At 40.9% G+C, this 60,948-nt stretch overlaps 1 protein-coding gene and 1 long non-coding RNA gene across 9 annotated transcripts; one reads left to right on the top strand and one right to left on the bottom strand.

Annotated features, from left to right (window-relative positions):
- Positions 1 to 333: 333 nt before the first annotated feature.
- ZNF451 (zinc finger protein 451) lies at positions 334 to 46,303 on the bottom strand. Of its 7 annotated transcripts, none has more exons than XM_049818281.1 (15): positions 46,177 to 46,303; positions 44,755 to 44,838; positions 35,015 to 35,098; positions 33,663 to 33,788; positions 32,014 to 32,125; positions 31,251 to 31,401; positions 29,189 to 29,315; positions 27,342 to 27,495; positions 22,771 to 22,918; positions 20,568 to 22,231; positions 19,320 to 19,454; positions 15,188 to 15,318; positions 13,824 to 14,010; positions 3,648 to 3,722; positions 334 to 1,489 (listed from the first exon to the last, which is right to left on the bottom strand). In XM_049818281.1, the coding sequence occupies exons 1-15, from the start codon at positions 46,288 to 46,290 to the stop codon at positions 1,437 to 1,439; spliced, it is 3,345 nt and encodes a 1,114-aa protein (XP_049674238.1). In that variant the 5' UTR covers positions 46,291 to 46,303; the 3' UTR covers positions 334 to 1,436. The 7 variants fall into 7 exon arrangements, 6 of the variants coding, with proteins under 6 accessions (XP_049674238.1, XP_049674240.1, XP_049674244.1 ...); XM_049818283.1 differs by lacking the exon at positions 46,177 to 46,303 and adding an exon at positions 45,615 to 45,939; XM_049818287.1 differs by lacking the exon at positions 46,177 to 46,303 and adding an exon at positions 45,647 to 45,939.
- Positions 46,304 to 53,537: 7,234 nt separating this feature from the next.
- LOC126046205 (uncharacterized) lies at positions 53,538 to 54,835 on the top strand. 2 transcript variants are annotated; one of them, XR_007508257.1, is made up of 7 exons: positions 53,538 to 53,605; positions 53,693 to 53,733; positions 53,829 to 53,892; positions 53,982 to 54,034; positions 54,119 to 54,159; positions 54,245 to 54,295; positions 54,478 to 54,835. It is a non-coding gene; the product is annotated as an uncharacterized LOC126046205 (long non-coding RNA). The 2 variants fall into 2 exon arrangements; XR_007508256.1 differs by having other exon boundaries at positions 54,245 to 54,835.
- Positions 54,836 to 60,948: the final 6,113 nt, after the last annotated feature.

Here is a 60,948-nt window from a genome sequence, read left to right as displayed (position 1 = left end):
GCACTGGAAGTGTCCAAACTAATTTCTGGCATTTGAAGAGTTTTGGCAAGTTGCATGACTGCTAATAAGTGCTGAGACAACTCACTAAATTCTTCATTAATTCTATTTGTTTCAGAGATGGCAATTATGTCAGAATGATTGGAAATAAACCAGTGCCAATTTTCCAGCTTTTCTAACCGTGATGACACACAGCTGTAGTTATTCCCTTAGGAATCGAGAATAAGAAAAATCTAGCCTTCCCCTTGTCTTACTCGTCACAAAAAGTATTTCTTTGCATAATAAATATTTAGATTTACAGCAGTTAGAAGCAAACTCGCAGGCTATTGAGTAATAAAAAAAAAAATCAAGCTGGCATTTTATTACATTGAGATTTCTTACTGATTGACAGCAATCATTAACTGAAGTGTAATAGGCTGGTAAAGCTGGACAGCTTGCATAGGTATTTTTAAACAAAGGAACTGAGAAAGGTGGCATAGATAATTTTAAACACAGAAATATTTGTTCACCTTAATATAAGGACAGTACAAAAATAATTAACAAATTTACATTCATTTATCCAAGGCCACCTCTTCATGAACAGGAGGGAGCAAAGACAATAGTATATTAGGAATCATACAGCTTAAATGGTCTCACATCTATTCTAAACAGGAACTAGAAAGTTTATTTAGCTTCTGTTCCCTTAAAAAGTTGTTCCAGCCTCAGATCAGGGAGAACTGAACCTGTCAAAGTTTAAGCCATCAAATCCAACAGTCTACCACGCTACTATTGAAAAAACATACACATTTATAAAAATAAAGCTAACTAACTAACTGTACAGCCTGTGGTCCTGATTCTGACATTTATAACAAACAGGACATGGACAAAAGTATGGTCTATGAAGCGAGACTGGCCACAGGCAAGAGTTAGGCCGTATGTTCAATTTATAAACCTGGGATCTAAGCTTCTCTTTATAACAAGATTAGCTAGGCAAATCTGAGATAATTGGAGTTTACCATTTTTATCTCTTGTTAAGACCACATGAAAAAGTAAATAACGACAATGACATTCTGTGACAGAAAAATTGAATAAAAGAACCAATTAAAAAAAACCCAAAACCAAAACAACAACAACGAAAAAACCCAAAATACCTAGTAAGAGCAGCCTACTAATTAGGCAACAGCTTATACAGATAGACTGGAGAGACTTAAGTCATCACCCATTAGAAACAGAATACACAAAGGCTTAAAAATTTATTTTTATCATACACAATGTATTGCAGCAGATATCCATAAACTCCAGCTGTTCATCAGCATGACAGAGGATTCTAAATCTAACAATTCAAGATATAGACGTTGTTTTTGAAGTGGTATTTCTGAACCTTTGTGAAGAGATAAACAAGCTTCCATTTTTGTGAGCAGCTCTGATGACATGGTGTTAGTGTACTGAAGTATCTTCATTTACATTTCCTCAAGGCTTCTCTTGATAGCTTCTTCCAATTCTGCATCTTGCTCTGTATAAATACAAAACCCCAATTATAATCTCAAACTATGGTTGGTAACTGGTCATAAACACAATTACATTAATATTACTACATAAAGCAATGAATTACTTCTGTGGGCAATGTCAGCAGACTGCAAAAAAAGATAATGGAAGTTATTTTCCCTCCTTCTGTCTTATGCTATCTTTTCAACACTTCAACATACAGGAACAGCCTTTACAACCTTCCATTGTATTAACTGTAGGGGCAGCCCAATGATCAGTTTAAGACTATAATGCAACTACATATTTACTGGTCAAAATAATACCAAGATTAGAACCCATATGTACGGGCCAAGAAGAATAAATTATTAAAAACAAAAAAGACAGACACACAAAACAAGTACAGCATTTTGGTATTTTTGCTCCAGTTCCATAATCAAAAGATACTCCCGCATCTACATTTTAATTTGGCACCACAGTTGTCACTCTTACTACGAAGGCCAGACTTAAGTAGATAAGAAGTTATATCAACACTAAGAATAGTCTAGATCAGAGGGATAATATTTTTGATGGTGGGGAGGGAAGACTGCATTGCACTCATCCGACTTGTTAATAACCTCAAACACCTTTCATAATACTCAAAGAAGAAACTCCATGTCTGCATTGCATTTAGGTTGTTTTAGGCATAAATTGTTTGCTGTTATTGAATTAAATATAAGTTAGACAAGATTTATATGTATAGTAAATATTAATACTAATAGTATAGTTGGAAAAATTACAGCAGCTTTCAGACACACTTGTCATTCTTGAATTACTCATATTCTGCTTTAGGAGGACACAAGCACATCCTATATAAAAAAGCTATCTGTTCTTATGACAAAGGAAACGGAATAATTGTATTTATTAACATTAACAGAATTTAAAACTTTAACTATTGTTGGGCTGTTTTATGCAAGGCCTATGTTTGGAACAGACATAGTATCAAAGAATGCTTCCTCATGTCAGCAGAGCCGTATTCATTCACCTGGACTTTATTGTAACATCTGGTACTACTGATAAAAGAGGTAACTTTTTGGCATGCAGTTAGCTCCACAACGATACCTGGATTGTCCCCTATTCCTGTCGCTGCTGAAGCGGCTTCTTCTGCCTCCTACACTTGCTTTTTGCTTTCTCCTCTTCCAGCAGTTGCTAGTGCTTTTTCCTTTTTACCCCTTTCTGGGGTTGATTTTGCCTCCTTAATCCCTCTTACCCCATGATAGAACTGCCATCAACCACGCACACAGCCAACAAATGCAGCTGAAGCCAGGCTGCTTCATAAGGTCAGATGCCTTCAGCACCGCAGCATCAGAACTGGGACCACCTGTATGCAACAAATGCCACTGCTATCCCTGATGGCAGTACCCAGTGCTAGGGGGACCTGAGTGCGGCAAACTTTCAGTACTGTAGATGAATATGTTGGACATTTAGTAACAGTATTTAATAACAGTTGGTAAGTTTATAACTGAATAAATTCTGGGAATATAATATTCAGTTATCAGTTTCATCACTGACCTTGTACAAATTATTTATTGATTTTCTTTAGTTCATTTTATTTCCATCAAGGGAAAAGGCAGAGTCAAGCCTTTAAACAACAAATTATTTTCAAAGTACGCTGTAGTCGGTCACCAAAAATTAATGATTACATTGTATGAACACCACCAACTACGCACAACAGCAAAAGGATAAAAGCAATTTCAAATAAGATATGATGTGAGCAGACAGCTGTGCTGCTGATTCGAACTTGTATGCAGATCTACAGCTCTTTTAGGAAACGAGAATGCTTTGCTGAGAAATAATACCCAATTTTGAACTATTTATTCAGAAGTTCAATTATTTAGTCAGCAGTTCTACTCAGAGTCAACACAGTCATATTAAACTGGTACAAAGTGAGCTCAGTCAAGTCTCTTAATTGCACAATACCCTGTGGTGCACCAATAAAATAAACTGAGTCTGCTGGCATACCTTTCAGGTTAGGAAATTATTTTTTATTTATAACTCATCACTGTGTTCTTAACTACTCATGATTGTCCAGCGGATTTTAGAGAGTATTCTTAAGAGGTCACTTGCCGTAAAAATGATTGTAAGTTTAGTTTCTGTATCTTCCATAATTAATAGCACTCTTGAACGCAGAAAAGTAAAAATTAACAGACCTTCCTGTTTCTTTGTTTCTTCTAAGCTCCTCTTCACTGTTAGTCTGAAATTTTCATCCTCTTCGCTATCTGAACCTTAAATGCACAAATGAAACATAAATTACACATTGGTTCTAATAAAAAAGTTACAGTCCCCTCTTGCATTTCCTCTTACTGCAACAACATTGTAGGTTGTATTTTAAGAAATACACTTGTTATGAGCTGAAAATCAAGATACAAATACATTATAGTGGTAGTTTAAGACAGTAACTCAAGACAGTTATCTTTCAGCTACCTTCTCCCCTTTCTCCCCAAAATCTAAAGGCAGACTGCTTCAATTTATATTATTTTAAAGCAGTAACAAGAAATAATAGGTGCAGAAGCTACTGTTAGTGTCTACTGCATTTGCTTTTTTGTAATACTCATTTAAAAAAAAAAGACATCACTCACTTTCTACAAAATCTATCAATGATTTAATTATGGGACAAAGTGCTATTAGTGTGTGTCTGCCTACACATGATCTTAGCTGTATTTTGTTGCCTAAATACTCCATTTGGACAACTGAGTGCGATTCAGCAGATGTTGTTCAAGTGTCACAGAAGAAAAAAGTCGATACACTTAATCTGCTAACTCACTATAGCCAAGCCCAGCCAAAACTCCACCACCTTTCCCTTTCTAAATAATACTCTTTATGAGGCTGGTTTCCAGTTACAGAATGACAGCTCTGTTTTGAAGTGTCTAGTAGGGACTGGTGTACCAAACGTGGGTTGGTTTTTTTTTTTCCCCATTTGTTTTAAACAGAGTCTCAGTAAACTATAGGTTAAAAAAAAATTAAGTCAATGAGTCACATTATGTATTCATTTTCATGCTACAGGCTATTGCTATCTTAGGAGACAGTCTCTGTAATAAGGTCTTACGGTATTCACAATCAACTAGGTCTCCTACGGTCATATCAACAAAAGCACTTCCCTTAAAGTCATCACATTTATTAGTACACCAATGTACTTCCGATTACGTTTACCAGGAAAGAACATTCCTATATGGACATCTAATTTACTGACTGTGTGACATCTGGCATTTACATGAACCAAGTTAGGCATTCAAAGTAACAGGTACACTTGCTAAAATTTGTTTCAGACCTCTGACACATATACTTTGTTTGAACAGCAACGTTGCTGACTTTCCCAATTCCAGGAATACAGACTCCAACAGCTGGTATCAAACAGAGATCAGGAGCCCACAAAGATGCCAGAAATAGCTGGATATACACTGCAGTTAAAATGATCTTTCTCCAGTCACCTGGCAGACTGAGAATCCTGTCTTGGAGCTGCCTGCTATCTCTGGGCAGAAGAGATACTATTTTTCACATCATCTTCCAAAGCAAACAAACACAAAACCCAAAAAAGTGTCATTATACTCACTTACAAAAGGAAGGAAAATGTGCAGGGAAAAGGCTTTGCACAAGTGCCTTCTCCCTTATTAACCATCCTTTTAATCTTCCAACCTGGAAGACATCTCAGACTGCTCTAAAAAGTTTTGTACCTGTTAGAGGTGTAACAGTTGAAGCAATCACTTCCTAACCCATTTCTTGGCATAAGTATAAAGGAAGAGTTGAGTTCTTGTGAGCAGTAACGCATAGTACAAGAGGGTCTCTGGTTTGTTACCACTTCAAATAAAAATGCATTAAGAGCACTTTTCTGTAGGTTTGTGGGGATTTTTTAGGTGACAGAAGATGGAGCCAAATGGGCAAGGCAATATTCTCCTGATTGGCATCTTGCATAGACAGTTAAACAGCAGAAGATAGGAGTAGCCAGAAATCCAGGAGTTTCTTCTATATATGACCTAAAGAAGTCAACTTTCCTGGAACGGGTTATAGAGTCAGTTAGCATTCACCACAGAAGCAGCCATGATGGCAACCTATTGACACACTGTTAGAGGACAGCACTTTCCACCTTACTCCTGGGTTCCCTAACCCAGGCAACAAGCCAACTTGACACTTGCTTTTCAGAATACAGCAGATCAGCAGCTAAGTTGACTTTACTATCAATTAGGACAGTTATGAACACTGAAACAGGATCTGTAGATAGAATTATTTTAGTTCATTAAGAAAGTTTAGGATTCATCTAATGTATTAATGCAGGCCTCATCTTGCCAAAATGTTTTGCTAGTCAGACCACCTTAATTACACCACTGTAATAACATGGGGTACATACTCATATTGGAACAGAGGTATATGCAAACTAGCATGCAAAACATGTAAATGTTTTTAAAACAAGCTGCCTGCACCATGATTTATCACTACACGTGATATGCAATAACTAAATACTACTCGACAATTATCACAGAGAACAGGTTTGCTTAAAGCATAGTTGAAGACAACAACATTTCACTGCCAGAAACTATGAAACTTTAAAATAATTAGTACTGATGATCCTCTGTTAGTTTGAGGGGGGGGGAAGAAAAATCAGCTCACAGTCAAATGTAGTTATGAAGCATGTTCAAAGTCTCATGAGCTACACTCTGCCTTCACTGATCTGGCAAAGCCTCATAAGCAACACTCTGCCTTCACTGGTCATTATTTGCAATACTTCTCTCCCCTCTACCTAACTGTATTAACATACATCCAACTTCCCATGGAGGCAGTTGCTGGCTTCTCTGAAACCTTTGAGTTAGTGAAAGTTAACCTATTAAGAGGCTAACAAAAAGCCAAACCTTATTTAGGAGGTTTTTGCACAAAGGCTTGTCAGTTATCTCAAATTACACTGAGACTTTCCTTATCCAGAAACAAAGACATGGTTATGCTTGTCCTCAGTGTTCCCCCCCTGCCCCTACCCTCCCCAAACCTATACAGAGCAAAGACTAAAGCCACAAAAGCAGTAAAGATGAGAATTTTAAGATGTTCTGATATGGCTCTACAGGAATTGGGAATAAGTCTGTAACAGTCAGAAGAAAAGCTGCCTGCAGGCAAAAATTGTAGGCAGAAATGCTCCAACAAATAAGGGGGCGGGGGGCAGGAATTCAGCTTCATTAGGGGCTAGACAGCAAGAACTATTAGCATGTGTCATGGTTTAACCTCAGCCAGCAGCTAAGCACCATGCAGCCGCTCACTCACTTCCCCCCCTGCCCAGTGGGGTGGGGGAAGAGAATCAGAAGGAAAAAGGTAAAACTCGTGGGCTGAGATAAGAACAGTTTAATAGAACACAAAGTAATGAACTAACAATTATAACAGTAACAATAATATAATTACAACAATCCTTAAAAGGATTGGAATATACAAAACAAGTGATGCACAATGCAATTGCTCACCACTCGCTGACTGATGCCCAGTTAGTTCCTGAGCAGCAACCCGCCCCCCAGGCCAACTGCCCCCAATTTATATACTGGGCCTGACCTCACATGGTATGGAATATCCCTTTGGCCAGTGTGGGTTAGCTGCCCCAGCTGTGTCCCCTCCCAACTTCTTGTGCCCCTCCAGCCTTCTTGCTGGCTGGGGATGAGAAGCTGAAAAATCCCTGACTTAGTCTAAACGCAACTAAGCAACTAAGAGTGTTATCCACTTTCTTCTCATATTGAACCCAAAACATAACACTACACCAGCCACCAGAAAGAAAATTAACTCTATCCCAGCCAAAACCAGGACATTGTGGAACTCATCACTTGTCAACCAAAGAGAAAGAAAGGCCAACTGATTGGACAGATGCATTTTCAACTCAGAAGACACCAGGCTGCTTTTCCACATGGGAGAGGTCATTGTGTTTGATCTAAAGTCTGTACCCTGTGACTGAACTCTGCTCTCAAGGAGATTGTGGATTCCAATTAAGAATATACTCCATGCAAGTATCACAGAATGTCTGAGGTTGGAAGGGACCTCTGGAGGTCATCTTGTCCAGCCCCCCTGTTTAAGCAGGATCACCTAGAGCCAGCTGCCCAGGACTATGTCCAGATGGCTTTTGAATATTACCAAGAAGATACTGTACTGGGGAGCTCGGAACTTGACAGTTATGGCCTTACCAGTGCTGAGTGAGTTATGGCCTTACCAGTGAGAGGGAAAGGACCACCTCCCTCAACCTGCTGGTAACAGTCCTCCTAATGCAGCGCAGGGTACTGTTGGCTTTCTTAGCCATGAGAGCACATTGCTGGCTTGTGGTCAACTTAGTGTCCACCAGGACCCCCAGGTCTTTTTCTGCATAGCTGTTTTCCAGTTGGTTGACCCCTGGTCAGCATATATCAGTGCCTGGGGTTGTTCCTCTCCAGGTGCAGGGCTTTGCACTTCTTGTTGAGCTCCATGAGGTTCCTGTCAGGACATTTCTTCCCTGTCAAGGTTCCTCTGGATGGCAGCACAACCCCTCTGGTGTATCAGCTACCACTCCCAGTTCTGTGTCATCAGCAAACCTGCTGAGGGTACACTGTGCCCCACCACGTAAGTCATTAAGGAACACATTAAAAAGGACCAGACCCAGTATTGACCCCTGGGGTACACAGCTGGTTACTGGCCTCCAACTGGAGTTCATGCCACTGATCAACATGTTCTGGGTCTGGCCATTCAGCCAGTTTTCAATCCACCTCACCGTTTGCTCATCCAGCCCTTCATCACTTCATCAGCACGTACTCCTGTGGTACTGCTGGCATCTTCTGATCATGAAAAGTAAAGGAGAATGTTTAATTTAGAGAAATCAGGCATGCCCTGTGTCTCTTGTTAAAATGCTTAGCATGTTCTGTAGCTCCCAACTCCCCTGGGGTCAGAGGAAAAGCAACTGCCCAGTTTCTCAGCCAAGAGATCTTAAGATATGGCCTCTTCTCTAGTACATTTTATTAAATAAACAACAGCTAAGAAACTCTGACTGTACCTATTCTCTCAAGGAAATCCTACTGCTCACTATTGCCCTCACATATTGCCAAATTCCTGCTGGAAGAACGAAAAAACAGGAAAGCAAATTCTGGATGAATATAGAACACAGAGATGAGAAAGATTAATCCTATAGATGGGAGCAAATATAGTGATTTTTTGACATTTGGCAAGTTTCTCATAGAAACCTGTTCTGGGAAGAGACTGGTAAATTTTCACAGAATGCAAGCGCCACCCACTGTCCTGACATCAAAGTGCCACAGCTTGAATTTGGGTTAGCTGCCCACATGGCTCAGCATAATCCCCGCTCTATAGCTGATCCTCTCCTCTTGCAACCCCCCCTAGTTACCACAATCCCCTTAATTTCCATCAGGTTTACTGGTTCCTCTGTCTCACCAGAGACTTGACTTCCGTTCCCCAGCCTTAACTGTCCTCCCTTGCCATACAACTTCTTAACACACCTCCTGACTACTGCACACATTGTACAGTCCCACACCCTACCTCCACTTCTCTCTCCTACAATGCTCCTTCTCTTAGTCTTTTCTGTAACTCCCAATCTCATCCTCTCTTTCCCATCCCAATGTACGGTGAAATTAGTATCACACTTAACTCACTGTCTCTCTATCCACTGACCCTTTTCCTTCTACAGTTGATATCTGAAGTTTTAGTACTACCTTACCTTAAGGATACCACTGAAGTTACCTCATTTAGGATCCTAGTGACTACTTAGCCAAAAACTTCAAATCAGTACCCCATCCTTATCTTCATTAGCAATGACGTTCAGTATGTGTGATCACACTGCCTTTATAATACTGTTCCTTGGCTTCCAGAATCCTTTCCTTTATTCCTTCTCCAATATGTCCCCAGAGGATCCTCCCCACATACTCCTCACCAATACTTACTGCTCTAATCTCCGTTTCGTCATTAAGGTAACATCATCTGTAAATGCAAATACAGCTGCTTCCTGCTGAGGGTTCACAAATACACAAGACCTCTCTTCCTCCATGCAAATTAAAGCTTCACTCTATATCTCTCTCCCCATAGATACTCATTCATCTGTTCATTCAAGTGTAGCATGACTAAAAATAAAGCTCGCAATCCCTCCCCCTCCTCCAATTGCATTTTTTGGAAACTGTGGCCAATACCATGGTGATCACTCAGGCTTTCATTTAACCTTCATCTTAAGACACCTCTCTAAAATTCCCAACCAGATTAAACTAAACCTTGAGGATTTTTTTGTATGATCCGAGGTCTTCCCAGTTCATCCACTTGGCTACAATTCTTGTTCAGACTCATTATCTTAGGTCTTAATACACTGCTTTCCCCCCTAGGGGATATGCATATATTTAAAAGGTGCACACAAGAGATGTCACTGACATACCAAAGCCAATAATAACTTCCTGTTGTAGCTAAACACACGGTTACAACTCAAGGGTGACTTTCTTATCACTCCCCACTGCAATAGGCTGTGGCCACTGTAATAACAGTGTATATAAAGAAATAGATCCTTACTAGAGTAACCATCATTCATTCATGGTGCGTCACACTGCAGATGATCATGCCCTTCACATTCAGTCTCTTTGGACAGTGGGGGCTGGAGGCTGTGACCTATCCAGTCACGTGCAGTCTGTGTTAACGGAAGGTTAGAAAAAAGCAGAGACTGGGTGGGGTTAGGTGTGGTATTCATATTGGACGGACCTCAACACCCACGAAAACTTGACCATTGAGAAGGCAAGCAATTATTCTCAATTTCTACTGTAAATTAATTCTTAACTCCTCTTAAATTTTTTTGTTGGCTGTATGTAACGCAAAAGCTTTTTGGGATAGTGGGAACTAGGAAACTTGGCAGCATTCATCAAAATGAAATGAAATCCTGCTCTTCCAAATATAAACTGTCATAAAAGCTACATGCAGTAGTATGTAAACACTTCAGGCAATAGTAGCAGATTGAAGATGCAGGCTGACAACTCCACTTGAGCACAGTGGAAATGAACCTAATTCATCAGTAGAAGAGGTGCAGTGGCTATTTGGCAGACAACATAGTACATCACTACACCATTGATTTTGATAGTCTCATGAAACAGCCTGACTCTTTAAAAGAAAGGAGGAGAAATACTCCAGAAAATTTGGTCCTCTTATTATTAAAAAAAAGTCTGTTCTACCTAAAAGCTCAGTCAATAAAGGATCTCATTTGAATATGACTGAGAAATACAGTTAAGCTAAAGCCATCAACTTAACACAAATCACTTTTGTCAACTAAGAAGTTGGGGCACTCCTATCAGTGTCAGGATGGACATGATGACCCCTAACCTACCATCAGCTTTGCCCTCAACATTGTCCAGCACTCATTAAAAGTATAAGCTGTAGCAGTAGTCATGACTAGATATCAAGTGTCAAGACATAGACAAGGGAAAAATGGTAGTTTTCTGCATGCTACAAACTTTTCTTTACAAAGGAATTGCGAAGGGAGACATAGAAAACTCTTCTCTTCTACCCTTCTCACACCACTCTATTAACATGCATGAATTGTACATCATGTGTTGTGCCTTCAGCATGAAAGAAAAAAAACCTTCCGTGTTTATGAACTCAGGTTTAGCAGCAGGAGAGAGCAAATAAGAATAAATGACTTGCCTACTCTTTTCATACCTAAAAGGAAATTAATGCATCCACTACTGCCAATGGTCTCCTAAGGCCATTACAGTTGATAACCTACTGCAACAAATGCAGGAAATTCTATTTTTATTTATTTTAAAATTAATCCATGTACCACAGTTCCCACAGCAGTTCTGCTGACATGGTAAAACGGTTCAGAAGGTGCAACTGTCAGATTGCCACAATCCAAACACAATCCAGCTGCTCGGAAGCTAATAATAGCTCTGTGAAGGTGATTCAGGGAAACAGGTTTTTCATTTTGAAGTTCATCCAATACCAACAACTGTCTTATATTTATCAACACAATTCTCTGTGGTAACTGTTTCTCACTTATTTCTCCCTCCAGAATAATAGCCATAGGCTTGAGAAAGTCACAAAGCAAGCAAATCTTGTTTATATTTCCTTATGTTCAGCTGCATTTCTGTAACAGGACAACAGGTTATACCAGCCTATGATACCTTGCATGACTTTCCATCTCAGCCCTCTGATATTGGTCTTTCCACACTAAGACTTGCAAATGCTTACTGATGCTGCTGAGCCATACAGTGAAGTGCGTATTATGCATTGGCTTTATCTTTTTAAAAAACTTTATAGACTCTTCGTAACAACATCATCCCACACGCAGCAAACATAGGCCTATTAGCAAAAAAGATTTTCTAATGTCCTGTTTTAATACAGGAACAGGAGACAACGGCAGCTCTCACTGTTTGGGTCCCCCCCCCGCTGACACTGACTGGAAAAGGGGACCAAGGATGCCTCAAGACAATTCTGTTCCTTACAAGTTTGCCAGGGAATGCTGACAGCCAAGGGACTTGTGCAATTCCATCACTTTCCTGCTCAAAGTATTTATTTATTTTTTATAACAACTGCATGCATAACTTAAGTGGGATGCACAACAATCAAGACAGCCAGCAAGTTGAGGTTTAGGGCCTCTCAGTAGAATCCATCACCATAATAGTACATTAAATATTAACATAGTAAAGGACATTGAAAGAAGGGTTAGATTAGGAAACTTCTGGAAGCAAATCCAATATATATATAAAAAAAACCAACCACAAACCTGCAGTATAATTTATACACAGAAAATTGTTAGATCAAAGACATCACCTCTGAGCCAGTATACCCCTATGAATAAAGCTATCCTAGCCAAACTACCCAGGCAGGGAGCTAGAGTACCCTTACGTAAAAAACAGTCATTCCCCTCTCCTCACCGTCTCATAACGTTAAGTCGCACAACAAACTGTACAAGAAAGGAAGCCCCTACAGCTGAATTGACTTAAATTGACTGCTTGCAAGTTCCACCTCTCTTCCAACTCTTCCTCCCAAAAACATGCAAAGCTCCCAAAGCAAAAACAGCCTTCTGCATTAATATACAGTTATAGCTATAATTACATTAGAAAAGATCTATCAATCTAGAAATTTCAATACACTCTACAAAGAAAACATTCATAGTAGGAATACAATGATTCAATGTGTAGCTTTATGGACAACTGTGGAGAAAAGCAATCTTCCCCTTTGAGCAAAGTTACCTGCACCAGTGAAAGGTGACAGTTCTATAATTAACTACGCCAAGAAATTTTACTGGTATGGCTACTTCTGGCTGGGAATCACATCTCCATAACCCAGCTAAAAAATCTACACCAGCAAATGCCTAGGGTAGCCAGAAAACTCTATAAGCACCTTTTCTGTATCAGAAGCACATAAATCAATCCCAGCTCACCATAGATCATTTTTTTCAGGAAACCATTTAATTATCCTATCTTTCTTTTTCCCCTCTAATCGATCGATGCCAATTCACCAGTAGTGCTAGCACTCCACTTCAATCCTCCTGGTAGAACAGCAGCACCACGTGATAGCTCTCATACACCTGCATGAAGACTAGCAGTGTATTTTTCTGAAAACAGTTTAGGGCTAGTTCAGAAACAACTTTCTGTAATACGCACTTAATTTACAAGCCCCCCAAACCACAAGAACCCAGGAAAAGCAATAATGTGTTTACAGAGAAATGTCAGGTCTTCCAGGAAAAGTTTACTTCCAAGATATTTTTAGATACTGAGAAGTATTAAAACTCACCTCAGCTCCGGTATCCTTTGCACGAAAATGAGCTGGCTCAGACCTCTTTGATTATCCTATATAAAACCAGCGTGATCGTTTTAGCATGCCATTAATTAGAATATGGCATTCCAGAGAATTTAAAAGCTTTCCTTGATACTTCTCCAAACACATGCGTTAGCCATGTACCAGTGAAGACACTTATCAAGTGATTGGGAGTAAAGAGGAGGACAATCAGAGTTAAAATAGGCAGAGATATTTGGGGAAATAATGATGCTTTAGCAGGGTCACGTTTGTTTCAGACCCAGAACAAATCAAGCAAAGCAGATTTGAGTACATATTGACAAATATGCACATGAGAGTGCTCTAGAAAGGAGTTTTCAGACTGAAACAACAGTTTGTCTCTGCTATAATAAAGAATACAGCAAGGACAGAGTTTGTCATGTTGAATAAAAATGCTTAGTTAAGTCTGGTTTCGAAGCTTGCCCCAAGCAAATTGATTTTTCTGATCTATATTTCATAGAAATACCAGTACAATACAAGAAGCATCAAGCAACAGCTTGTGTTACCAGCACAAGTGTTCAATTCTTTTATTGCAAAAAACTATTGGTTTACTGGAAAGACAGCGTTTAATGTTTACTTTCTACCTTTTGTGGTATCTGAAATGCTGTTTAGCAAGGCACACATCATGTCTCCTTCAATGTGGTGAGGATTTAGGATGCGAGCTGACCGCTGGGTCATCTTAAACTGAGTTTCCAGTTCCAGGAAGCTTTTGTCTCCAGACAGTATGGTGAAAGGAATTTGCTTGGGCAGGTGCTCATCCAGACGACCAGCCTGTACGGGAACAAATGACAAATGTTGAACTGAGATTATGTTTTTATCTCATGGGGTTTGGCTAGCTTTTTGTAAGACAGGTCTTCATAGGAAAGCCTTCTACACTTCTGTATCACCATTTTTACGGTCCAATGCACGTTATACCACTGTGAAAGTTACTAATTCAACAGTGTGACATTGCGTTTATTCTATACATATGACAACAGATATAGGAAATGGCTACCAGAACAGTACAGATGGAATGTGGAACAAATTCCTAAAAAGCAGCATTTCAGAACCATCTCTACATAAAACAAGTCATCTGTGCACAGCATTTTAAGAATCATAAAAAGGTGTAATGTAACATACAAACACTGTTGCAAAACACACATATCATGATACCTTGATTAATTAGATTGACTAATTAGATTCTCAAGTAGCTTTATCTAACTCATAAAGCACCATATTAAAAACATGAGTCCCCATGGCATCCCAGATTCCTGTCCTTCACCTGCACCCCTCCCAATCCAGCCAAAGCCCTAGGTCTACTGAACAGTGGGACTGCTCTTTGTCAGCCCAACAGGGTCTCTGAAACTAGCACCCATCCAACTCCAGCTTAAAGATGGCTCTAGATTTGGGCTACTTGAAGAGAGAGGCAGAAGTTACATTTCTCTGAAACAGAAAGTGCAAGAATTGTGTTTTTTAAGTCATTCCCTAACCAGTCCCCTTCCCCTCTACAACAGACTATGTCCTATTTGCACTAACTTTCTTATTCCTACGGAAAAAAAAGGAAAAAAGGAAAAAGAAAACCTAAAAAAAAAAACCCAACAAAAGAAAACAACCCCAAAAAAAGAGAAAACCTAAAAAAAAAGAAAACCCCAAAAAAAAGAAAACCTAAAAAAAAAAGGACACCCCCCCCACCCAAAAAAAAGAAAAGCCCCCCAAAAAAGAAAAGCCCCCCAAAAAAGAAAAGCCCCCCAAAAAAGAAAAGCCCCCCAAAAAAGAAAAAAGTAAATCACTTCTCAACAGGCTGTCTCCACTCAATTCAGGTTTATCATTCTTTTTAGAGGATGCAGAAGTCATGTGAAGAGAATCTGAGAATCTCATCTGTAATTAGTACTTGATGTCAACAGCAGATATCATCTGCCACTCTTCTCTGGGTACAGAAACACAACAATAAAAGTGTGCACTAACTTACATGAACACAGAGAGCAAAGTCTGCTGCTTCTCGTCTGGTACCACAACGTGGATGAAGAAAGAAACATCCAATCCTCTTAAGATAATTGTAAATTTTGCACTGCACTGGAGGTTTCCAGTTGCTGTATCCTCCTAAACAGTGAAGAAGAAAAATAAAAAAGAAAACAAACAAAAACCAGAAATGCCACCATGAATTAAGAATGCAAGAAGGCAAAAGCAAAGATAAATCTGGCTTTAAAGACAGAATTTATTTTGACCAACGCAAAAGCTAAAATAAACATATAACCAAAATCCCGAAAGAACCCTTGTTCTTGGGTTAGAAAACAAAAAAGGAAAAAGTAGCTAGCCTGATCCTACACAAAGCCTCTCATTCAATTTTGTATGAATTTTTCTTATAATCCTGCATATCCCGATATCATGTGCATTTAGACATAAGAACGTATTTTTTTCAGTTTTAAGCACAGTTATGGTTAATGTGCAGAAGCAGAGGAGCTCTGGAAACATAGTACAGTAACAGAAATGCTTCTCTTAGGGAATCCTGTACTAATGTAATGCCCAAGGTTATTTCCACCAGATTCTATAACTGCCTGACACATCACATGGATCCTCTTTTTAAAGAGTTCTGACAAGAACTGGAGCAACAGCTGAAACAAATGCTGGAGTCCTGACAAACACTTGGATGCAGTCAAGGATAAGCAAAATGACGCTACAAGTGGGGAAAAAAATAAGTGCAGGAATTTTCTCAACAGTATCCTAAAACATGTAGTTACTGGCTGAGAAAACAGTTGGATAATAGAGATGAACCAAGTAAGAGGCCTGCTACAGATAATACCAGGCTGAAACAGCTTGTAAGGGGAAGGAAAGAAGCAGCAAGTCTCTCGAGAAGAGAGGGAAAAACAGAGGCACTTGGAGTTACTCTGACAACATAAAAAGACAAACAACTGAAGGACAATTTGAAGGGAGTAAATAAGAATTTCATGACATTCCCAAGAATATAAATGGAAGAAATAATGGGTCTGCAATGGGGAGGAAAAAAATGTTGCTTTTTCTGCCGGATGATAGTGTCTGGATGTAAGAAAGGATTTTGAATGGAAAGTGAAAGCAGTCATTAATGGCACTTCATGTGACAACATGTGAAATTAAGGCTCAAGTAAACATGCAATAGAGGATTGTGTATTCCAACCTGCCCATACGCAGTCCGACAAAGAAGTAGAAGCAATCTTCAGTAGATTTCTCCTGGGGTTTTTTGTGTTCCCCCCCACCCCTTTCCAGCCTAATGGCTATAAGAGGGTATCAAAAATTATCTCAAAGATTTAGTAAACAGACTACACAGAAATTATTTAGGGATATCTGTCCATGAGAAAAACAGTATTTGCAAGTCATTCACATCTGTTGTGACAGCCTTGGTCACGACTTGTAATCACTAACCTTGGCTTTTGGCTGCATAAATATGCAACATAAACATTTGACCAGGACAGCTGAAAACAATGACAGAACTGTATTTACTCTGGCAGAGCTAGACCACAAATGGGTGAAGGACAACAGAATATCTGAAAACAGAAACAATACAGAGCAGGGGCAATACAATGGAGGAACTCAAAGCAAAGCTAAGGCTGTATTAGCAATAGGAATAACAGAAATAATACAAAAGTATCACATAAAAATAATAATAAAAATAAATTGGAAACGTTGTTTGGGAAATGCAGGGAAAAAAATCAGAAGAGACAGGGATGTTGCCATTTTCACAGGCTAAACAAGAACAGCATGTATCAAATAACTCTGTAAACCATTATTATGAGAGGGCACCTAAAACAATAAATTCAGATGTGCCTGGAAGCCTTAGTGTTCCCAGGCTCTGTAACAATATAGTTGATGCTAATAAACTGATGAAGTGTTCTCTGATATTAATATGGCCTATTTTAATCACAATTTACTCTTCAGTATGGGTTTTTCAGTTCAAGTGCTCCAGAAGCCACTCCCACGAGGCAGCCTGCATGCAGCAACCCTGTTTGAGGAGCAAGAAATTGAGTAGCACTGATGTGGGCTGGGCTGTGCTAGCAGGTGACTGTGTCTGGAACATCCCTGGACGCAGTGTCGTAGCTAGCACAGAGATACCTTTGGGTAAGATTATTACATTAACAATAGATTAGTAACACTAAAACTGTAGTATGGATTATTTCTCTTTCTTAGATAGGTCAGCAAAGAGATATTTCTGACAACAATACACTTCAGGCATTTCTGGGTTCAATCAATTTTTTCTTACTGAATCAAACCATGGCATTTTAACCTTGAAAAACAGCACAGAAGACTCTGTCATAACAGACAAGCTTGGGTCAATTAATGACAAACCAGTTTTGAGTAAAGTAGAATAACAAATTAAGACTGAAAGCAAGTGTCTGAATTCAAGTGGGGAAAGTTTGATATAACTGTGAAAAATTATTCTTTACTAAATAATACTATATATACTATACTATAAAACACAACAGAGTAGCTTTGGACTTCAGACGTCAAACAGGCCTGACATTTCTTCAAGTCAGATTCCTAATAGTTTCTTATTTTTATGTGCAGAAAAAGAAAAAAATGTTTTTCCAAGGCCAAGTAGATTGAATAACTATAGAAATGAACACAAAACCTTCAGCAATTAAAACCACAACCAAACCCCAAATCACAATAGCCTTAGAAGTCAAGAAGTGCAGAGGTGAAGTGAAATTTGACCAGAAGTCAAGCTGGGTAAAGCCTCACAAAAGATAGTAAGAACAAACAACAGGTTGTTCAGCCATACACAAAAGAGAATATAAATAAATGGAGTAGCCAGGCAGCAAGAATGGAATACAAATCCAGTATGATTAGGTATAATCTCAACCCTCAAAAGCAGTGTTTTCTGTGGCTTTGTGCATGTACGCAAGAATTCTGTTACTGTGCAGAGAGGCCAAATGATACATAATGACAATACAGGCAATGATACAGAAGTAAAGCCTGAGCAGAACACAAAATCCTGGAGCGTTAACTTGCTTTAACAGAGAAGACCAGAGGATTTGTCCCCAGAACTCCTAACAACGAGACATTACACTCAGGTCCAGGAGCAGAGCTGACTAAAGAACTTATACTTTACATTAACAGACATACTTGCTCTGCCTTCATCAGCTAACTGGACTACCTGTTTCTCAGAGGAAAAAAAAAGTGATTCAGGCATCAACAAGCCTTTCTGTCCAACCTCAGCAGCACGGAAACTCTCAGCTTTCAGGATGCCCTTGATTATCTTCTAAAGGAAGAGATAATAGAGAACATTAAGTGAAGAAGTGCAGTGCAATGCTGTCCACCAAGTGTGAAACACACCTGACAATTCCTACAAGTCTGCCAAGATGATGCCTATGTTTCAGGCAATAAATATTTTGAAACTATCCCTTATCTAGTCTTTACTGAAGTATTCAATGTACCAGAGGCAAAATAATTATAAAGGCAGATACAGAGAAAAACAGTAGAAAAAGCACGAGGTGGACAAGAAGTTGGTTCAAGAACAGTCAGGTAAGGAAAAGTATCAAGTTAGAGGGATGCTATTGGTAGACTTCGCAAAAAGCTTTGTTATAAACCCGTAACTATGCGAGTTCCATCAATCACCTTGTACCACTACTGGTATCTTCCAGATGTGAGATACACCTATTGATATGCAGGATGACCACAGACATCCTTAAGGAGCGACCCAGAGACAGTACAAAATTCAAGTACAAGAATGTAAAATCATGCCTTTTTAAACTAAAAAGAAAAAGAACATGACAAGGACTTGGGAGTTAAAAAGAAAGTGATCTCTGAGTATTATGGCTGTCCTGATAATTACAAAAACCTAGTATGATACAGCCTAGAGTAAGTTCAGCAGGTAAGCCAGAAAGACTCCTAAACCATTCAGCAATTCTGGAACATATTCTACAAGGAATAATAAGAGCAGAGGAGGTTAAGACTGACTTAGAAAAGTTCAAGAACATTTCTATGACATGGTGCCTGTGACACTGTGACTTAAGAAGCCTTTGTGGCTGCTTCTTCCTGTCCTTCGCTCTCTCAGATTCAAAGAATCTTTGCTCAAGTATCTGTGTAGACTTCTTAATCTTATCTTTGTATTTCCTTCAACCACTTTTTACCTTGAAAGCCCCAGATAAACGTCCCTTGGTTCAGGTTAGCTGGCAGCTGCGTGAATAAGCTTCCCCAGTTGTCCAGATCCACCAACACAATGTGAGTCATGGTACTCAGGTAGTCAAGATCAGGAAGTTCACCATCTTCAATGGGATAAAAAGGATGCATTTAAAGTTCACCTGACTTTCTGGTCAACCAACATACATCAGCTGAAGATATGCTTTTGAAAATTTATGTATTCAACTGTTCTATAAGCTAAAAGTTATAGAACATGATCATATTTGGTGATTGCATTGTTTTTAAGTCAACTGAAGTAGCATTTAGTAATGCACAAATCACACAAAAGAAAGTAGAATCTAGCTATACGATGGCATAGAGCTGGATAGTTTTGTGGTAAGCACAGAAAGCTATTGTCCTGCACTAAGACATTTTAATAGTCCATTTAATATTCAGCTGTGCACCCCCGACTATGGCAAGTCTCTGTAACATTTAATTGCTTACATGCATAAAAGCACGTAAAATGTTTAGAGACATACTTTTTGCTGTATATCTAACATAAATGTCAACCTTTTAATCAAAAGCATTATGACACCGTAATTAAAAACACTTCCAATTTTTGAACACAAGGTACACCTTCAGCATTCTTGTTGTCATTCTTAGAAGTGACATGAACATAAAAAAAGTATTTGCATGCTCAAGGCAAAAAGCCTAATACATAATGAGACTATAAATTCTCAGCCAAAATTATTTTTTGGCAAGCTAAGGAAACTGAGAAATGGTGTTATAATAGGACTGCCCACACAGAAAGCACTACCAGGCTCATAAATATTTACATATACAAAGGAGGCAAGTTTCTCTTGAATGTGTGAGTATTACAGACCACTCTTACATTTCTAGGAGTCAGATCTCTGTTTGTGGTCCTTGATTGTCCTTTTCCTTTTAACACCAAATTATGCTCCCAACTAATTTGAAAATTAAGTTTTTCAGTCCCAGGGTTCCCACATCTGCCTACTTTTTGTTTTTTGAAGACTTCATGCATATGGCAAATAGCAATAAATTGTTGAGTCCAAGTTCTGGAAACTCAAATACCAAGAATTCAAAATGCAGCTTTGAGAAATAACAAACATCAAATTCTGAGCTGATTTATAGACTGGATGTAGGCAAATGGTATGCTACATACTTGCACTGAAATTGAAACAGAGTGTGTTAAAGACAACAATATTTTTCTAATGCTAAAAAAAAAAAAGCCTACAAACCTTCACCAGGTTCTTCAGAGTATGTTGAGTTCTCTTTTTTTTCTTTCTTTCCCTGTATTGGTCCCTGTAGAGGAGACGATTGTGGTCTTTCCTGTGGTCTCCATCTCTTGGATGGACATGCTTGAAATTTTAGTTCATGAGGTCTTCTGTCCACACAAGCCCCACTTGCTGTGAACTTGAATACTGTATTTTCCAATTCTGATGCAAGACTTGATAGATCAGGTTTCTGCAAGAAGCAGTGTTTCATGTGATAGTGCTGATGTGCACTCTGAAGATCATCAAAGTTTTTGTTGCATGCAGCACATCTAACAACATACATCTCTCCCTTATGTTTCAGTGACATGTGACTGCTGAGATGACTGTTCAAATCAGCAAAATTCTGTGCAGTTGCAGAACAGAAGCAGCATTGAAACCATAAATTTCCTTTTTGCAGCATGGCTTTCTGACAATTCCCATAATCGTGCTTCCTGTTTATTTTGGAGACATAAGTTGTCCGGCAACCACAGGTTAAACGGTCTCCTTCTTCTACTGGGAGGAAGTCCTCCTCTTTTTTTATTGATACTTCCATCTGCTCAGGCACAAATGCATAGTCCATGCTATGAATCTCCTTATAATGGATTAGAAATTCTTCTTCTGTGTCAAAAAAGAGATTACCACAAAGGCCACAGAAGTATTTAGTCTGTATCTCCTGGTTATGATGCTCTTGGAAGTGTCGCTGTAGCGTTCCTACTTTCCGAAAGTGATTTCTGCATAAGCCACAGCAGTATCTGTGAAATGCATGGCTTTCTAATGACATGCAATGCTGTTTAACGCTCTCTTCAGATTCAAACATCTCTTCACAAATGTGGCATTGCCATTTTCCCAGAATAGGACTTTTTTCAGAGGAGAGTTCCATAGGACTAGGAATGCAGTCTTTCCTTTCACCTGCAGAAATGCATGCTGCGTCAGAAGCAGATGGCATAGGCTCATCTTCTAAAGCTTCTTGCTCATAATAGTAACTATGTCCACCATGAAATTCACTCACGTGTCCCATAATATCCTCTTCTCTGAGGAGATCTACAGAGCATGCTCTGCACCAGAGAAGAAAATTAGTCAAGTGTGCTCCCCCATGGAATCGACTCATATGCAGGCGGATAATGCTCGAATTTTCAGCAAGCTTTCCACACACAGCACACTTGTGACAGATCCGATTTGCTGATAGAATGTGCTTTTCTACTGACTCTTCTGTAAAAAACTTTTGAAGACATTCACAAAACCAGGCTTTTACTTTGCAAGCACTGCCCTGACTTTGGTTTGCTACATGATCTTCATTTTTATCTTTTGAATCACTCTTCCGTTTTGAAGGAGTAGACCCCATTTCACTGGTAGACTCATTCAAAGTCAAATGTCTTTTAAGCAGTGGTCTTGACCGATCCACAATGTGGCACAAATGAGACTGATTTTTATTTTTTCCATTGATATGACAGAACATCAAGATGGACTCTTCCATTGTAGTAAGAACTTTAATGTTATGTCGAGTGGTTTGCTTATGCTGGGTGATCTGATTCTTATCAGCAAACAGCTTATCACAGTTCTCACAGTGACCTTTTGTTTTAAATATCTCTGCAACTTGGGAGATGCTCTTCTTTGACAGTGCTACGGGCCCAGAATTACGACAACGTGTTCTAGAATGGATTAAACAAAAATAATAAAGATGTTATATCATAACCTGACATTTTTAAACTTTCAGATTTACTTTGAAATATTACCTAGTAGCTACAGCAATTAGTCCATGGAAATAGTGTCCTCTGTATACTTTAACTCACCTACTAGCTCACCAACAAAAACATGCAATGCCTATCTAGGCTCTGCACTTTAAAGAGAATTAGGCGCTAATTTCCGAAACTAGCACTTAGATTGATGCTTATGTTGTTGACATTTTAGAAATCAAATGCTGCCAACTTAGAAAAAGTGGAACAGAGACCAAGTTCTGTTGTTCTGTTACAGAAAGCAACCAAAAGGATACAGACATCAATCAGCATTCTGCAGTGGATTGAGTGGGGTAAGGCAGGGTAAAAGACATGGAAAGGGGGCAGGTTTTTTGATAGTTTACTCTGAAAGTCAACATTCAGATGGTCCTAGATGCCCTGAAATCCACTAGCACCACTAAGAACATGTCTGCCTATGGATGTTCACATTATAAAGACAGCTGTCTCTCACAAACCTGAAATGAGCTGTTAATTCCATATGCGAGCGTAGTATCTGGTAGCAGGATATACACTTCACTTGGAAGGGGACTTCTTTGCACAGAGATATCAGAAGGTTCTTTGCATAGGATGGGAAAGGTAGAGGAAGGCCAGCCTTCATTTCATCTACAGTATGGAATGGCAGAAAGTGCAACCACACGTTAGAGTTCTTTCATAGTACGTCTGCTCTCAGATGACCTAGTTACAATTGTACTCGTTTGTCACAGGGTTCAGAAAGCAAGTTACCATGTGCCAGCTGAGTCAGTAATTGTGCAATGGAAACTTTTAAGTAAAACTGCATTAATTTTTTAAACCTCTGTAACAATCTCATTTTCGAATGGGCATCTTGCTTTTTCATACTTGGTGACTGACTCTACTTCCCTTTTCCTCCTCCTCCAAGGTCAGGTCAGATACCTCTCTTGGGAAGGTTCTTATTGACCTTACTCCCCTCCATCGATCACCACTTGTCTACTATATACACTTTTGTTTAAAGCCATAGTGTGTTTAAAAAAGAAAAGAGTACACAATTCATTTAACAATTTCCCACATACTGGGACCATCCCTCTCTCTGTTCCCCGTTCTCAATGTTAGTTCTCCTTAAATTTTTAGGTGTGGGAGTTCCTGTTGTTCTGAGTACATACTCCATGTCTAACTCCATGTACCAGCAGAATAGAAAATTTTCTATTGAAAAAATAATGGGAAATGGCTTATGAACTATATATTGCTGTTAATGTTCTGCATCTCAGGAGGCAAATTCTCTTTGAATTTTCTATTTAGTAAGATGTGATGATCAGCAGGCAGTAATTTGCAGTTATGCGTTTCAACTAACTTCACTGCCAGATCTTATAGACCATGCTGATAATATTAATCATGAAGACCTACCAATGCAAAGGAAAAAATAGAGCACTTCCTTTTTTTGTTCTGAGCTAAGCACTATCCATCTCTAAAGAAAACACTATTTTGTGCTTTGAATGTTTTCAAAGCAATAGCTCACCCGCAATCTTTTTTAAAACCTATGGCCGATTTTAAAGGCACCTACAGTCAGCACACTCAGAATTAATAACCTATTTGAGAATAAAAGTACATTAGATTTACAATACATAAGAGAACTCAGAACTGTGCAGCTAATTGTCACTTCAGTGAAGATAGCAGTACTGACTCAACCTGCAGGAAGATTCCTTCAAAGCCTGTCTTCACTGTACACTTCCTGCAGCCACTCTGGGGGAGGGCAGAAGTAGAAGATACAGTTATGAGGATGAGAAATAACTATACCAATCCTTTTGGCCATATAGGCATTGTGAATGCTACGCTATCTAAAATATGGCAGCTTCTTGAATAAGAAGTCAACTCCCTCTATATCTCACCCGTCTCAGCTGTTTACCTAACATTAAAGTAGATGCTTTAATGCCTATTGCTTATGTCAAAGCTAAAAAGTCAGTGCAGCTATAATGGTCATTAACCCTGCTTTCAACACCATAATCAGACAGGTATCTTCTGTGGAATCCAGTAAGTACGGTTCAGGATGTTACCAGCTCACAACATAACCAGTATTATAACCTTCAGTAGCAATTCGACCAGTGCCAGGCATCAGACCGGCAGCACCGTTCCAGCTAAGCAGGCTAAATTTGCAATTATATGGAGAAGAAACTTTCACAGGTCTTTTCCACCAGGAATGCCAAGAACACCAACAAGAAAAATTGCCTCCAGCTGACTTCAGACAGTACAGTAAGGGGAAGGAACATCACAGCCAGTCTGACTGGAATTGAAAAAGAAACGTATGTGTTTTGGTTCAAGTTCGTTTCAACATGCTAAATGTAAACTTATTTAGGACAGTAGCTGCACAGTCACTGGAGGATGAGAAGCTTGTATGAGACACCTGACAGCATAGAGATAAAGGAAAGTCTGCTTCTCATTACAGCAACCATGATGAAGGAATCACTTCTACACAAAAAAAATTAATTTCTAAGCAACCACCCTGATATCTGTTGGAGGGACAGCACAGCAGGGCATAAGCAATCCAGAAGGCTCCTGGAATGCGTTGATTATAACTTCTTTCTCCAAGTGATAGAGGAGCCAACGAGGAGAGGTGCTATGCTGCACCTTGTTCTCACCAACAAGGAGGGGCTGGTGAGGAATGAGAAGCTCAAGTGCAGCCTTGGCTGCAGTCACCATGAAATGCTGGAGTCCAAGATCCTTGAGGCAGTGAGGAGAGCACACAGCAAGTTCACTACCCTGGGCTTCAGGAGAGCAGACTTTGGCCTCTTCAGGGATCTGCTTGGTACAGAACCATGGGATAAAACCCTGGAGGCAAGAGGGGCCCAAGCATGCTGGTTAATATTCAAGGATCACCTCCTCCAAGCTCAGGAGTGATGCATCCCAGCAAAGAGAAGTCAGGCAAAAACGCCAGGAGGCCTGCATGGATGAACAAGGAACTCCTGGACAAACTCAAACACAAAAAGGAAGCAAGGACAGGTGGCCTGGGAAGAATACAGACAAATTGTCCGAGCAGCCAGGGAACAGGTTAGGAATGCTAAATCCCTGCCAGAATTAAATCTGCTCAGGGACGCCAAGGGCAACAAGAGAAGCTTCTATAGGTACATTGGTGATAAAAGGAAGACTAGGGAAAATGTTGGCCCTCTCTGGAAAGAAAATGGCAGAACTCCTTACCTGGGATGTGAAGAAGGAAGAGGTACTCAACGACTTTTTTGCCTCAGTCTTCACAGGCCAGTGCTCCAGCCAAAACGCCCACGTCACAGAAGGCAAAGGCAGGGACTGGGAGAATGAAGAACTGCCCACCGTAGGAGAGGATCAGGTTCGAGACCATCTAAGCAACCTGAGGGTGCACAAGTCCATGGGACCTGATGAGGTGCACCCACAGGTCCTGAGGGAACTGGCAGATGAAGTGGCTAAGCCACTATCCATCATATTTGAGAAATCGTGGCAGTCCAGTGAAGTTCCCACTGACTGGAAAAGGGAAAACGTAACCCCCACTTTTAAAAAGGGAAAATAGTAAGACTCAAGGAACTATAGGACAGTTAGTGTCACCTCTGTGCCCAGCAAGATCACGGAGAGGATCCTCCTGGAAGCTATGCCAAGGCACATGGAAAATGAGGTGATTGGTGACAGCCAGCATGGCTTCACTAAGGGGCAAATTGTGTCTGAAAAATTTGGTGGCCTTCTACAATGGGGTTACAGCGTTGGTGGATAAGGGAAGAGCCACGGGCGTCATCTACCTGGGCTTGTGCAAAGCATTTGGCACTGTCCCGCACAACATCCTTCTCTCTAAATTGGAGAGACATGGATTTGACAGATGGACCACTCAGTGGATAAGAAATTGGCTGGATGGTCACACTCAAAGGGTTGCGGTCAATGGCTCGATGTCCAAGTGGAGAGCAGTGACAAGCAGCATTCCTCAGGGGTCGGTATTGGGACCAGTGCTGTTTAACAACTTTGTCAGTGACATGAACAGTGGAATCGAGCGCACCCTCAGCAAGTTTGCCGATGACACCAAGCTGTGTGGTGTGGTTGACACGCTGGAGGGAAGGGTTGCCATCCAGAGGGCCCTTGATAGACTTGAAAGGTGGGCCCGTGCGAACCTCATGAAGTTTAACAAGGCCAAGCGCAAGGTCCTGCACATGGATCGGGGCAATCCCAAGCACAAATACAGGCTGGGCAGAGAGTAGCCCTGTGGAGAAGGACTTGGGAGTGTTGGTTGACAAGAAGCTCAACAGGACCCAGTGATGTGCGTCTGCAGCCCAGAAAGCCAGCCGTATCCTGGGCTGCATTAAAGGAAGCGTGACCAGCAGGTCGAGGGAGGTGATTCTCCCCTTCTACTCTGCTCTCCTGAGACCCCACCTGCAGTACTGCGTTCAGCTCTGGGGCCCCCAACATAAGAAGGACATGGACCCGTTGGAGTGAGTCCAGAGGAAGGCCACGAAGATTATCAGAGGGCTGGAGCACCTCTCCTGTGAAGACAGGCTGAGAGTTGGGGTAGTTCAGCCTGGAGAAGAGAAAGCTCCGGAGGAGACCTTATAGCAGCCTGCCTGTACCTAAACGGGGCCTACATGAAAGCTAGAGAGGAACTTCTCACTTCTTACAAGAGCATGTAGTGGTAGGTCAAGGGGTAACGGCTTTAAACTGAAAGAGGGTAGATTTAGATGAGATGCAAGGAAGAAGTTCTTCACTGTGAGGGTGGTGAGGCACTGGAACAGGTTGCCCAGAGAGGTTGTGGCTGCCCCCTCCCTGGCAGTGTTCAAGGCCAGGTTGGATGGGGCTTTGAGCAATCTGGTCTAATGGAAGGTGTCCCTGTCCAAGACAAGGGGGTTGGAACTAGATGATCTTTAAGGTCGCTTCCAACCCAAACCATTCTATGATTTATCTCCTCTTACAGAACAGTATCACATTTAAGTTAAAATAAAAATAAGCATTCATGAAAAACAAACTTACAAACCTTAAGCTTTTTTACACAGCAGAAAAATGTAAGTCACTTCATATCATAAGTATCAATTACCAGAAGGAATGAAAAGTAGTACACTTAGTAGCAACATACCACTCAATTTGGAAACCTGGAGGAAGTGGTTCTTTCCTGACATATGCTGCAAGCATTCATCTCTTTTGGTGAAAAGGAGGAAGCAGTTTGGGCATGCAAAACACTGAATATGCTGTGGAGGGAGATCTTTTTTATGTCCGTCATTTTCATTTAGCTGGAAGAGAAAATTATTTAGTTAGGAAAAATATTAAGTCAAGAAACTCATCCCAGTTCTCTTCATGTCCTTCCTTCTGTTCCTGTCTCCCTTCTGTGGTAAAATTTTCACTTTTAGGTTTTCAGCTACTACATGTATGTTTTTCTACAGCCTACCCCTATGCACTTCAGCTCATGAGACACAAGGGACTGGCCAAACTGCCATTATCAAACTCAGCTACTTATCCTTACTACACTGGTAACTTTTCCATTCCCTTCTTGCACCATTGGGAGCAACGACCTTCCTCAGGAACTCCAGGCTCCATCAACTTTTAGCTAGTCCCTTTATCCAGGCTCTCAGAAAAAGCTCCTTCTGTCACTAGAGCAGCTGGTTTTCCTCATGTTGGTTCTTGCCTATTTTGCTAACCTCCAACTTCTCAAAATGCTGCTCCTCAGAGTAGCCTGACAGGCCTGTGACTTTTATCAAAGTCAACTCCTTCCATCCCACTTTGCGTTCTACACCAACTTCAGATCTCTGCCTTCAGGACAAAAATCCTTTAATTTTGATTTGACATTTTTGCTTACTCCTTTCTTATGTCACTCAAAGAATCTTCATGATATGCTTATGCATTCTTCCATAGCTTTGTTTAGGTTTATCTCCCATCCTTCCACACCAAAATAATCTGATCTTGCCTGCTACAAGAGCCACTCCCTTTCCCCAAACTTGTCTGTAACTCCTGCTCATGCCCCTGGATACACCACAGACACACAACTTGGAAGCAATGGAAAAAGAGCAGGGACAAACTGACGCAATCTTTCAAGCTTGTCACATATGACTATGCAACAGGAGTTACTGCTACTAGCTAAAAGTAGTCCAATTTTCAGAGTATCTAAAACTTCCCCTGAATTTAACACAGCTTCTGGAGACTAGGTGGGTACATAACAATATTTGGTTTTAAAACGCTAAACTTTGAAAGTGTTATCCATTATCCAATTCAACACCAAACTGCTTAAATAAAACCACACACCTAGATGGTAACACTTGAGCATCTGCCATTGAACTGAGGTTTTACAGTGGTAAATTATGAACAGAAGGGAAAGAGAGAGCATTATCAAAAAAAAAAGTTAAAAGAGTAGAGGTAAGGAGGAACAAAAAAACAAAAAAGCAAATACTATTAGCTTACATTAAAATCAAAACTCACATGCTAGATTATCATTTTCACTTCTGTAAGTTAACTAGTGAGTAGCAGCAAATGTATCAGAGAGACTGGAAACAGCAACAGTTGCATCTGAATCACCCACTTTCCTTTCTCATTCTGTTGCCTCTTTTTCCCCCCATCTCCTTTCTGCTGCTTCTCTTTACCGTCACTTTTTTCCACCCTAACTTTTTGCATTTATCTTTCAGTTTTGGAGACGCAAAAAAACTAATACCTTTCAACAGCACCAACAGAGGGACAAGAGATTCAAGACAGAACTACGGTTCTCTCAAAAGTGTGGTGGAAAGTACAACCTCATGGGCAGATCTGATGGCACTACTGTCAGTATATACCAGGTGTTTGAAACACAGCAGAATAAGAAAAGCTATCTTGAAGACTAAAAGAAGGCCGGGAAAAGAGGGTTAAAAGGAAAAAAAAAACACAACAGTGCATAATTATACATCCTGAAAACCCTCTGCTATGTTCAGTCAGGTGAGTTACTTATCCTTATGATCTTGCCTTAGATAGAAGATGATCACTGTACTGCTGAGACGTTGAAAAACTTTTGCAGCATATCACACAGGCAACAGCATTATTTGGGGGTCCATGTAATGTGACTGTTGGGTCACAAGGAGAATGATCAAACCTGGAGAGGGAAAAATAATTAACAAACTAGTTCCCTCTAAATAGTCAAAATGGGAATTTTTTTTTTAAATTTTTAATGGGAAATTTTTGTTTTTTTGAAGCTGTGGGACAAAAACCTATCCAATCAACTTAAACCGTAAAATTCCTCACTTCCCCTATCAATAACCACATCAGTTGAAGTATCCTCTTGTCCTGGTTTCAGCTGGGATAGAGTTAACTGTCTTCCTCGTAGCTGGTACAGTGCTGTGTTTTGAGTTCAGTATGCGAAGAATGTTGATAACACTGATGTTTTCAGTTGTTGCTCAGTAGTGTTTAGACTATAGTCAAGGATTTTTCAGCTTCTCATGCCCAGCCAGGGCACAAGAAGTTGGCACAGGACACAACCAGGGCACCCGACCCAAACTGGCCAACGGTGTATTCCATACCATGGGACGTCCCATCTAGTTTAGGAACTGGGAAGTGGGGGCGGGGAATCGCCGCTGGGGGACTAGCTGGGTGTCAGTCAGCGGGTGGTGAGCAATTGCCCTGTGCATCATTTGTACATTCCAATCCTTTTATTACTACTGTTGTCATTTTATTAGTGTTATTATTAGTTTCTTCTTTTCTGTTCTATTAAACCATTCTTATCTCAACCCATGAGTTTTATTTCTTTTTCCCAATTTTCTCCCCCATCCCACTGGATGGGGGAGAGTCAGTGAGTAGCTGCATGGTGCTTAGTTGCTGGCTGGGGTTAAACCACAACACCTGTACAGAGGTGATGGTCCCTGCAGCCTACCTGTTATAATGACCACTTCGCAGAGAAATCATACTGGTTTTAAGAGCAAGAAAACTAACAAAGCCTTGATTTCCTACAGAGGGATTTTTAAAATGTATTTATTTTTACGTCCCCACACTACTTCTGGCTGGGATGGAATTAATTTTCTTCATAGCAGCTTGTACAGTGCTGTCTTTTGGATTGTTACAGATGCACAACTAACCATAACAATTTACGAACAACAGTGTTGACAGCACAAGGATGTTTTAGCTATTGCTGAGCAGTGCTCGCACAGCGTCAAGGTCACCTCTGTTTTTCAGACTACCCCAACAGCAAGTAGGCTCGGGTGTAGGCAAGAGGCTGGGAGGGGATACAGCTGGGACAGCTGACCCCAGCTGACCAAAGGGATATTCCATAGCGTATGATGCTGAGCTCAGCAATAAAAGCTGCATGAAGGAGGAGGAAGGGAGGATGTTTGGAGTGATGGCATTTGTCTTCCCAAGAAACTGTTATATGTGATAAAGCCCTGGCCACCAATGGGAATTCCTTATTTTGCTTTGCTTGCGTGCATAGCTTTTGCTTTATTGGTTAAACTGTTTTTACCTCAGCCCAGAGTTTTCTCACTCTTACCCTTCCCATTCTCTTCCCCATCCCACTGGGGTGAGTGAGGGAGCAGCTGTGAGGGGCTGAGCTGCATACTGGGGTTAACTCACAACACTCCCCTCAGCTTCTCTCCTTACCATCTTCCCCATGACACAATCACTAGTTAAAAGGCAGCATATATGCTGGAATTGACCCCAGACACAGTGAGTGTTGACTAGCAACGATCAGCTATAAACAGATGTCTGGCCTATAGCTCTTGCTCCTCTTCCCCTTCATTAGGGGCATTTTTTAAATTTTGCCATCAAGTTGTATACATTAGCCTTTTGCTCTTTTTCAGGTTTGGATGAAGAAATAACAGAAGTGGAGAACAGAAATCTTGTTTCTCAAAAAAACCAGATATTAAAAAATGCTCAACAAGAGCAAGAAATCAATTATAAAACCTGTAACATATCAATCTGCTCTCCAAAGGGAATTTTGTCACCACAGGCAGTTTAAAGCAGACTTGACGCTGATGTCCAAAGTTCGAGCATATTCTTTCACTATTATTTCTTGCACTGAGCTCTTGCACTATGTCCTTACCTTTGAAGGTGACCTAGGAGGAGATGTCCATTATCAAACTCCCTGTTGCAATGCATCACAGGACAAGATATGGGACTGCTGTTGACTTGTGTCTGACCTGCCCTCTTATAAATACCCCTTTTTCCACTGTTAATGGTGCCTGGTTTGAGACCTGTGTTGTAAAACAAAGCACTTAACCAGAATCTGAATTATAGAGGCTTAATAAAACAAAAAACACACAAGCCCTAAAGCATTTAAAAATCAAATTATATTGATTGTTAAAAGCAAGCTAACAATGCACTGTAACTCAATCCTACTAGAGTAAGTCTGCTCCTTCAGTTAAGAATCTGTCTCTTCAATCCCCAGTAGGATTACTTTTCAAACACTTTAACACCCTTCCTCCAGGCAGTATTTTAAAATGATTGAACTTTCTGAAGTTATACTTACTTATGTAGACATTTTCCTGAGCAACAGTTCAACAGTAATATTTTTCCTTCTAGCAACTTTGCTTATAAAAGTAGTTAACATTGCCTTAGTGGGTTTTAGACTTTGTATACTAAGTTTTCTAAGCAGCAAAACGTTAGAAGAATAGCTTTTATGGAAATGAGCGTGTAAGAACTTTGAAATGCCACACTCTAGCAAAGTTAATATTGTAAGATTTGGTTACACATAAGAGGCACCTGCAAGCTCAATGTCAGTATTGCTCAATGCAATTACCACGTGTTCTATTCTCCAATGCAGGACTTAGAAAATGTATCACTGAAACTTAGTTTCCTATTCTTACCTGGCATTTTTAACCACTGGTCCACACATAACCTTGCAGCTTCTCTGTCACTGTGTTCCCGAATAAATTCCAGCTCTTGCAACCCATGAGCATATTGGGAATCAACTTTCTCCTGAAGGGGAAAACATATCAGGCAAGGTGGCGATAAAATTTAAACAAAAAATAATTCAAGATTAAGTATGTATACCAAAACTTACATGCAGGTCTCCAAAAACCTAAGGATAAAAAAACCCACAAAAACCTAGGGGGCAGGGGGGATCTTACAACTTGACTAGCTTCTATATAATGCAATAAAGATGGAATGTAACAGCAATTAAAAGAAATTTACAAAAATAGTACTAATTTTTGTGCCCTAAACAAAAGCTACAGCTTAGGTCAATTAATTTACTGTTACTGCACCTACTGAAGTTTCTGAAGCATGTAGATAGCCAAGATAATTTTTGAGATTGTAAGAGTATAAAAAGAAACAAATAATAATGAAATTTTAAAAAAGGCAACAAAATGGTTATTGAAACCAAAGAGTCAATTTCTTCCATTGTTGGGGGCAGGCAGTTTCATTTTGAAGAGTAATGTTAATTCTGCAGATTGCATTACCTGATGATGAGTGAGGAGCTGCCCAGCAGGAAAATATTCATCATTAACAAAAGGATTTTTTAACCTTCATTCTCAGACTACTTTAAATGCTACATAGCTATCTCTGACTCCACTTTACAGTTTAAAAACTATGTGGAGACATTAACAGATTGCCAAATTCTAAGCAGAGAAGACAGGAGAGGGATGTAGGCCTCTGTACTTCAAGGCTACCTTGGACTATATCTAGCAGCCTTTTACTCTGTTGTATTATAGTTGCATAGTCTATTGTGGACTGTAACAAGCTGTAACTATAGCACAATTATGTGACTTTAAAAGCCATTAAAAGTATTCAGAAAATGAGACTGGAGAGTCAGCATGTTCCACAAATACTGGATTTGCATTTGTCTCTGTTGAATTTCATGAGGTTCTTCTAAGCCCACTCCTTCAGGCTGTCCAGGTCCTGCTGATAGCAGCCCTACCCTTAAGCCTACTGACTGTACCTCCCAGTTTGTAACAAAAATTTAAAATTCCATGCCTTTCAAATGGCTGCACAATACAATTAATAGCATTCAACTTCAAAATTATGCCTTGTACATAGAAAATTTTATCCCATTATAAAATACTACTTGATACAGACATTTAATGTGGCAAACAGCTTCCCAAAAAAATCTCAGACAAAAGCAGGTAGATAACTAGGCTTGCTGCATGATATTTTGTGATAACTGTTGTTTTTCAATTATTCAACCAGAATAATTGATGCTAAGGTCCTTCTGCTATATATACAAACAAGAGAACAAGTTTTTGTCATTGGCTTGCAGGAAGTTAGGTTCCACCACCACACCCCCTCTCCCCCCCCCCCCCTCCCCCCCCACCTTAGGAACTGCAATAAGACTAGCAAATTGATTAGTTAAAGGCCATATTGTGTTTCAAACGATGCCGCAGAAGCAAAAATCGCTAGTTGCTAGTTCCAGGTCTAGCTCACCAATCTTTTTATTTACCTAGTAGTGAAAACAAACACACTTGTGACTACAAGGCCTGTATTATGCAATTCTACTGAACCAAAATACGTCCAATACCTTAAAGGCTTTGTTTTTCTCTTCTTTTTGTTGTTTCTCTACTTCAACATGGCGTGCCAGACGATCCAAGGTTGATGCAACTCGTTCTTTCTGATAGTCAACGTGATCTTTACGCTTAGTATTGCTCTACAATTGGAAAGTTAAACTTTTATTTGGTAATTGTTAAGTAACAGGCACTAATACAGTGAAAAGTGATACCCAAGCATCAGGACATAATTCAGTACAGATACTCCAATCCTAACTTCCATGATCTACCTTGCTAGTTTTCTCTTCTTACCTACCAGCATCTGTAACTTCTGTTAATAAACAAACAAATAAAACAACCCCCACCTCCCTACATATTCAAGGCAATTCAATGTCAACATTAGCCTTGCCAAAGCACTAGAAGGAACATGGATGACTGTGCTGGGTGCCCTAGAAGTCTCCAACAAATTAAAAATTATGTAAATTCTTCTAAGTAGGTAAACAAAATTCCTGAACATTTCAAAGCCAACATGCAGCCCACCTGAAAAACTGAGAACTGGTATTATTCTTGCTCAAAGACAACTTTGCCCAATATCTTCAGAAAGGCAGATCATTAGCTTTTTCGAGCATAAGGGATAGGGTATACACTGTAGTTTGCTCCTGTTACACGATCAGCTCTAGCAATCATCATGGTGGAATGAGCCTGTGCACATACAGAAGACCCACCTTTCCTTAAGAACCGGGTTTATGATACACATCCTCTACTGCAACACTAGAAAACAGAAGTCAAGAGATGGCCGCTGCTACCAAAAACAACTCTAATAGAGTCAGTCTTCGTCACTGTCCCTCTCAAAGGCTCCACAGAGTAGGCCCAATAAGCTTGGGGGATACATGAATTGACCAGCCTGCTTCTGACATACATTCTTAGGAGGGATTATGAAGAACGAGGTTGAGTTAAAACCAGGTTGTCATCAGAATAAGGTCCTCCAACCTATAAACTGCTCCTAAAAAGTTATTTTAGAAGGAAAAGACCTGGGAGTAGGCCAGATACGTCTGCAGGCTAGACTGGACACACTGAATTCTGAGGTCACTTGTAAAGTGACATTTTTCTTCGACATGCTTGCTAAAACCACTGAAAGCCAAATAAAAGTTCCAAATCCATTTCAAGAAGGCAAAAAATGGCTCTGGAAAAAATGAAGTGTTGGCATTCTTGCCTTCCACTCAGCACCAGGTAAAAATCAAAAGACTTTAATGTTGGGTTATTTATTTATTACTTGTTAAAAATATCTCTAACAAGTTTTTTTGTTAAGAGTAACTGATGGGAAAAAAAATACAGCAGACTATTTTCTTCAACCGAGAAGTCCCAAAATACATTATAACATACTCACATGGATATAAGAACTGCTGTTAGGTTCTTCATCCTCACTGCTGACAAGATCAATGCATTCAAGTACAGGCCTTAAAGGTCCTTCCTGAAAAAAAAAAGTGTTAAACACACACACAAAAGCATTAAATTGTCTTCCTCAGAGATAAAATGTTGCATCCATCACAGCACATTGTCAGCATTGGCAATATCTGAAGGAGTATTTTACCAAGGTTTCAAGAGGGCACAGTAATGAAATTCATGCATGGCAACTTTCCCACTTAACAGACTAATCCACAAAATTGGTAAAACATGCAAATAAATAAGTATTCACAAATTACTAAAATATCAACTTAACATATAGGTATCAACTAGAAAAAAAATCAAACTAACAGTCTTAGCTTGCTTAATAACCTTATATTCTTCATCTTCTCAATCAACTTAGATCTATACTTTTAAAGATACTCAACTTGTGCCATTAATTCAGTGGTAATAGGGTAGCAGACTGTTACCAAGAAAGGAACAGTCTTAAGATTTCACTAAGCAACCCTAAATGTTTTTTTGTTGTTTTTCAGGGTTTGTTTTCATTTATTTTGTTTTTAAAAGACACAAATTAAATTCTAACTCCAAAAGCGTGTTAGGTTGACCCTGGCTATGTGCCAGGTACCTACCAATCCGCTCTATCACTCCCCTCCTCAGCAGGACCGGGGTGGGAAAGAAAATAAGATGGAAGAAAACCTTGTAGGTCAAGATAAAGGCAGTTTAATAAAGCAAATGCAAAGGCCGCATGCAGAAGCAAAGAAAAATCAAGAGATTTATTCTCTATTTCCCATCAGCAGGCGATGTCCAGCCACTGCCCAGGAAGTAGGGTTTCAGTACACAATAATGGTTGCTCCAGAACAGAAAGGTCATTAATAACAAATGCCCCCCCTCCTTTCTCTTAGCTTTTACTGCTGAACAGACATCATATGGTATGGAATATCCCTTTGGTTAGTTTGGGTCAGCTGTCCTGGCTACATCCCCTCCAAAGATCTTGCCCACAACAAGACTGCTGGTGAGGGGGGAAATGTTAGAGAGACAGCCTTGATGCTACGTGAGCGCTGCTCAGCAGTAGTCTGAACACCGGTGTGCTAACACCACCCTTCTAGCTACCAATAGAAAGCACAGCACTATGAGGGCTGCTGTGGGGAAAATTAACTTCATCTCAGCCAGACCCGATACAAAAAGAAATTAAACTCCTTAGGCATGTCAAACATTAAGAAAGTAGGAAACAGTTTCATACACATTTAAGCCCTGAAGGCTCCTCCTTTCTGAGCAGGTACTCCATAAGCAGGTTACAAGTGCCTTCTCTGTATTGGAATCACAATGAGGGGGAGGTAATTTTATTTTAAAAGAAAATACATTTCACTCATTCACACCACATACTCAAAAGCACAAAGACACACATCCAAATGTCTGTCCAGCATTCAGTTGCAAAGATGTGCATCCAGGAAGCCTGGTCAGGACTCCATGCAGCGTATGGAGGACAAAGGACCCTGGCTATCAACAAGTACTTCAGTTTTCTCTGTTCTTCCTAGCTTGACAGCCATGTGCTCCTTTTGCATATTTCTGATCTTTTGTCTCTCTCCATACTGCCCCTCCTCTGTGAGTCACTAAAGGTTATTGATTGTTTTTGTCTCCACCTCAGGATGTCTTAAGGCTCTAGCCCTGTTCTTTGTCCTCTGCAATCACCTTAATGGTTTAAGCCTTGGCTTTCATTTGTGTGAATGCTGTCCCTTGCTTTCCTGATATGAGTGTCTTCAGAAACTTCTTGTAGATGGTCTGTGACTTCAATGACCTGCTAGTCCAGGTAGTATCAACACCAGTTGATTTACACGCCTTCCTATGCCTCCTTTTTTTCATTCCATCTGGTGCTTCCACACATGCATGTCTGTGTGTGTGTGTGCGCGCGTGCGTATGTGCATTCCCATTCACCCTCCATTCATACAAATTTTCACATTTCTGCTACAGGCTTCTGGTAGATAGCAGAATGTTGGCACAAACATGAAAAAGCAAACGGAGAAGAAAAATTAAAATCAGCAACCCAAACTAAGCACATAGGTCATAAGTTTTTTTTAAAGAAGATGTACAAAATAACATCTGGAGCTTCATCCACACTCACTGCAACAAGAGCCTTCAGTTTTTAAAGGCAAAAAAAGAAGCACTATGTCCACATAATCTTATGTCATGCAAAAATCCCCCCATATCATGCTACAACATTATCACATGCCAACTAAATAATCAGTATAACGAACATGAAACAGGATGAGTAAGTCTACACCAAACAAAAATATTCCTAGTGACCCTATCTTACATCCATGGTCCAATGTGTACCCATCTTCAGCTAGGGGCAAAGTTAACTAAAGTCTCCATATACCATAAAAAGATTCCTATCCAAATTCTTAAAGTTATTATTTAACCTCAAACCAAAACCAAAGATAGTTTAAAAGTTTTTTTGGTAGCGATGGGGGTGGTGGTTGTTTTTTTTTTGAAGTCTGTTATATGCAATGCCATCTATATCATATGACCAACTTTTTGATTAAACTGCAGTATTAGCCATTTGTCTGGTAATATTGCTGGCTGACACCACAGAGTTGTTATATACCCCAAAGGTATTCTTTATTTGTTAGAAAGTTAAGTTTTCCAGGCAGAAGAAGGATTTACGATAGTCAGCAGACTTGACTTCTTGAAGAGGTGCAGTACTGTTATCCACCACTTCTGCCATATATTTGGCAGTGTCCTCAAGATCTTGACAACCAACACACTAGGGCAGGTTAGGAAGATTTATTGCCTAATGAGAAGTAGCAGAGAGAACAAGAGCATGCAATTCCTTCTGCTGTCCTTACTGCATCTCAATCTTTACATTCTTCCACCTTTCAAGGCTGTAAAGCTGTTCAGCTGGCCAGGCATAAATGGTCCTCATTGTCTCACTGGGGAGGAAGTGGGATGAGATCTTGGACAGATGACAAAAATTTGTATAAATCCAGCTGCATGCCTCAAATTACCCCAAAAGTGTGCTTAACTTTTTTTTGTGCTTAACTTTATTAAATAAAGAGAATGTGGTTTTACAAATAAAATCTAAAAAAAATAAAAAAAATAAAAAAATTCTTGACAGATTTGCTTTTGTAGAAATTGACCACCTCTATAAACTTATAAGAAATTAAATCTTTATTGAACAACAGGTGTTAGCAAGTAACAGTTCAAAGACACACTCAGACCACCTCACTGTCCAATCAGTTCAATAATATGTTTTGAAATGTTCAATTGATCCTAACAGCTGTAGCTTCTTCAAATGCAGAGATTTTCCTTATTTCTGTTTACTTACTCCCTGCGTTCAGCAACTAATTAAAAGTTTGGAAACTGACAGCTGAAAAGCAGAGTAACTTGCTTTCAAGCCTAGGAAATTCTAGTGACCAGAACAGTAAATTCAATTTAACACAAGTAATATTACAATTGTTTAAATGTTGTTTGCATACATGAAACATTCTTTTTTTCCTTCCAAATTCTGTGCCTCCTACTACATGATTTTTGTGTACTACTTTTTGAAAACAAATGCACTATATATAATTCTTTAAAATGACTCTTCAAAGACACAGACCCTTATTTTGCACAAAAATAAAATGGGGGGAAAAAAAGAAAAGCCAAACCACCACACCATCTGCCTATAAACACTCCTGAATAATAACGCAAGTCTCAAACATAGCATTTATTTAGGCTAGTCTGTGTTTCATTCATTGGTAGTTTAACCTTTAGATGAAGATTAAAAACAAATACTGAAGTTAAGAGTGTCAGAACTACAATCCTGGGTCAGATCAAGAACTCATCTGTGCTACAAAAGAGTATTTTGAGAAAGTATAAGAACTGGGGAAAACAGTATAAACCTACCCCAAGTATATCTACTCAGGAACCGCTTAAGTCAGTATGTGAGAAACCGTGACTGAAAGTAAATGTCCCAACACTGGTTTAGATCCATCCCAGCGGAGTGCCATTACACAGAAAATACTCCAAATACTACTTCTGAAGAAACAGTCACTTCAGTGTGGGCTCATCCTGACAGCAGTGCTCCTCTCTGCCAAAAGGTGTTCATACCAAAATGAAAGTGGAAGTTCAAAGCCTCTTTATTCAGTGACCCAGGATAGACATCATCCTCATGGAGGGAGACTGAGTCTAGGACTAGTCTCCCCTTTAAATGTTCACAGAGACCTTCTGAGAATTTCATGCAGGCCATAGCTTCAGATGGATTTCCTATATTTTCAATCTTGATTGGAGAAGTGGTACCAGGTGAAACATAATTTTTCCAGCAAGAGAGAGCAGGTATTGCAAGCAAACATTCCCAATTAGTACTCCAGCACCACACAGAGGGAAAGTTCTCACCAGTGGGAATTTAGCTTTTGCTCTGTTGGCTCACCTCTGCAGAAGGGTGAGCCCCAAATTGAAAGTTAAGAGAAGTTTAATTACTTCATTTTTTCTAACTGGTTAAACTAAAAGTAACATAATGCAAAGATAGTGCTAACACCGAGGATTCCATAACTGTAGGAGAGTTAAGAAGCTGAGGATCAATTAGGTTCATCCAACTCTTTGGATGTCCCCACAAGATGACCACCACCAGCTAAAAAGTATCTTGGCACACAAGAGCCTGAGATTACAGAAGAATCAACATGGACAAGCACTCAACCAACAGCTGAAAGTTGTGGCCTCTCTAGCTGACTATACTGGCATACTTGGCATCATCAATGCCAACCCATCAATGCTCAGTACTAGGATACGCTCAGTCTTCACATCCTTATAAGATCCTTCACATTCAAAAAAACCCACACAAAAAACCCCCATGCTCTACTTCTCAATTACTTCCCTAAACAATCTTCAAAAGCCACTCTTCTCACCAACCAACAGCCATGACACTAAGCAATAAACCAATGGCTAAATCACAGCTATTTTGGTTACTGGAAGAATTTCTAGGTTTTAATTGATAGAAAAATATCTTTTGAATCTCTAGACAGCTGTGGTGTCTCTGCTGTTATTCATAGCTTTGGTTGAAAGCTTTAGCGTCTCTGCTGTTATTCATAGCTTTGGTTGAAAGCTTTAGCATTGAACCAACAAAACTGGCATTTCACTATGCTATGCAAAATACTAAATGTAACAGTTAATATAATCAAATCTGTTTAATCGGTGGCTGGTAAAGATGGAGCCTGTCGTGGTTTAACCCCAGCCAGCAACTAAGCTCACTCACGCAGCTGCTCACTCACTACCCCCCCTAGTGGGATGGGGGAGAAAATCGGGAAAAGTAGTAAAACTCATGGGTTGAGATAAGAACCGTTTAATAGAACAGAAAAGAAACTAATAATGATATTGATAACACTAATAAAATGACAACAGCAATAATAAAAGGATTGGAATGTACAAATGATGCACAGTGCAATTGCTCACCACCTGCTGATCGACACCCTGCCAGTCCCTGAGCGGCGATCCCCTGCCCCCAGTCCCCCCAGTTTATACACTAGATGTGACATCCCATGGTATGAAATACCCTGTTGGCCAGTTTGGGTCAGGTGCCCTGGCTGTGTCCTGTGCCAACTTCTTGTGCCACTCCAGCTTTCTCACTGGCTGGGCTTGAGAAGCTGAAAAATCCTTGACTTGAGACTAAACACTACTTAGCAACAACTGAAAACATCAGTGTTATCATCAGTTCTTTCCCTACTGAACTCAAAACTAGCACCATGCCAGCTACTAGGAAAACAATTAACTCTATCCCAGCTGAAAGCAGGACAAAGCCTCATATTAATCTCCAAGGACAGTTTCTTCTCAAGGAGTTCTGTGAAACTCATTTTTACTGCCTCCAAAAGTCTTCTCACAAAGTCCTAAACTGTGGTCTCACTTTCTTCCCCTCCCTCATTTCAATCAATCTTTGGGTAACTAGGCCTAGCTAACAGACACCTAGTCTACTGATGTATCATGTAAGGTTTTTTTGTTTGTTTGTTCAATTTTTAAGCTTTATGTGCATTCAGACCAAATACCCATTTACTTAAAAAGCACAAGTAAATTTTTACATAAATATACACATACTAGCATACAGAAAGTATGACACTAGCTTTCAATATATGTGACCGCAGACTTAACATATCTTTGACAAAATAATTATGCGAGCATAATTGTGTATACATATGTAAACACACTAATTATCACAGAACAAGCTTATATTAAAATAAATTTTAAAAACAACCCAAGATACACTATTTGTGCTCTAAATCTTTGTCCCAGCAGACTTCCAGCTTTAAGACTGCTGAGTAACTGACCAACACTGTGAACCAACATGCACTTATAAAGTTTTGATTTCTGTAACCTACCAAATACAAAAATCCAAGTTCTTGGCTGACCTGAGTTGGGAGCAAAAATAAAAGTCCTGCTTCAGAGATGCTTCATAACACCTCTACAGTTTTATTCTGTTCCTGCTGCGATGCAACTGAAAGCCAGAGAGACAAATACTTGAGCCTATATCTAATATTTAACACCCCAGGGGGAAAGGAAACAAAACATTAAATGGTAACTATCATGTTTCAGCAAATCACTTGATTTTAGTATATCCCAGAGCCAAGTGTTCTTCAGATATAATTTTTATTGGAAAATAACAGTTACAAGCAAACCCAAAAACTTTGAGGTCTTAAGGAGGTCTTAAGGAACAGGTAAAGAACTGCAATTGGCTTTTAATAAATTATTTTTTTCTAATATCATCAGTTCCCAAAATAGGCCAGAAGTCCTCTTCAGGTTTGAAATAAAAACAAACATTCATTTACAAGAAAGTAAGTGGCTGCTCCAACTCTTTCAGGACAGAAAGAAGCTGTATCTTTTGTTATGAAGTGCCCCCGAAACATTGTAAAAAGGAAAAGCTGCAAAGTATATGAAGTATGTTTGGTTTTCCTGGATTTCAAATTGAATCAATTTAGAGCTCACTATTGAATAAGTCAGGGCCTATGGAAGTATGTTTTCCTTTGAATTCAGACATTTAAAATAGAAATCACCAATAGTGGAAAATAACTTGACATAAATATAATATTGTATCAGAAAATTAAAGTAATTTTTAAATACATATATCTTCAATTTTCCAGTTGAGTTTTATTTTGGATACATAATCCTTATGTGTACTTAACAAATGTTTACAGAAAATAAACACAAAACACCCTCCTTAACAGTGTTTACCATTATAACACAACAGAGGAGTCAGGAGGTATTTAAACACTTTATAAAACTATATATTATTTTGAGGTCCCACACAGAGTAACAACAGTAAGGAAAGCCCTTGCCTAGGAAAGCCACCAACTTTAGCAGGGATAACTTATATTTTTTTAAAAGAGCAGCATAATGATGAGCCTCATCTTTAAAGAATTTAGTCAGAAAATAAAAAAAAAAAGAGTGGATCAATACCACTAAAAAAAAACCAAAAAAACCCAAACCTGCAAAAAACAATTCAGGACTCCAGTGCTTTCAGTGCAGGCTGTGGCAACTTGAATAATCTGCCTACTTATAGACCCCATTAAACCTGTGAATCTCTTCACTCTTGACTTATCTTTCCCAAGGAAACAGAATGGGAGCCAGACCATTCTATCCTAAGACATTAAGCCATCATGAATAATGGCTTGCATTGTAGATTAAATTGTATTTTTCTGCTGGTATGCAAAACTTAGGACTTAAATGATTTTAAGTGGACAAAATATGTAATGCAGAATTAAAAGGTGGGAATTTATGGAAGAACAGTTCTAAGTTTCCTGAATGAGGGCAAATCTGTGACTTTAAAAAGCTCAAAAACTCTGGCAGCAGCAGAGATTGCTTTCAGTCCATCAAATGAGGACTCTTTGTCATAGTCCTACGATAAGAATTCAAACACTCTAAAATGAGTGACTGAAATAGAAAAAAAACACAACAAAACCACCCCAAAACAAATAAAAAATACCACAACAAAAAACCACCCAACTTTCAAAAAAAAAAAAACCAAACCAAAAAAAACCCCAAAACACAAACCCACAGAGATCATATGGCCTACAACTACTTGTTTTCCTCCAAAATGAGCACAGGTCAAGATATCCAAGTGTCTTCTCTAATTCAATTTATACAGTACCACCTGGGTGCACTGGGTCCTCAGGCCATGCAGTAAAATAGTACTCAGATGATCCAAGTAGCATGCATACAAAACATTTATGAAGCCTATACGCTTCTAGTCATACACGTTATTATATGGAAACAATGATCTAAAGCTAGCCAAATAGTTTAGAAATCCTTTTGCAAAGTCCAAGTTCACCCTCACTCAGAGGAACAAATGGGAGATCCTAGGACACATTGCTGACATTAGGTAATGGCCAGGGTCACACACCTTTCCCCTTGTATTCATCAACGACAACAGTAAGCTCCTTACTCCAAAATACCAATTCTGCACAAACAAGCCTAAGCACAGTCATCTTCCTATCTATAGCAGCCTCTCTCAGAAGCCATCATCACTGGGATCACAAAGGCCCCATATTATCCACAAGTGAAACCAAGCTAAAAAAAGGTAGCAGAAGCATTGACTTTAGTAAGTCTCTTTTCTTTCAATTACTGCTCCTGGTGCTCCAGCAGCCCTTCAATCATTACACATTCAAAGCTATACTACCTTCCTCATTCTTTGCCTAATGCTTCAAGAAAACAAAGCTTACACAATCATGCTACACATGAATGCTTGTGTGTGTATATAATAAATTTTGAACTCAGTAGTCAATTTTGACCAAATCAACTAAAAGACCAAGAAGTGTCAGAGATAATCAACTACTTATAATTTCTGAAAAAATATACGTCCCCCATACTTGACCACCTAAATATGCCTGTAGAAAAAGTCCGTACGTTGAACTTAGGCTTTAATCAAACACCATACAAAATAGAGAAAAAAAAATCTAGTTATTGTTCAGCGTTAAAAATAAGACAAATCCATAGGAAACCATCCATTATTAGTCCTGGCATCAGTTAACCACTTGATCTTATCTGGATGGCTTGTTCCTTAGGAAAAATCATCTTTCTGTTCTTGAATGTATCCCTGCCATCCAGCACCACTTCACTGATGACTGATTGAGGCCAGAACACAGGCAGCATGAAAAACATTCTGCTTTTCTTGGATATGCAATAGATCTAAGTTTCCTAAAGTTACATTCACATAAGCCACGTCAGCATTAGACTATGTGTTGTACTGTAGCTATTACACAGTGCTTCACAATTTGAGAGGACTGTTTAAGGCCTCTAACCCATTATTTCTGTCCTCTTCTTCTAAACGAAGTATACTGGTTTTGACATTGTTTTGCAGAGTGAGGAGTGCTTTATTCCATTAACTTCAGTGCCACTATTCATGAAGCAAAATGCTATGCAATATGATTACCAGAAAAGTAATCTACAGTGACCTCTCATATACCTCCTTGATCACTGTAATCCCCCACTCACCTGCTGGGATACTCAAGTCTATATTCTCTCTGTAGCACCAACTGACATCTTATACCCTTCCAAAGAAAGGGCACATAAACCTTTAAGATAAACTTGTTATCTGCCATAAAGATTCACAAATTAAATTATCTTTAAATCCAGAAGTAATGCTTTCCATCAAAATATAATCAAGATCATCAACACAGTACACAAAGACCCCCTCCTATTTTATTGAGCTACTGAAAGCACATTTACTACAAGCAACAGTGTGTTTCCAGTACAAGGTCTACTTACTCCAATGAACTCAATCTCATCTTCGCTTTCGGAAGCTGGTGATTTACTCTTGCGAATGTTGGCAGAGCTGTGAGACTCCATTATCTAAAGAGAAACAAACCAAAACATACTTCATCATTTTATTTTGTAAGTTTTCCTTAACTATATAGGATTTTCTGTTTTATGCCTACTTTGGCTTTACAGCCTACCTGCACTCAACAAGCCTCTCCATGTCATTCACTGATAGTTATCAGTAATACCACAAAAAGCGGTAACAATTTTGACTCGAATCACGGTACTGTATTTTCCCAAATACGCAAAACGTGGCCTAATCTACAAAGCATCCCAGCACCTATTTTCGTCCAGCAACCATAGCTATAGCGTACCGCCGGAGTTCATTAACGCGCTCAAGTCTGAAAACCCCAGCAAGAGTCAGACCGGAGCTCTAGCCTAACGGCGCCGCACCCCCGCCAGAACACAGAGGACGGTTTAGGGACAGACGCGGAGCGAGTTCAGGCCTAATTAGCAGCTATGGGTGCTTTTGGCCGCTTCAGGACCACCCCAGAGCCAGCAGGCTCAGCTTCTGGCTTCAAAACCAGCGCCGTCCTGCCCAGCGGAAGATCTCCGTGAGCGGCGCGGAGCCGCCGCCCACCCGGGCGCGGCCCCGACGGGGCGGCCCCGGCGGGCGGCTTTGCTGACTCACGTTTCTTCACCCGCACCGACGCCCCGCCGCCAGGCCGCCCCGCCGCCACAGCCCGGGAGGGCGGCGGGTGAGGAAGCGGCCGCTCCGCCGGGCGCCCGCTCCTCGCCCGGCCGCCCCGCGGGGGTCGGGTTGCTAAGCGACGGCTCCGCGCCCCTCGCAACGCCCCAGCCCCGCTCACCGCGCCGCCGCCGCCAGCACCCGAGGGCGCACCAACGCCCCGACCCAGCGCGCCTCCGCTTCCTCTTCAACCCGGGGGCGGCGGGGAGGGAGGGGGGGGGGGGGGCGGGAGCGCGGCACGGCTTGCCGGGATTTGTAGTTGCCGCCTGCTTCGCCTCGCTCCCCCTCCTCTTCCCCATGGCAGGTGCGGGCGCTAGGGCGACAACGCCATGGCGCAGCCCGCCACCCGCCAGCCCTCGCGGCGGCGTTTCGGGGCTCTTTCCCTCAATAACGCCCTGCCTCCCCCCCTTCCGCCTTCAGTTGTGTTGCGTAGAGTTCCTGCTCAAAGGCGGAAAACCCGCACGCCGCTTCCGGGGGAGGAGGAGGGTGGTGGCCATTGGGGCCGACAGGGGAGGGGGGGGGCGGGAAAAGCGCCTCTCCCAGAAGCGGGCGCGCGGGCCCGGCCCTTACCGCCGCGCAGAGGCGGCGGGGCGGCCGCGGCGGCGTGGCCGCTGCGCTGGCGGCTGGGCGCTGCCCCGGCGTCGCTGTGCGTTTTCAGCCTGCCAGTTTTCAGTCCACCTCACCGTCTGCCTGTCTGTCCCAGACATCAACAGCTTGGGTGTGAGAATCTTGTGGAAGACGGTGCCAAGGGCCTCACTGAAGTCCAGATAGACAAATGCCCATTGCTCTCCCCTCATCTACCAGGCCAGTCACTTTTATCATATAAGTTTGTCAAGGTGGTCAAGCATGACTTCCCCTTGGTAATGCCGTACGGATGACTCGTGATGATTTTTTTCTCACTGAAGTGCCTGGGAATGGTTTCCAGGACTAGCTGCCCCATCACTATCCCAGGGATCAGGGTGAGGCTGACCAGCCTGTAGTTCCATGTGTCTTCATTCTTGCCCTTCTTGAAGATGGAGGTGACGTTTGCTTTCCTCCAGACCTTTGGCGCCTCTCCTAGTCAACCATAATCAATCAAAGATTATTGAGAGTGGCCTCGCAATGATATCTGCCAGTTCCCTCAGCGCTCATGGGTGCATCCCATGCATAGGGTCCATGGACTTATGTATGTCCAGTTTGCTCAAGTATCCCCTGACCTGATCCTCCTCCACCAAGAGTACATCTTCCTCGCTCCAGCCTTTTCCCACAGTCTCTGGGAGTCCTGAAGGCCAGTCTTGCTAGTAAAGACTGAGGCAAAGAAGGCATTCGGGAACTCACCTGTGTCACCAGGCCACCCGTCTCATTTAACAATGGGCCCACATTTTCCCTACTCTTCCTTTTGTCACCTCTGTACTTACCGAAGCCATTCTTGTTGTCTTTGACATCCCTGGCTAGATCCAATTCCAGCGGGGCTTCAACTTTCCTAACTTCATCCCTATATGCTTAACAGGGTTTCTGTATTCCTGCCACGTTACCCATCCTTGCTTCTACCCTTTGTATGCTTCCTTTATGTGTGTGAGCTTGACCAGGAGCTCCTTGTTCATCTACACATTTTTTGGCATTTTTGCCTGACTTCCTGGTCGCTGGGATGAACTGCCCTTGAGCTTGTAGGAGGTGATCCTTGAATATTAGCCAGCTTTCTTGGGTCCCTCTTCCCTCCAGGGCCTTGTCCCATGGGACTTTTCCGAGCAGATCTTTGAAGAGGCCAAAGTTCACTCTCACGAAGTCCAGGGCTGTGAGCCTGTTGTTTACACTCCTCTCTTCCCTCAGGATCCTGAGCTCCAGCATCTTATGGTCACTGCAGCCAAGGGTGCCTTCGGGCTTTAGACTCCCAACAAGCCTGTCATTGGTATGAGGTCCAGCAGAGCACTGCGCTTCATTGCTCCTTGCCGGCTCCTTCATCACTTGGAAGAGAAAGTTTTCAGTGTACGCCAGGAACCTCCTGGATTGCTTATGCCCTGCTGTGTTGTCCCTCCAGCAAATATCTGGGTGGTTGAAGTCCCCTATGAGGAGCAGGGCTTGCAAATGTGAGGCTGCTCCTATCTGTCTACCTCATCTGCTTGTTATTCCTGGTCAGACAGTCTATAGCAGACACACACTATAATGTCACTTTCACTTGTCCTCTCTTTAATCCTCCCCCATAAACTCTCATTCAGTTCCTCATCCATCCCCAGGCAGAGCTGCGTGCACTCCAACTGCTCGTTCACATAAAGGGCAACTTGCCCTTCTTGTTTTCCTAGCCTGTCCTTCCTAAAGGGCCAGTCTCCCTTCATTGAAATGCTCCAGTCATGGGTGCCATCCCACCACGTCCAAACAAGATCATAGCCCTGCACACAGGGCTAACTGCACACAGACTAACTCATAATGTTTGTTCCCCATACTGCATGCATTAGTATACAGGCACTTTAGAGAGGCACCCCAGCATGTTGACTGCCTAGGAAGGGATTGGGGGGGGATTTCTCCATCATGGTGCCTTGTAGGCATTTCCTTGCTTTACATGCAAGTGCTGGAGGTTACCTCACTTAAGTCCCATCTTGTTGATTTTGTGTTCCATTCCTGTCACATCACCCCATGCCCTTTGCTCTTCGACCATGTCTATCACTCCCTCACAGGGCTGCTGGTTACCCTCTCCCTCTCCATTCTTAGTTTAAAGCCCTCCTTATGCAGTCAGCCATCCTACTGGCAAAAATAGCTTTGCCCTGCTTAGTGAGGTGGATCTTATCTCTCTCAAGCAGACGGTGATCTGCAAGCAGCATCCCATGGTCATACAACTTAAAACCTTGTCACCAACACCAGCTCTGCAACCAATTATTGACTTGTCCTGTTAGTGCCCTTCTCCTCATTTCCCCACACTGGCAGGATTGAGGGAACATCATTTGGGCCCCCATGCCCATGATTCTTGCTATTTATCTGCTACTGCTCTTTTGCTTCATCATAGAGTTGCTTTGAGCCACCCAAAGTAAAAGTTGGTATAAATCTTTGTTACTCAATGCATTGGCTTTGAATAAGCTGAACAGTGTAAACGTCACCTTTGAGTTGTGCATCTATATAAAAGACCTGCTAGTGTGCAAACAAAGCACTTCACTGGTATGTGCTTATCAAATACACAGGAGAGAAAGGATTCAGGGTTGCATGTTGAAGTTTGATGTTATGGGAGCTTTGTGAACAGACATTTATCAGCAATAACATATCGTGGTATTTAATGTGAGCATTAATTTAGTGCACTTATTTTTCCTGTAAACAGAGTTACTATTACTAATGTTAGTTTTATGAGTCCTTCCATATATGAATGAAAAAATAGCTTTATGATAGAAGGTAGACATATTGAGATGCTGAAAGGAAAAAAACCCTAAAAATCACACAACAGCTGAAATACTTTTTCCATGTATTTCCTGGATTTGATGCGTAAACTCATAATTATCCCCTTCTGTAATATGTGAATCTTGGGGTTTTGTTTTCTACTGTTTGAATGCTAATTAAAACATAATAGTTAAAAAGTTGTACAACTTAATCACTATTGTTGGACTGTATAAACAACACTGATTTGAGCAGTTTTATTTTGTTATTAAAATAATGGAAACCTGACTACCACTTGGAAAATTGAAGTCATTGTTGCTGCCTAAACTTTCATATTTTGCATTTATAACTTGAATTTGCTAATAGAATATTGATAGCAGCCATTCTCTTTGTAGCTTGCATTTGCACTTAATTACTTTGATTCTTGAGAATAGATGAGGTGCAATGGGAACAAGTTACTAGAACAGCAAGGTGGCATTATTTTTCCAAACTCTGATACCCTATGAAACTGACACTCATTTGAATATGAATTTGTCAGCAGTAATTCATGCAAATGTTTACTCTTGCAAACATTCCATCCAAACATCCTCCTCCTATTTAAACAATACAGTTAAGGAAAAGAAATAGTAAGGGAATTGCCATGCAGTCATGTCACCATTTTCAATATGCTAACAAGACTCTGAATTCCAAAATTCGTGTATTTCAGCTAATTCCTGGGAAAGCACAGGCTTCCCAGTTTGGGTCAGCTTAGGAAAGTTCTTATGCAGAGTTTGTTTCACAGAGAAAAGAAAAGAAAAGATGCAGCCTGCTGGACTTCTTGGCTGGTGGGCCACCTGCAAGGCACATTCACAGTCTAACTCAGTAAAAGAGTAAGCAATTTTTTTTAAACACAGGCAGTAGATTGCCACAGGTAAGAGCAGACAAACCTAGGAGAGCAGGAGGTACTCATGGTCTGCTCTTCATGAACTAAGATCTCCAAGTCCAAACCTCCAGACAAAGTCTGGATATCACATAGGATGTGGAAGCTGTTTCTGAGCAGACCGTCTTTTTTATAAACTCAGTAATGCTCTCTAGCAACTAATTCCCCATATTCATTATGTGGCCTTAACTATTTTCTTTTATAGAATTTAAACATATTTCAACATCCTTTATTATCTGTCTTCTGTTAATAATTTCTTTCCTTAGTGCCCTTGCTTTTTAAATTTTTGTTCTATGCCTGCTTTTATCCTGTTTGCTGTCTTTATTTTTTAATTATGTCTTCTCTTTCTGCGGTGCTGTCTCTTTAAAATTTCTTGTCTATGTCTGTATTTTAGTTCACTGTTGGTATTTTTTACTTCTTTTCTCTCTTAATCCCTTGGCTTTTATAGTTTTCTAGTTTTATCTTGTTTGCTGTCTTTATTTTTTAATAAATTTTTCTTGTTTTTCCTTAGTGCCATCACTTCTTAAAATTTCTTTCTACATCTCCATTTTAGTTTTCCGTCATTTCTTTTTGTTTTGTTCAGTTTATTTCCCTAATCCCCGTCACTTTTTAAATTGGATACATTTATCCCAGTTTGTTTCGCTGTATTTTCTTTTAAATATTTCGTGTGTTTCCTTAGTGCCATCACGTCTAAAATTTTCTAAGTCTCCATTTTAGTTTGCTGTTGCTATTTTAAAATTTTTTCCTTATTTCCTTAATCCCCATTGCTTTTAAAATTTTCTATCTACTTTTATCGTGTTCAGTTTCCTTATTTTTTAATTATTTCTTGTTTTTCCTTAGTGCCCTTGCTTTTAATTTCTGTAATTTTTTTCTTTATTTCCTTAATCCCTGTTGCTTTAAACATTATCTATGTCTGCTTTTATCCAGTTTGCCGTCTTTATTTTTTATTATTTCTTGCATTTCCTTAGTGCCCTTGCTTTTTAAATTTTCTTTATATTTTTGTTTATGTAGTTTGCTTTCCCTATTTTTTCATGCTTTCCTCTCTTAATCCCTTGGATTTTTGAACTTTGTTTCTGTGTCTACTTTTATCAAGCTCCCTATCTCTATGTTTTATTTCTTTCCTGTCTGTCATGTACCCCCTTGCTTTTAAGATGTACTTGCTATGTTTCCATTTATTTTGTTTGCTATCGCTATCTTTTAAATTTTTTCCTCTCTTAATCCCATGGCTTTTAAAATTTTTTAATGCCTGCTTTTATTTAGTTTTCTGTCTCTATTTTTTAATATTTTCCTCTCTTAATCCCCATTAGTTTTAAAATTTACTTTCTATGTTTCTGTTTATTTAGTTTGCTGTCAGTTTTTTAATTTTTCCTTTATTTTCCTAGTCCTTGGTGCTTTTAATATTTTCTATGTCTCCTTTTACCTAGTTGTCTCTATTTTTTAATTTTTTTCTTGTCTGTCCTTTACACCTTTGCTTTTTAAATTTTCTTTTTGTCTGTGTTCTACTTCACTGTACTTATTTTTCAATTTTTTTCTTTATTTTCTTAAATGCCCTTTTAATGTCTACTTTTATCCCATGCACTGTCTTTATTTTTTAATTCTTTCTTGTTGTTCCTTAGTGCTGTTGATTTTTAAATTTTCTTTCTGCCTCTACTTTTCTCAAGCTCCCCTTCCTATTTTTTAATTCATTTCTGTCATGTACCCTGTTGGTTTTTAAATTTGCTATATATGTCTCTGTTTTAGTTCACTGTCCCTATTTTTTAATTTTTTTTCTTTATTTCCTTAATCCTGTTGCTTTTAAAATGTTCTTTCTGTGTCTACATTTATCCAGTTCCTGTTTCTATTTTGTAATTCTTATCTGGCTGTCATGAACTGCATTGCTTTTAAAATTTTCTTTCTATGTCTACTTTTCTTTAGTTCACTGTCTCTATTTTTTCAATATTTTGCTCTCGTAATTCTTTTCATTTTGCAATTTTTTTTCCTAGGTGTTCTATTATCTACTTGTATGTCCCTATTTGTTAATCTTTTCCTGTTTCCTGTATCCTGTCACTTTGAAAATTTTTGTTCTGTGTCTACTTTTATTAAGATGTCTCTCCCTGTTTTTTAATTGTTTCCTGTCTGTCCTGTACCCTGCTGGTTTTGAGTTTTCTTTCCTTGTCTATTTTTACCGAGTTCGCCGTCTTTATTTTTTAATCCATTCTAGTCTAGCCTGTACCCAGTTGCTTTTAGAATTTTCTTTCTATGTCTTTATTTAGGTTTTTTTGCTGTTTTTAATTTTTTTCCTCTCAATGTCTTCACTTCTGAATTTTTGTTTCTATGTTCACTTCTATGTATTTTTCTGTCTCTATTATTTACTTTTTTCCTATCTGTCCTCTATGTTGTCACTTTTGAAATTTTCTTTCTATGACTACTTTTATCAAGATGCCTACCCCTATTTTTTTATTATTTCCTGCCTGTTCTGTGTTACATTGCTTTTAAATTTTTTCAATATCTACTTTTATCCATTTCCCTGTCTTTATTTTTTATTTCATTCTAGTCTGAGCTGTACCTTATAGTTTTAAAATTTTTTTTCTATGTCTTTGTTTCTTGAGTTTGATGTTCCTGTTCTTTAATTTGTTCCTTAATTTCCTTAATCTTGTTGCTTTTAAATTTTTTTTTCTATGTCTGCTTTTATCTAGTTCCTGTCCCTGTTTTTTAATTCTTTCTTGTCGGTTGGGTACTGTCGTTTTTTAAATTTTCTTTATCTGTCCATTTATTTAGTTTGTTGTCCCTAGTTTTTCATTTTTTTCCTCCATTAATGCCTTCGGTTTTAAATTTCTTTTCTATGTCTACTTTTATCTAGTTTTCCATCCCTATTTTTTAAATTTTTCCTCCTGCCTTGTACCCTTTTTTTTTTTTAATTTTCTTTCTATGTCTACTTTTATCAAGCTCTCTATCCCTACTTCTTTAATTCTTTCTTGTTTGTCACATACCCTGTTGCTTTGTAAGTTTTTTTTGTCTTTTATTTTTTGTCTTTTCTCTTAGTTCATCCCCTGGCTTTAGAGGGTCTCCTCGGCACACTGTTGTCTCTGGAGTGTCATTTGTACCCCTCTTGGTTTGTCAGAACATCTCAGGTCATCCCTCTTCCTCGGGGCAGTCTTTCTCTCCTCTCCTCCATCTCGCTTGCCTCCAGTGGGTCAGTGTCTCCCTCATGACATCTGTACTCTGTTCAAATCCCCTCCTGAGCACTTTTGTGCCCTCAAGACTTCTTCTGTGTCTCTGGCCACCTCAGCACCCCTCTATTTCTGTCCCAATGCTTCCTGCGAGCGTCCTTGTGTTCCGTCACTACCCTTGAGTTGTGCAGCAGGCTTTGTTTCTTTCTTATTCAGAGACAACTCTTCCTCAGGCTTTCATTGTGCCCCAGAGCACGCTTACCTTCCCCTCCGCCATGTCGGTTGCCTCCGTTCGGTCCCTGGTCCCCTGAGGACATCCATACTCTGTTCAGATCCCTTCCCGAGTACCTCATCATGTCAGCAACCATCTTTGCAGCAGACCTCTCATCCTTATGGCTTCATCTATTGGGCAGTGTCGGTTGCTCCATGGTACAGTGTCATATTTTCTGGGTTTTGGTTAGAAATTTTTTTTGGCAGGGTTTTTTTTGTTTATTCCTACAGATAAAGTCAGGTCAGGTAATGCAAAATGTGAGCTTGTGCCAGGCAGGGAATCTAGATGGTATTCCTAAATGGAAGCAAACCCTTTGAATTTGTTCAGCTATTGCTCCACATCCAGGTGACTTGTTCAATATTGCTTTTGCAGATGCAGAGGGACGAGCTCTGCACCAAAGGGCAACAGAGGAGATGCGAGCAGAGTGCCGTAACAGGGTGGGTCAGCATGTGGTGACAGAGGAAAGATGTGACTGGTGGCTGTGCGACTGACTTACAGATTTTGGGTTTTTTTTTATTTTTAAGGTGCAGAGTGGGATATTGGCACCAGAGCTGACTCAGACAAGGTGAGCAATGACTAGTGGGCTGAAGCAGCAGTTGTTTTTCAGGTATTGTATTATTGGTGAAGTTAGAAGCATCCCTTGTTGTTTGTGTTTTACAGGTGGTACCCAGGCCTCAAGGTGGCAAACTGTCAATGGCAGAGGCCAGACAGGCGAGCGGCCAAGGTAAAGGTGCGGGAGATGGGAATCGGTGCAGGCAGGCTGTAGTTTTGGACAGTATCTCAGCATATGTCTTTTTGCTTTGGTTTTTGCAGGTGCCGCAAGCAGGATCGGAAGGGTGAAGCTGCATGCCAATGAGCAGTCCACGGTGAGGCGGTTGTCAGTTGGGTTAGTGTCTAAGAGCAGAGAATCACGTGGCCGGTCGGTTAAGCGTTTCTCTTTGGTTTTGCAGGTGCCTTGCAGGCTGCCTTTGGACTTGGATGGGCGTTTGAGGTGAGCTGGGAAGTAGCAAGGAGGAGCATGGAGCCGGTGATTTCTCACAAGTGCAATGGTAGTTTTCTGTCTCTTGGTATCTTAGGTGCCAGAAGTGATGGCAGCTGCAGGATCCAATGGAGTCTGTGTGGAGCAGGTAAGCAGAAGGCCACGTTGCTTTGGTTTTATGCAGATGATGAAGAAGAACCTGGCAACTGCAGGAATATCCCAGTTAGCCCATGTGTTTTTTGTTGGGGATGGATTCAGACCCCCAGCCCTCTGGAAGCAAAGTTGAGGGACCAGGGACCACTGTCCTACAGTGTGTAATTTTGATTTCAGTTGGAAAGAGACTCTCCAAAATGGAAATCTTTCTGATCTGAAGAATTTGCATTTTTATGAACTTCCCATCAGAGTGGATCTTCAGAGATGATGTGCTTGTTGCTGAGGACTTCTACTGCCAAGACTTTTCACTCTTCTTAAAAAAAAAAAAAAAAAAGAAAGAAAAGGAAAAAAAGTAAATTTCCTTCCAAAGAACCAAGCACGGCCCATCTGCCTAAAGTTGGTGGCTTTGCTGCTCTTTGGGTTCTCAGTTGTAACAGTTGAGATACCATGAAAATGTGTTAGTCTGCATGCTTCAGTTCAGCCAAAAGCATTAGCAAATCTGCCAGTCCTTTTTGGTAGTCTGAGGTATTGCAGCAGGGGGATTTGATTTTTTCTTTCTTTTTTTTTTCAAAAGTAAAACTGTATGAGGGATCTCTTATCTCACCGATTTTTTTCTACCAGAAATGAAACTTTTTTTAAAAAGTTAAAATTGTATAATTTACAAACCGACTTGCATTGTTTAAACTGTAACTGCCAAATAGCTGTAGCATATAATTTATTAGATGTACATAAGCAGTTAGGTATTTTTCTAAATGTTTAAAAAGAGAGGCAACTGAATGTTATGGGGTTTTTCTCCTGATATTTTGATGGAGTGCTCTGAAGTACTTTCTTTCTGTCTGGCTTTCAATGGCGCATTTCCCTGGCAGTTCAGTAGCATCTCTCTTGGGCAGCTCAGCTGGCCAGGTGTCCCTCCTCATTATGTAACATACAAAAAACGCCCTAGTCAAATTTTAACTGTGTATTTTGGAGATAGATAATGTAATGGTATCAATTCACTAAGTTAATGCAAAAGGAAAATGGAATACTTTTATTGTATAAGTATTTTTATTGGATGTATATAAACATGGGCATACCTTTTTTGTATAAAGAGAATTAATGGGATTTATTCTTTATTTTTCATTTTACTCTTTAAAGTTTTACACTTTACTTTCAGCTTTATTGACCAAGCAAGCAAGATCCGCAGTGACAGCAGCGCAAGGGCTGCAGCTGTTGTGGTGGATCCGTAAGCGTAGATTCTGACTGTGTACAACCTCATCCTGCAGCCTCCCAGGGTTATTTCCCTGCAGCAGTGCTGTAAGGAAGGGAGGAGATGTTTTCCAACACCAGCAAGAGTGTTTACTTGTATGCTAAGAAGGTGTTAAAAACCGTATCAATTAGTCTTAATACTGCTTTGAAGTGTTCAAATCAGTCTAGCTTCTAAAGGATGTGTTGTATTTCGAGCTGACCTGTTTACCGGGAATCCGCCTTTACCTCAACTACTATCCCTTCTTCTGACAGAATTCCTCTACTTTCTTCTTTACTGTTTTTTAATATGCTGAAATACAATTGGGATTTTTGTTTTTCAGATGTGCTCAGCAGATGCCCCCCAGCCCAGGTTTGCCTGTCGGTCATTAAGCATAGTGGTGGTATGGGGCCAGCCCTGTGTGTGGAGGCTCCTGGCTCTGTCTCCAGTGGGTGCCCTGCAGGTACGGCAGCAAGGGCTGTCTGGTGGGGAGAGTGCAGGGCCAAGAGGGACCGGGGATGTTTGTGCCCTGGGGAGCCTGTCCCAGGGCAGGAATGGAGGAGGAACAGTGTGGAGCAGAGCCTGAGCAAGAGACATGGCACCATCCTCTGGCATGCTCCCCTCTGTGGGGCACCTGGTGGGGATTATCTGGTGTGGGTCAGTTATCCAGAGTGGATTATCTGTTGCAGGTTATCCCAGTTGAGTCACCTGCTGTGGATTATTCTGGGTGGACCCCCGGTGTTGACGGGCAGAACAAACTTTACAACTCGGAGAGTGAGTTATAAGGCAGGCATGTTTATTTCAGCGCTGGGTACACGAGGGATTGCTCCACCTATCGTGCACACCGTAAAGCTTGTTAGTGAAGTTTATATACATGTGTGATATAAATATTCATTACATTTCCCAGAAACCCTATACATATTCATTACATTTCTAAGAAATAATTAACATATGCAAATGCCCTTTGTGCAGTCGCAGTTGTTGCCTTGGGTGGTCATTGGGTGTTCTTCGGGGGTCTTATCATCCTCTTCCTCGCTTAACCGTTCTTTACCCTTTTCAATATTTTGATATTAAACTTCTGGTTTTCCTTTGTTCTTCTTGTATCTTTCATGCCAAATAATCTTTGACCCCCAAAGTGCTGTTCTCATGCCAACAAATCACCCCTTATCTTCTTACTTGCATTCTCAGTTTCTCTCGTCCTTGAGTCCATATGTCTGTTTTCCTGTGTTCTTACAAATCTATCTACACATCCTTTAAATACTTGAGTTGCAGGATGTCTTTATCTCATTAAAGGAAACCATCTATTCTGCTTGTACCTACTTATTGCTTACAAACTACGAAATATAATTGACATCTGGAATATATATCAACTACCATATATCAGTGTACATGCCCCCATGCATGTTTCTACACACATACCTTCGCCCATCCGCCCCCACCCCATGTCTCTCCACTCCCAAATGCTTCCCACTGAAACAATCCCAGCTGTCTTTTCCACGCAAGACATACCCACTCACATCCCCTGCCCTCCTGTCTCGTGCCCCTCTCCAACACCCCACATTCCACACCGCCCCCCCCAAACCCATCTGCCTCCAGAGCCCAGGGTGCTGCCTGCACCCCCCCACCAGCCCAGTGCCCCCCACCCAAACTCCCCCCCCCACGCTTCCCTGCACTCACCCCCACTCCTCACCCTATCCCACCAGCGAGCAGGCTGGGGGTGCACAGAAAGTTGGGAGGGGACCCAGCTGGGACAGCTGACCCCAACTGACCCAAGGGATATTCCAGACCATATGACATCATGTTCAGTAATAAAACTAGAGGGGAGGTTGGCAAGGGGGCTGTTCAACCCACGAGTTTTCTCACTTTTACCCTTCTGATTCTCTCCCCCATCCCGCTGTGAGGGGAGTGAGTGAGCGGTTGTATGGGGCTTCATTGCTGGCTGTGATTAAACCATGACACAAGGTTAGTTGCAAGCCCTGCCTGGCTGTTGTGGTTTAACCCCAGCCAGCAATTAGGCACCATGCAGCTGCTCACTCACTCCCCCCCCACCCAGTGGGATGGGGGAGAGAATCAAAGGAAAAAGGTAAAACTTGTGAGTTAAGAACAGTTTAATAGGACAGAAAGAAAGAAACTAATAATAATAACAATAATAAAATGACAATAATAATAAAATGATTGGAATATACAAAATGCAAGAGATACACAATGCAATTGCTCACCACTCGCTGACTGATGCCCAGTTAGTTCCTGAGCAGCGACGCGCCCCCCCACGCCAACTGCCCCCAGTTTATATACTGGGCATGACCTCACATGGTATGCAATACCCCTTTGCCCAGTTCGGGTCAGCTGCCCTGGCTGTGTGCCCTCCCAACTTCTTGTGCTGCTCCAGTCTTCTTGCTGGCTGGGCATGAGAAACTGAAAAATCCTTGACTTAGTCTAAACGCTGCTTAGCAACAACTGAAAACATCAGTGTGTTATCCACATTTGTCGGGGGATGCAACAAGTCTACGGAATTCCTGACAGTTCGAGAACAGCGCGACCTTGAGCAGCTTGTAGTATATCCTTGAGAAGTCTGGAAAGATCCGAGAAGACCAGTACGAAAACAAGATAGTGATAAGAAGAACCGTCCTGACAAACTCACCAATCATGAATTGTTAGTTACTAACTAAGCCAATCATATACTAACACATACTCTGAAGAAGGGGATAAAAAGGTGTGTTAGAACAATAAAGTAGCCATTTTGTGTGATCTATTACTTGTCGTGTCCATCTCTACCGTGACAAATGGTGACCCCGATGCGCCTGAGCGAACAGATCATCTAACGGTGATAAATCCAGCACTAGAGAGAAGTATACCAGCGGCGACGAGAGCTGCGAAAGAGTATACCGGCAGCGAGAAAAGCTGCGGAGACGGAGCCCGGTGAACCTGAGAGCAGTGGAATCTGCCTGGTCCGGACCTGAGCCTAGACACCTAATAAAGTGAGCCACCGGGGACTAAACTGTTAGAATGGGGCAGAAATTAACAAAAGAAAAGGAGACGATTTTGTCTACCTGGAAAGCCCTGTTAAAAAGAAAAGGGGTTAAAACCCCAGAACAAAGCCTGAAACGGATTTCAATACGGTGTAAGGTGCAAGGCTTTACAGCCACAACAGTTACTGCATTCAGTGTGGATGCATGGCAAACAGTGGGCTGGAAAATGTTTGATGAGATCTCTAAAGGACAGAAAGAGCTCTGTAAGTTGGTGATCGTATGGCGTCTATTACGTGAGACCCTGAAGGAATGGAAAGCAGAATGTGATGCGAAAGATCAGCAAAAGAAAGATGAGAAATCAGAAAATGTTATCAATGAAAAAGTTTCTGCTCAAGTAACAGCTGCGGCTGATGCTGCAATATCAGCAGTTGCGGGCAGAAAACCCCTCACAAGCAAAATCAGATCATACCCTTATTCACCTCCTCCTCCTACGCCATTAATTACTTTACCGGGCGATGAGGGGCCCTCCTCACCTACTGGTGCGGCGGCAGAAGGGGTGACTCCATCAGCCCCCCCCGAAGAGAAAAATGTGGCGATTAACACTGAGCCGGAAAGCGAGGGCCGTAACGAAAGCCAGGGCCGTAACGAAAGTGAGGGCCGAAAGGATGGTGAGACTCAAACCGAATGTGAGGGCCGCACGGAAAATGAGAGCAAAAATGAAGCTGAGGCAGAAAAATCTCTAATTGACGCTATGCGATCCCTGCAGCTCGCAGATAAAACCATACCAAAAGAACCCCTGCCATGGACTCTCCCTCCGTCCACGGTAACTGTGGCCCCGAGATCCCCTGATCAATTTTGGGAGGGAGTTAGAAGATATGCTGCCGACTCCGGCAACTGGGATCTAGTAGAACGCCTCAGCCCGTGCTCTTTAACACGTGCATTTCTAAAGCCTCTAGATAACGCAGCAGAGGCTCCTGTTACATTTCCTGTTTTCAAAGCTACTGCAGGCACAAACCGGCACGATGAGCACAATCCCATAGGCTGGAGAGTAGTGCAGGATTTGCAGAATAAAGTACAAAAATTTGGAATCAATTCTCCTGAGGTAATGCAACTTATTCGTATAATTAGCACAGATCTGCTGTGTCCATATGATATTATGCATCTAGCACAAGTGCTGTTTCAGCCCGTACAATTGCAAGTATTTCAATCCACCTGGAGGCAGATGGCACGCGCAGCGGCGCTGCATAATTCACGACTGCCACAGGGTGACCCGAGATTAGGCCTTGGAGAGGATGCTTTGCTTGGTGAAGGGCAGTATAGTAAGCCTCAGCTACAGGCTACATGGCCTCCGCTGGCTCTCGAACAAGCACGAAATATAGGCCTTATGGCAATAAAGCGAACAATGGATATGGCAGCTCCGAAGCAAAAATACATCACTATCCGCCAAGGCCCCACAGAACCCTTTTTACAATTTGTAGAAAAAATATCTGCTGCCCTGGAAAAACAGGTAGAAGATGCGGTCTTAAGACAAATGCTATGCAAACAGTTGGTAAAAGATAATGCTAATGAGGACTGTCAAAAGATCATACAGGCTCTGCCAGGAGATCCTTCTGTCCCTGACATGGTAGCTGCATGTTCTAAAGTTGGGAAGTGCTCTGGGTGTGGCAGCGAAGGGCACATCATGGTAACTTCTCCACACAAAACATCACCAGGTAAACAACCGGTGCACCACTCACCGGAGATTACTTGCAAGAAATGTGGGAAATCAGGACACTTTGCAAAACAGTGTCATTCCAAATTTCATGCTAATGGACAGCCGCTACAGGAAAACCACAAAATGAGTGTGAGAGGGCGCGCAAGGAGAACAAATCCCCTCCCGACAGCCGGCCAATTCCTCTCTGCGAACAATTGTCAGCTGCGACAGCTGGCTTAGCAGGGTTGGATGTATCCACCGCCGACACAGTAACTCTAGCCACGAAAGACATCGTTAAGGTCCCTCTTAATGCAAGGGGTCCTATAGGGCGGGGACTGAGTGCATTGCTACCGGGAAGATCAGGTAGCACGTTGAATGGAATAATCGTGCATGTGGGAGTTATTGATGCTGCTTTAACAGGTCAAATTTGTGCAATGATTTCGACCCCCTACCCATCAGTACCAATCCCTAAAGGTACTCGCATTGCTCAACTTGTTCCTTTTTCGAGTTCTATTTCAAAAGCAGAACAGCGACTGCGATGCGCTGGAGGCTTCAGCTCCACGGGACCCCCTCAGGTCTGCTGGTCTCAGACTGTCTCATCATCCTGACCACATATGACGTGCACACGGTCGAATCACGGAAGATCTCCGACTACAGTAAGGTTTGCAGGGCTCCTGGACACCGGAGCTGATGTGACTATTATTGCCGATTATCTGTGGCCGTCTACCTGGCCAACAGAGGAGGCTGGTATGGGAGTAGTGGGG

This window comes from Accipiter gentilis, chromosome 15, assembly GCF_929443795.1.
Source record: "Accipiter gentilis chromosome 15, bAccGen1.1, whole genome shotgun sequence".
Lineage (NCBI taxonomy): Eukaryota > Metazoa > Chordata > Aves > Accipitriformes > Accipitridae > Astur > Astur gentilis.
Note: the sequence above shows the minus strand (reverse complement) of the source record. Positions and strands in the feature narration are given on the sequence as shown.

Bases quoted from the DNA above. Each gene is read 5' to 3' on its own strand.
- ZNF451 (XM_049818281.1), bottom strand. From the start codon at position 46,290: ATGAGGGGAGAGCAATGGGCATTTGTCTATCTGGACTTCAGTGAGGCC. The intron at 35,099-44,754 runs GTAAGTAGACCT...TTTTTTTTTCAG, and splicing joins ATGAGATTGAGTTCATTGGA to GAAGGACCTTTAAGGCCTGT. The intron at 15,319-19,319 runs GTAAAAAGTGGT...TTCACTGTTTAG, and splicing joins GTTTATCTGGGGCTTTCAAG to GAGGATACAGCAACTGGAAA.